Genomic DNA, 72,089 nt, shown 5'->3' on the forward strand with positions numbered 1-72,089 from the left:
TGGGAGAAAACTTGTAAAGATCTGACTGGAACCTTTGAAATAAATGTTTTAAACCAATTCCCTAAAATATTCCTTGACTGGCTGCCACCCTGTACACATTATAAGTAATACTTGTGAGTTCATTCGATTCACAGATTTTGTTTTCATTGTTACCAAAGTCTAATACCTATCTTCATGTCTGTAAGTTATGCCAATTGTAACTGGTATTACTAAACCTTTTCCCATTTTACGAAAATCTTTTGTTTGGGTGTTGTGTTTGTGAAATCCAAGAAATTGCACTTTGACTTGAACTTCACTAAAAGAAAATATTTCTTTATCCACTGAAAATTGTCTTAATCAGGAAGACAGTTGCTGATATAATATTTTACTGCTGACAAATATGACTGGATGGACAGCAAAAGAAATAAACCAAAGAGTAAAAAAGTCTAAAGCACTTTTCCAAACGATATCTCTGACATATCTGAAACTGCAAGTTACCAGTTTTGACTTATGGCAGTCAGGCATAGATTTTCAATTCAAAATTATTGCTCTAAGAGCAATGAAGAGAAGCATGACAGAAATTAACAGAATCTATGGAAAATCAAGCTTGTTGGGGAAGAGACTGGATTAAAGAATTAAATCACATTGCAATGGAAATGAAATGGAGATGGGCAAGAGATGCAACCACACAAATTGATGTTAGGTGCACTAGGCAAGTTCCTTCCTGGATTTAGAGATACAAGAAAATTTCACAGTGTCATCCTAATGAAAAGTGGATAGATGATGTAAGAAATCATGCAGGAACCACAGGGGTGAGTGTAGCCAAATACAGCACTGCATGGAAAAGCATAGAAGTGACCCTTATCCAGCAGTGCAAAATCAAATTTCTGGTGACATTGCAATAAATATTAGTGTCTCATGAAATAGGAATAATAGGAATTAAGTTAAAAATTCAAGTTCTGCATACTGGCCATAGGCTGGTCAATCGGACGAAATCAACCTTCAAGTCATCCTCCACCAACGGCTTCATCAGATGTGATATGGAGAGGCATTTGGTCAGCAAACTCCTCTCCTGATTGTCATAGTCTGGTTTCTTCAGCTTGGAACCATTACAAATTGGTTGAGTAGCTCCTGAGTTGACCTTATGAGGCTGAGTACACCCCGTACCAGTCCTCCCAACAAGGAAAAATTCCCGGCAGTACCAGGAATTGAATCAGAGCCCTATGCATAGCAGTTAGCCATGCTGACCACTCAGCTGAAGAGATGAACCAATAAAAGGGATTACTTTTTTACAAATAATTTTGAGTCATCGCCAAAACAAATTAAAACTCACTCTTATTTTTATCCCAAGTGTAATAAACCCCAGGTTATAAACCATTGCTCTATTATAATGTACATTATAATGTACATGACAAATCTGCAATAAGAAACGAATGTTAACAAGGGCATAAAAGCACACAACACTGCATATTATATGTTCTTTGTAAGTGTATTTCCTTTAGAAAAAAAAATACAAATTTATAAAAGACTTCTGATAACATATCAGTGTTGAAGAACTCTGCTAACAATTCAACATTCTAACAAGGCTGCTACAAACTGATTGCACCTGGCAGAATGTGGAAATGATATGATTCTTTATTTTCTCCTGCTGTAATAGTAGAAGTGAATGATGGAAAAGGAGAGTAAATTATCTGCTGAAATATATAGAAAAGTATTCTTATTCTCTAAAATAAATATTTATATTATTATAAATATTATAGAGGGGCTGGCCAGTACTTACCTCAGCTCAGTACAGCCGATAGAGACACAAAAAACAACCGAAAATTTAAGCTCCTAGCTTTCGGAATAAATGTTCCTTCATCAGGGAGGAGAGAGGGGAAAGAAAGGGAAGAAGGGAAAGTGGATTTAGTTACTCACAACCCAGGTTATGAAGCAACAGGGAAAGGAAAACAGGGAAGGTAGCAAGGATGGAGGCATGGTTGTCAGAGGGAAGCCAAAGATATTCTACTGCAGGTACTGTGCCAGCTTCAAACCAAAGAGGATGCATACAGAAGTAAAGAGGTGTATAGTATAAAGATGTAGGATGGAAAGATGCATGAATGGCTAAAGAGGAAAGGGAAAGAGGAGAAGACTGAAAAGTAAATGGGAGTGAGGTTGTTTAACGTAGGTTTAGTCCAGGGGGATGGCGGGATGAAAGGATGTGCTGGAGTGCAAGTTCCCATCTCCGCAGTTCAGAGGGACTGGTGTTGGGTGGGAGAAGCCAAATGGCACATACAGTGTAGCAGGTTCCTAGGTCCCTAGAATTATGCTGGAGGGCATGCTCCGCTACTGGGTATTGGACATCTCCTAGGCGGACAGTTCGTCTGTGTCCGTTCATGCGCTCAGCCAGTTTAGTTGTTGTCATACCGATGTAAAAGGCTGTGCAGTGCAGGCATGTCAGCTGATAAATGACATGTGTAGTCTCACACGTGGCCCTTCCTTGAATTGTGTATGTTTTCCTAGTAGCGGGGCTGGAGTAGGTGGTTGTGGGGGGATGCATGGGGCAGGTTTTGCAGCGGGGTCGGTTACAGGGGTAGGAACCGCTGGGTAGAGAAGGTAGTCTGGGAATATTGCAGGGTTTAACAAGGATGTTACGGAGGTTAGGGGGACGACGAAAGGCAACTCTGGGTGGTGTGGGGAGAATTTTGTCAAGGGATGATCTCATTTCAGGGGTTGACTTGAGAAAGTCATATCCCTGGCGGAGTAATTTATTGATGTATTCGAGGCCAGGATAATATTGGGTGACAAGGGGGATGCTTCTGTGTGGTCTGAGGGTAGGAATATTGTTGTTGGACGGGGAGGAATGTATTGCTCGGGAGATCTGTTTGTGGACAAGGTCTGCAGGATAGTTGCGGGAGAGGAAAGCACTGGTCAGGTTATTGGTGTAATTGTTGAGGGATTCGTCACTGGAGCAGATACGTTTGCCACGAATACCTAGGCTGTAGGGAAGGGAGCGTTTGATGTGGAATGGATGGCAGCTATCAAAGTGAAGGTACTGTTGTTTGTTGGTGGGTTTGATATGGACAGAGGTGTGGATGTGAGCTTCAACAAGATGAAGGTCAACATCCAGGAAGGTGGCTTTGGTTTTGGAGAAGGACCAGGTGAAATTCAGATTCGAAAAGGAGTTGAGGTTATGGAGAAAATTAAGGAGTGTTTCTTCACCATGAGTCCAGACCACAAAGATGTCATCTATAAACCTATACCAGGCCAGGGGAAGCAGCTGTTGGGTCTTCAGGAAAGCCTCCTCCATGCGGCCCATGAAGAGGTTGGCATAGGATGGAGCCATCCTGGTTCCCATGGCAGTTCCCCTGATTTGTTTGTAGGTCTGGTCTTCAAAAGTGAAGTAATTATGGGTGAGGATGAAGTTGGTAAGTGCGATAAGGAACGAGGTTTTTGGAAGATACCCTGCAATATTCCCAGACTACCTTCTCTACCCAGCGGTTCCTACCCCTGTAACCGACCCCGCTGCAAAACCTGCCCCATGCATCCCCCCACAACCACCTACTCCAGCCCCGCTACTAGGAAAACATACACAATTCAAGGAAGGGCCACGTGTGAGACTACACATGTCATTTATCAGCTGACATGCCTGCACTGCACAGCCTTTTACATCGGTATGACAACAACTAAACTGGCTGAGCGCATGAACGGACACAGACGAACTGTCCGCCTAGGAGATGTCCAATACCCAGTAGCGGAGCATGCCCTCCAGCATAATTCTAGGGACCTAGGAACCTGCTACACTGTATGTGCCATTTGGCTTCTCCCACCCAACACCAGTCCCTCTGAACTGCGGAGATGGGAACTTGCACTCCAGCACATCCTTTCATCCCGCCATCCCCCTGGACTAAACCTACGTTAAACAACCTCACTCCCATTTACTTTTCAGTCTTCTCCTCTTTCCCTTTCCTCTTTAGCCATTCATGCATCTTTCCATCCTACATCTTTATACTATACACCTCTTTACTTCTGTATGCATCCTCTTTGGTTTGAAGCTGGCACAGTACCTGCAGTAGAATATCTTTGGCTTCCCTCTGACAACCATGCCTCCATCCTTGCTACCTTCCCTGTTTTCCTTTCCCTGTTGCTTCATAACCTGGGTTGTGAGTAACTAAATCCACTTTCCCTTCTTCCCTTTCTTTCCCCTCTCTCCTCCCTGATGAAGGAACATTTATTCCGAAAGCTAGGAGCTTAAATTTTCGGTTGTTTTTTGTGTCTCTATCGGCTGTACTGAGCTGAGGTAAGTACTGGCCAGCCCCTCTATCTCTTTGTTAGTAATTGTTTCACATCTTTATATGAGATTTTCCATTAATTAGTTATAAATATTATAAATATTTCTGTAATATCATATACACCATTTACATCACACAAAATCACAAATGGAAATTAATACAGAACTCAATACAATAATAAATGAAAAGCTACAATTATTGATATCATAGGTGCATTATCTCTTATTTACCTGACAGTCAGACTTATACAAAACATGGCATAGAGATTCATGGACTTTTATCAAGATATGTAACAATCAGTTACTAAGCATCTTATTCAACAGATCACTGTACAGTATAACACTGCAGAACTCAAACTGTGTGACGCTCTACACATGCCTGTACACAATTCCAGTTTTTACAAGCTTAGTAGATCTATCGTGTATCAGCAATTACATTTTTACCCAAACAATTGATGTTACATTTCAGCTCTAAGTGGTTTTAACTTCCTCTTCCTGTCTTCAGCACATGTTTTTGTTTCATCCTCTGTGTATCAGGCACCTGAAGAAAGGGGCCTTGGTTACCAAAACTGATCACTGTATAAATCTCTATCTATTACAATCTTCACTTTTGTGACTAAATCATGTCTAAACTAAATGTTCCAGATTTTAATCCTTTGATATGTGGCCCTGTTTAAAAATTCAATATCAACTTCATTTAACAGCAAGCATTTCAGACTTTTTAAACCAAAGATTGTCTTTTTGGAGAATACACCATGAAACATACCACGTGAAGACATGTCAACAATGTATTTTATTCACCGTATTGCTCATAATGAGCTACGGTTGCTTGGTGGATGAAGTACAGCTTAAGCTAGCTTTTCAATCTGATCTCTGTCAAAAACCGTATAGCTCCCTTCCAGCACAACCAAGAAAAAGTTTATAGGTTCATATGCTTCTAATTGTCCTTAGGTGTGCAGTACAGTTTGAGACATTCTCAAGTTTCATCCTTCATACAAATGTTTAATTAGAACACAAGCAAAACAGAAATTTTCACAACTGTGAAAAAAAGACAGAAAGAAGGTAAAATACAGAATATGCAGATTATTGCTAAATAATATCTCAAAAAGACAATTTTCATCTCTGTGAGGGCATCATCTCTTAGAACGTTTGTATCCTTCCTTACATGTAGTGAAATATGAAAACTAGTTCCTCCGTATCTTTGCCTCCCATTTTATCATGTATCTGACAGAATAGTTCACTAATATACAGAATATTTCACTAATATATGAATAAAATGATGGTCATCATGTCGCAAATATTTTTTTTTTCGTGTTCTTTGTACTATTTGAACAGAGAAACACTTCTGTAATGAAAGGCATATTTCATTTTTCTGTTCCTCCCTCTATAAATTTCATTACTGCAGGACTAGGGTGTCAAGATAAAGAATGCTGCAGAAAGACTGACATATCCACAGATTCAAGGTTGTTAATGGATGACATATTTTACTTCTGGTTAAGTGTTTGCTGTGCTCATCATACCTGAAATATTAGATAGGGAGCGTCTGCAGAGTTTGAAATGGAAAAAAGAGAGGCTGTGGGAGATTGAAGTAATGAGACAATCTGCAATGCATCCCTGGGTGGAGCAACTGAAAGAGGACTGCCCACAAAATATGTATCTAGATGATGAACCTGTTTCAAGATTGCAACTGAGATACAGTCCTAACAAAACAAAAATCTCGCATTACGTTTCACCAAAGTGAAAAATTATATGACAACACCTAATAACTGCAAAAAGAAAATTTAATTGAGAAAACAGAACAATTACCCTAAGAAAAAGATATTGTCTGCAGTTTCACAATCATCATTACTCGTGACAAGTGTTTGTCATTTCTTAAGTCACTTTACTTATTTGCTATCAATGCCATACATTTGAATAATAATAATAATAATGATGATGCACTAAAATGCATCTATAAACAATCCAGCTATGTAACTGGAAATTTTATCTCCTTGTGAAGAAGTTAATACAGTCGAAAGCTGAGTAGAAAGACGATCGCTTTTCCCATGTTACTTCACCCTATATTCACAAGAGATCGTATAATATGAAGGATTCAGCAATGTTTCATTTTAAACAGTGCTCCTTTACTTGTGAGTTTTAAGGTTAGAAACATTCTGAAAATTACCTCACAACATATTAATTCAAATCTAGCCACGACTGGACAGGAATCAACAGTGACAGTGAAAACTGGCAATGTGATCCTTCTTTTGGAGGATTCAGAGGAGTTAATGAAACTTGAATCAAGACACCTAAGACAGGTATTTAATATAATTATAAAACAACTTTTGGTCAACCAGCTAAACTGCATTTTATATCTGAAACCCTAACTGTTGCCTTTTGTGTTGTGTGCTGCCTCAATGATGGTGCAATCTTTCATCTTGATACATTTGGTTTTTCAGTCTGTTGTCCCCCCACCACCATCTTAATTTACTCAACTCATCCATCAACTTTTATTCCCAATCCAATCCAATCTTAACTTTCAGTACCTTTTCTTGCAGAAGCTACAAGAAAATAAAAAATATATAGATAAATTGAAGAAACAAAGGAAACAACAACTTGAATATTAGAATAAAGGAAATCTATGAGAAAACAACTTCCAGCGCACATTCAAGAGAATAAAAGGTGAGTATGTCACTAAATATTGATTCATGATTCATTGATTCATGATTAAAGATTGTCATTGCTGAGATTTGTACAAATTCTTCCACTGCAACACAAGCCTGATGTTTTGCTGAATTTCACACAGAATCTATTTCTATTACTTTGTTAGAATTGCTTCTTCATCCAAATCCCATGAGTGGTTCAGCCTCCTAATGCTTTCAGGTGTCAATTTCAAACTTTCTGGGATAAATGCAGAACTTTGTTTCGCAAAAACATATTAGAACCTGTAAAGACAGAGGAAAGGTTAAAAACTGCAAAATGATTTACAAACTGAAACTGTTTCCTCAGTAACGAATACAAAAGTTAAAACAACAATTTAAATAACGATATAATACTCAAATACTTGACATATTATAAATGGCATATTTCTTCAGTACAAAATTCCTAATTTTTTTACCACAAAAACTGTTAGTAGCATTACCTTGCAGTTTAAATCCATATGTGAAGAAGATTTCAAGTTTATATCCATTTGACTTGTTCCTCAGGAGGACGTGGCTGTCCTGTACTGCGAACAGCATCAAGCTCCAAGTATGGAATAATACCAACATAAGGTCTGTGGGCATGGAGTGAGTCTAAACTTGGGTAATACTGTCGATAGCAAAGGTATGATATTGACAGACCCAAGAGAGAGCCACACAACACATCTGTAAAAAATAAAATAAAACATAGTTAACTCCAGATACTTCCTTCTATTGTACCAGTTTAGAAACAGAAACCTACAAATAATCATAACTAGCTGTATTTCACTAAGCACTTGCAGTAAAAGCAAAAATTTTTCTCAAAATTATAAACATATACAGGGTTATTCTAAATGATCACAAAATTTTATATTTATTCAAGTACAAATCCAAAAATGAAGAAGCTTTACACCAATGAAAAGAGGAAGTTTCGAAGTTTTTTTCCCTTAATGTTTGATATCCATTTAATAAATTTGATAATTTGTAATTAATTAGTTCTTGTAATTATTTAATAATTAGAAATGTTATAAATGTTCAATGTGGCCACCACTGGGTGCACAGCAAACATCGACACAGTAACCAAACTCGTCCCGCACATGCGAAAGCGTACATGCTGTTACTGAGTGGACAGCAGCAGTGATCTGTTTCCACATATTGATCAGAGTGATTGGTAGCGGTGAGATGTAAACAACTTCCATCACATAACTCCATAAGAAATAGTCGCAGGGCGTGAGATCAAGGGATCTTGGTGGTCAGAAGTGCACAGCCAGGTCCTCAAGTCCCCTGCAACCAACCCAGCGCTGAGGAAAGGAGTCATTCAAAAGCCTGATGCATCATGGTGCCAATGGGGTGGAGCTACACCTCATTGGAAAATGAAGTCCTGGGAATCTTCCATAACTTGAGGGAACAGCCATTGTTCCAACATGTCCAGGTATGTGATTAGCATTACAGATCTTTCCGCAAAGAAAAATGGTCCATAAACCTTTGTACAGGATATGGCACAGAACACGCTGATCTTCGGTGAGTCTCCTTCGTGTTGCAATGGTGACTGTGGTTGGTTGGTTTGTGGGATTAAAGGGACCAGACTGCTATGGTCAACAGTCCCTATTTCCAAAAACTAAAAACACCCACAGAGAATAAAAATCGAACAACAGAAAAGACGGCAGACGACACAGGACGAGAGACACAGACACAGATCAGACAAAACGAATTAAAATCACACAGTGTGTTGGTGGTTGGCCGACCATAGAGAAAAAAGAAAAAGCCAACAACCACAAAATATATTAAAAACTCAGTATAAAAGCAAAGGCCAGAATCAACACTAAATAAAGATAAATACTTAGAGCAAATGATAAAAGCCCCCTGCCCAAATAAAACGCAAAACTAAACCTGCCATAGCAGAGTCATCAGTTAAAAGGGCAGGGAGCGTATCAGGCAGCACAAACGTCTGCCGGAGCATAGTTAAAAGTGGACAGGACAACAAAATGTGGACCACCGTCAAAGCCGACCCGAATCGACAGAGAGGCGGGTCCTCATGCCGCAGTAAATGGCTGTGTGTCACGCAGGTGTGGCCAATGCGGAGCCGGCAAAGGACTACTGAGTCCCTGCGAGTGGCTCGCAGGGATGACCGCCACACAGTCATCATCTCCTTGACGGCATGGAGTTTGTTAGGGATGGTCAGACCGCGCCATTCAGCGTCCCATAGCGTGAAAACTTTGCAGTCTAAGACCGTTCGCAAATCAGTCTCCAGGAGGCTAATGTCCAGGGTTGGTTCACCGGTGGCCTGTTTGACCAGGCGGTCAACATGTTCATTGCCCGGCATACTGACATGACCAGGGGCCCACACAAAGACCACAGAGCGCCTGCAATGGGCAAGAGTATGCAGGGACTCCTGGATAGCCGTCACCAGTCGAGAGCGAGGGAAACACTGGTCGATAGCTTGTAAACTGCTCTGTGAGTCGCTACAGATAACGAAGGACTCACCTGAGCAGGAGCGGATATACTCTAGGGCACGAAAGATGGTGACCAGCTCAACAATAAAAACGCTGCAGCCAGCCAGCAAGGACTGTTGTTCGTAATGGTTCCCTAGAGTTATAGCATAACCGACCTGACCAGCAACCATCGAACCGTCAGTGTATACAATCCCAGAGCCCTGATGCGTGGCTAGGATGAAATAAAAGTGGCGGTGGAAGGCCTCTGGAGGGACTGAGTACTTCGGTCCCTGTGCCAAGTCGAGCCGAAAGCAAGGGCGAGGAACACACCACGGGGGTGTAAGCAAAGGGGCTCGGAAAGGAGATGAAACAGGGAAAATCCCAAGAACGGAGAGAAGCTCTTTGATGCGGACCGTGATTGTACAACCTGACCGGGGCCGACATTCTGGCAGATGGATGACCGATTGCGGGAACAGAAGACGATAATTTGATGCCTGGGCAAGCTAAAAACATGGGCAGCATACGCGGCCATTAAACAGTGGCGCCGTAACTGCATTGGAGGGACACCTGCCTCCACAAGTAAGCTGTTCACAGGGCTGGTCCGGAAAGCACCAGTGACAAGGCATATCCTGCTGTGAAGGATTGGGTCCAGCACCCGCAACGCCGAAGGGGATGCTGAGCCATAAGCCAGGCTTCCATAATCCAGACGAGACTGGATTAATGCCTGGTAGAACCGTAAGAGGGTAGATCAGTCGGCGCCCCAGCTGGTGTGGCTCAAGCATCACAGAGCATTTAGATACTGCCAACACATCTGCTTAAGCTTCCGAATATGACGCAGCCAAGTCAACCGGGCATCAAAAACCACACCCAAAAATCTATGTGACTCCACACACAGCAAGAAGTTTGCGGCAGCTCTGGGTGAACAGTGCGTCACCGGCAGAAATGCAGAACGCAGGTCTTGGCTGCCGAAAACTGGAAGCCATGCGCTACAGCCCAAGACTGTGCCTTGCAGATAGTGCCCTGCAGCTGACGTTCAGCAGCTGCAATGAAAATAGAGCTATAGTAAAGGCTGGAGTCAGCATACAAGGACGATGAGACAGACGTTCCCACTGCTGCAGCGTGCCCGTTAATTGCTATTAAAAACAGGCAGACACTTAAAACCGATCCCTGTGGCACCCCATTCTCCTGAACTCGGGAGGAACTAAGAGAGGCCGCGACTTGCACACGGAAGGTACGATGCGACAGAAAATTGCGTAAGAAAATCGGCAGCGGACCCCGAAGACCACAATCATAAAGTGTAGAAAGGATGTGGTGGCGCCACGTCGTATCATACGCCTTCCGCATGTCAAAGAAGACAGCGACGAGGTGCTGACGGCGGGCAGACTCCAGGCTCACCAGATTGTCAGCGGCAGAGCGGCCTTTTTTGGAACCCACCCTGAGACGGAGCCGGGAGGCCCTTAGACTCAAGTACCCAACTCAATCGCCGGCTCACCATCCGTTCGAGCAGCTTGCAAAGAACGTTGATGAGGCTAATGAGGCGGTAGCTGCCCACCTCCAAAGGGTTCTTGCCAGGTTTCAAAACGGGGGTGACAATGCTTTCCCACCATTACAACAGAAACACACCCTTGATCCAAATATGGTTGTGAAGGTCGAGGAGGCATCGCTTGCAGTCCACTGAAAGGTGTTTCAGCATCTGACAGTGGATGCGATCTGGCCCAGGAGCGGTATCAGGGCAAGTGGCTAGGGCATTGTGAAATTCCCACTCACTGAATGGTACATTGTAGGTTTCAGGATGGTGGGTGTGAAAAGAAAGGCTCCGACATTCCATCTGCTCTTTAATGGAGCGGAAGGCCAGTGGGTAATTCACAGAAGTGGAACTCAGAGCAAAATGCTCTTCCAAGCAGTTGGCAATGACATTGGAGTCACTACAAACCGCTCCATTCAGTGAGAGCGCAGGGACGCTGACAGGGGTCCGATAGCCATAGAGGCGTTGAATCTTGGCCCATACCTACAATGGAGAGACATGGAGGCCACTGGTGGACACGTACCGCTCCCAGCACTCCTGCATGTGTTGGCGAATGATGCAGCGGGCCCGCGCGGGAAGCCATTTAAAGGCGACGAGGTTTTCTGAGGATGGACGCCGCTTGTGACACTCGAGCGACCGCCGGCGATCTTTAATCACCTCAGCAATCTCAGGCGACCACCAAGGCACAGTCCGCAGCAGAGGACAGTAACGATGCCGGTGGTGACAGAGTGCACCACCACATCAATGGCGTTATTAGAAAGAGGCTCAATAGCGGCAATGGAGGAGAACAAATCCCACTCAGCCTTATTCATAGCCCACCTGCAAGGGCGCCCAGAAGAGTGACACTGTGGCAGTGACAGAAAGATCAGAAAGTGGTCACAACCACACATGTCATCATGCACACTCCATTGGACAGAAGGTAAGAGGCTAGGGCTGCAGTTCGAAAGGTCAATGGCGGAGTATGTGCCATGCGCCACACTGAAATGTGTGAAGGCACCATTGTTTAAAAGGGACAGGTTGAGCAGTGCCAATACATTCTCAATGATGGCATCTCAACCTGTTGCCACTGACCCACCCCACAGACGGTTATGGGTTTTGAAGTCGCCCAGTAACAAGAAAGGTGGCGGTAATTGGGCGATCAGCGCAGCCAGGACGTGCTGTGAGACATCACCATCCGGTGTAAGATACAGACTGCAGACAGTAACAGCCTGTGGCGCCCACACCCAAACAACAACAGCCTCTAAAGGTGTTTGTAGAGGGACAGACTCGCTGTGAAGAGAGTGAAGGACATAGATGCAGACGCCACCAGACATCCTTTCATAAGCTGCCTGGTTCTTATAATAACCCCGATAGCCACAGAGGGCAGGGGTTCGCATCGCTGGAAACCAAGTTTCCTGAAGAGCAATGCAGAAGAAAGGGTGAAGGCTGATAAGTTGTCGGAGCTCAGCTAGATGATGGAAGAAACCTCTGCAGTTCCACTGGAGGATGATATTGTCCATGACTCAGAAAGGCGTGAAGGGACTGGGAAGGTAGATTACGTCACTGGGTCACCTGCTGCCTCCGATTGAGCACCTATGCCAGTGCTATCCATGGTGGCTGAGGGATCGGCATAATCGAGGTCCTCAGCAGACGCCAGAAACTCTACCTCGTCCTCAGACGCAGAGCTGGAAGGTTGCTGTGGGACGGGTGCCACCGCGAGTTCCTTAGGCTTAGAGCTCTTCTTGGATTTCTCACGCTGCTCCTTGGGTTTCACTGGCTGGGAGGGCTTCACCGATTCAGTCTCCGGGACAGAGGAGGATCGTGAAGCCCTACAACCAGCTAATTGTGGGCACTTACGCCACTGTCGGTCGTCAGCCTTCCCACTTGTGGAAACCTGGGAAGGGAGGGACCTAAGGGACCCCTTGTGAGTGTGAGAAGTCGAAGAAGTTGGACACTTCTGCAGCTTAGAAGTGGGGACGGATGTCCCCGATGTGTGGGGGTTGTTGCTCCCGAGGTAGGTGATGCAGGAGCAACAGGGGGGACAATGCCCCCCATGGGCAAGGGGGCATGTGGAGTTGTATGGCTCTGTGATTGGACTGGAATATGCTGAACTGATGGGGCTAACACGGTTGTCGTTGCAGCAGCATAGGAGGAAGTCATTCGTACCGGATGTAGTTGTTCATATTTCCACTTGGCCTCAGTATAGGTCAGTTGGTCCAGGGTCTTATATTCCATGATTTTGCGCTCTTTCTGTAAGATCCTGCAGTCTGGCGAGCAAGGTGAATGGTGCTCTCTGCAGTTGACACAGATGGGAGGCGGGGCACATGGAGTATTGGGATGTGATGGGCGTCCGCAATCTCGACATGTGAGGCTGGAAGTGCAGCGGGAAGACATGTGGCCGAACTTCCAGCACTTAAAGCACCGCATCGGGGGAGGGATATAGGGCTTGACGTCACATCGGTAGACCATCACTTTGAGCTTCTCCGGTGATGTATCACCCTCAAAGGCCAAGATGAAGGCACCGGTTGCTACCTGATTGTCCCTCGGACGCCAATGAATGTGCCGGACAAAATGGACACCTCGATGCTCTAAGTTGGCGCGCAGCTCGTCATCAGACTGAAAAAGTAGGTCCCTATGGAAAATAATACCCTGGGCCATATTTAAACTCTTATGTGGTGTCACAAGTAAGTAACCTGTGTGACTGAACAGAGGATGCCGTTTTTATCAAAACTGACCCAGAGTGCATTTTGGACAAGCCCTCCACCTCCCCAAACTTGTCCTCTAAATGCTCTACAAAGAACTGAGGCTTCATGGATACAAAGGATTCCCCATCAGCTCTGGTACAGATGAGATACCTGGGCCAATACGTCTCACTTTCATTCATTGCCTTTCGTTCCTCCCATGATGTGGCCAGGGAGGGGAACGATTTGGGGTCATAAACATTAGCCCTCAAACGCTTAGAGACTGCTGGTGGCTGGCCACCAGCAATAGAAGATGTGCCACGCTTCATTGCATGTCATCCACCCTGATGCCACCTACTCCGACCAAGGGGCCTCTCCATGGGTGCCACACAGCCACAGCATGGGCCACCTGGCAGGATGGTCATTGCCAGGAGTTCTGATGCCCCAGGGAGATGGGCATATACTCCTTGGCATACATGGGGAGCAAACGGCACAGGCATCAGCAGAGCGATTCCTGTGTTGTCAGGGGGCTACAACCAACAAGGTACATGGCGGCCCCACCACAATGGACTGGCTACCGTGCTGGATATTAGGTGCAATAAAGTCCACGATAGTTGCCTCCGCAAAAAGCAATACGGCACAGTGCATAATGGAAATTGCACCCAGGAATGCATTCTCACCCAAGATATGGAGAATGAGCGGGACGGCAATGCGACGACAGTAAAGCTGGCTAGAGGTCTCAATGCACGATGGACAAAATGCACCATGTAAGGCGCCCTTCCCCAATCGGCTAGCTCTTCGGAAGAATTTTGAGATATGGAGGTCAAACCCGACAGAGGACCATCACATAAGTCCGAAATGTTTGAGACTCCTTTTAGTCGCCTTTTATGACAGGCAGGAATACCACGGGCCTATTCTTACCCGCAATGGTGACTGTGAATTTTTCCAAATCCCAAATGCGAGCATTATGTCTGTTGACTTTTCCACTAAGGTGGAACGTCACTTCATCGATAAAAATTACACACTGTAGAAATGCGCCATACTCCATCTTTACTAGCACATAACCACAAAATGCAATACGCTCCTCTTTGTCAGTGGGGTTGAGAGCCTGCGCAAGTTATAATCGGTAGAGCTTGTACAGCAAATGCCATTCAGAATTTTCCATACAGTTGGCACTGGGGTCTTCCAAGTTCTCGCCTGGCTCTATTGGTAGACATACTGGGACTACGCACAAAACTTCCTTGAATCTGCCCGACATCATCCTCTGGCCCACACGGTCAGCCTGTGCTACTTTCCGTTGCACACAATCCCAGTCTGTTTAAATTGCTTAAACCAACAGCTAATTATTTTGTGAGTTGGTAGTTGAATACCAAAGTTGGTACAAAATGCCTACTGCACTGAAATTTGCAACTCACCTTTCATGAACTCAAGAAGGCAGAAAACCCTGAAGAAGTAAAATTGCTACAAGAAGGAAAGGATCTGAAACGAAAAATCTAAAAAATACAAGACAGAAATGCAAGTTAAAGTCATGTCAAATATAAAAAAACAGGTTAAGCTAACAAATTGTATTGCAACAAGGACAACAGATTTTGCCATTGAAGATAGAAAAGACAAAGAAAAAGTATATAAAGAAAGCAGTGATAATGTAGATAATCTTAGGTATATGGCAGGTGATTAAATATTTAATGATCAAGAATTGCTTCATTTTGCAAGAAATTAACTGTATGCAGGTGATCGTATTTTAGTAACTTTTTTTTTAAATAAACGGAACTAATTGAATAGCATGTGAAAATTTTTCAGCGAAGATGACTGCAGGAATGAGCACAAGATGCAATTTCATGTTTTATCAGATATTCCCATACATTCGTAGCCATTTTACGTCAAGCTTATGATATGAATGAGAAGAACACCCCTCTCCAATTACCAAAAGCAGCACTTTCTTTAGCTGCTACTAGTATATTTAAACATTTGTGTTTTACTGTGGATTTTTGTATTTATAATGCGAAGTAGCATATTAAACCCTTGTTAAAGTAAAAATCAATTGTCTATCATAAATACTTATCCATGTTAATGACAATACAATGACAGAAAAAAAACACAACACCAAGTAATGGTTGTGTGACAAACAAAGTTGGTAGGCATGTTTCTGAAAGATTCTCTCTCTTCAAATGTTATGCCAGTCACGTAAGAGTGGCACTGATAGTGCTACTATGGAAGTAAATCAGATCTGCTTTAAGTAAGTGCTGTAATGGTAGTGAGTATTAGTTACCTTTGAGATTGGAGATGGTGATTTGATGTTAGTCAAGAATGCCTTTAAGGCGACAAAGGCATCATTATCAACAAATGGTTCAAATGGCTCTGAGCACTATGGGACTTAACTTCTGAGGTCATCAGTCCCCTAGAACTTAGAACTACTTAAACCTAACTAAACTAATGACATCACACACATCCATGCCCGAGGCATGATTTGAACCTGCAACCGTAGCAGTCGTGCAGTTCCAGACTGTAGCACCTAGAACAGCTCGGCCACTTCAGGCAGCTTATTATCAACACCTCACCGAGTTCCAATGAGGTCGTGTAAAGACTTGGCAGGAATGTAGCCACTGTACATGATTTCTGGCAGTGGTGATCACAGGAATGTACAGCCACAAGAAGACCGGGCACCAGACAGCCGCATGGCACTACAGAGAGTATTCGGCGTATGGCTCTGACGCATCATACTGCATCTGTGGCAGCAATTTGAGCAGCAGTTGGCACCCTGGTGACACAACAAACTGTTAAGTCTGTTACTTCAACAACAGCTCTGGGCCAGATGCCTTACAGCACACATTCCACTGACCTCAAACCACGGTGATCTGTGAATTCAGTGGCGAAAAGCAAGAACTCATTGGAGAGCACAGTGAAGATCTCCTGTGTTTTCTGATGAAAGCAGGTTTTGAGTTGGTGCCAGTGATGGCCATAGGTTGTCAAGGAGGCGGCCAGTTGAGGGCCTGCAACCAACCTGACACTGTGCAATGCAGGAACATTCTCGTGGTATGCAAACCGACTACAAATTTGTATGTCAACCCGGTGATTTGACCTCTTGTGCTGCCATTCGTGAACAGCATTCCAGAGTGTGTTTTTGCCCACATACAACTGTTGTAACTCAACATGCTCTACAGAGTGTCGACATCTTACCTTGGACTGCTTGACCACCAGATGTCTCCAATCGAGCACGTAGAAGACATCATCAGATGACAACTCCTCCAGCATAATCCACAAATGGCATCAGCTGCCCCTGTATTGACCTACCAAGTGCAACAGGTATGGAACTCCATCCCACAAACTGACATCTGGCACCAATACAGCGCAATGCATGGATGTTAGCATGCTTGCGACAACATTCCGATGGTTATATTGGTTATTAATGTACCAGCATTTCACATTCGCAACCACTTATCTCGTGTTTACATTAACCTGTGATCATGCAATGTTAATCACTCAAATATGTTATCTAGACAAATATATTCCGGAAATTTCATTACTCTATATTAATTATTTTTTGGTATTGTGTTTTTTTCCCTATTCACTGTACATTATGGTAGTTCACTAGAAATAAAACTTTCTGTAATATTTATTTATGTTTGTTCTTGCATTTCGTAAGTGATTCCAAGTACATTATGCATGCTTCAAGATAAAAGATACAAGATGCAGTGACTGAGGATTCAACAGTGTCATGTAAGATTCCTTACTAGTGTGCAGTTAAAAAAATATTCAAAACTATTTAAGAAATAATAATGTTTTATTTACAGTTTTCTAATTATTTTTTGAGTGTATCAAATCAACTGCCTTAACTACAACCATTTACATGTAGACTAATGCAACAAGAATTGAGATTTTGCAGCTTTTTGCCCTCAACAACCAAATAAATCACAGTAGCTGTCCATTTAAAACAAGACAAAGATCCTATGTGTACATTACAAAAGCTGCAAACTGGACATTCTAGAGGACCAACAAATCTTCATAAACAAAATAATGTAAGCACAGCATTTGCTTGATGAAATAAAATACACTGGAGTTCCCAATACTTCCAGCAAACTTCTGTTTCAAGAATCCTACCCACTGCAAGTTCCTATTTCATTATCTTTCATTACTTCGAAAATCAATTCATGTCTCTCTCTCTCTCTCTCTCTCTCTCTCTCTCTCTCTCTCTCTCTCTCTAAACAGGATCATAAAGTGATAGTGGGAGAGGCTCAGAATAGTCTTGGTAGTGATAAGGCATATGATATAGGTGGTGACTTGGGCAGGACCACTAGTCAAACTTGGGCCACTGATGATCAATGTGTACAGCTGTTCCAGCATTACAATCAACCCCATCTTGACAGTATTGTGAGCTGAGTTCATATGGGACCTGATAGGGTGCTGATGACTGTTGACAAGACACACATTTTGGTGATGATAGTCGGGCTATACTGGACACTAGTCTGGGAAGGGGTGGTCAGTGATCCTAATAAGTGACAACACAGCAGGTGGACCTGTCTTGTTCAGGCCAAATTTCAGTGATAATGTGCAGACGAGCTAGACATTTTTAGTACAAAATCAGGTACAACACATCCCTGCTAGAGGACATTAAAAATGGAAGTTTATTCATTAAATGAGAAATGCAGATCAGAAGGTGCTGCAAGCTTATTTTATCAAAATATTACATGAATTAAAGGTAAAATATGTGAATTGCTAATAGATCTTAACTCGTTACTTATTTGTATACCAGAACATCATTTACATGGTGAAGAAATATAAAGCCTTTCTTTGGAGAGGTACATCTTATATGATTTCCATGCTAGCAGTTCACTGTGGAAGGGAGGGATGGCCATTTACCCCGAGTGGAACGTTTTATTCAAAAGAGCTGACATATCAAAACACTGTAAAGAGCAAATATTTGAATAGTATGCAAAAAGAGTTTAACTTTCAAACAAAAAACCCTTTAATTATCAGCCTCAGAGGATCCTCCAGTGCTGACTTCAAGGTTTCCCCTCTCCAAACTTGTCTCTGTAAGTAATTGTAGGAGAAGCTGCCTTAAGTTGCATAGGAAGTTTAATCTATTTTGGCCTAGCTTACGGGGTCACTGCAGGACCCCCTTAGTATCAGTTAATGTTTTGAAATTCGCCACAGACAGTATACCTCCCAACTAGAGTTCAGGGACAGTAGAATGAACACAAACAATATCTTTACAAATTGTTCTCTAGTTGAAGGATACAGTGTGAGGAAAATTAGTAATGGAATGTCAGATCATGATGTGCAGGCAGTAATACTGAAAGGAATGAAGGCAGAATCATATTACAAATAAGTGAATCTCACTTGCAAGAGATCTCACATGCAACATAAACACTTAAAGCCAATCTCGAAGGGGAACTTCGCAAGAGGTATACAACACAGGCAACTTGAATGACAAACATTCTTACTTTCTTTGTTAGCTCTTTGCTATTGAAACCTTGCAGGCAGATATGTAGTAAAGAGCCCCATAATGGAATTTCACAACTGACAACACTACAAAGTAATGCGGAATATCATCAGACAGGTTAAAATAATGCACTCCACCAAAATAATAGAAAGCTCCCAGAACAAAATTAAATATATATTTTTTCAACTGTGGAAAAAGGCATCAGGACAGAAATTGGGTGTTTAACATATTATACCTTTCTTATGCAAGAATGAAACTGTTAGAGATCCAGCTGAGTTGCGCAAAATAATTAATGAGCACTGTGTCAACAGTACATCGGTTAAATCAAAATTTTACTGGTACCGGTAAATACATAGAACTCCTGAAAGCTGGTGTTCTGAGTCAACTACCTCACAAGCAGCTACATGGAACAAGCAAAGATGAGGCTGAATCAATTATTAGATTAGGAGATGGTAAAATTTCAAGTAGTATTATGAAAATCACTGTAACATAACTTAATTCTGTAGTCAGTTACTTACCTGTGCATTGTGTCTTTCAGGTATGGTCAACTTCCTAACAGACTGAAATACTCTTTGGTGAAACCACTTTATAAAAACAGTAAAAAGAGAGAACATAGACAACTACTGGTTAATAGCTTAGTTTCAGGAAAGCAGTATCCACAGAAAATCGAATTTATTATTTTGTGTGTGACACACTGTCAGGGCTAAAATGATAGGTTGAGGCTACTCAGTATTTTTTATTTTAACAAAAGCATTTGACTACACAAATTATGTGTTACTTTTCAAAAGTTGAAACTTTATATGATTAGCAAAAAGAGTTTAACAATGGTTCAACTCATATGTGGAAAGCAAGAAGCAGAACTTTGTCCTTCAGTGAAAAAAAATGGGAAGATGTTTCAATCTGACTGGGGTCATATAAAGTGGGGGGGAATGAGGAATTTGGGGGGAGGGGGAGTGCCATAGGGTTCTAGCCTGGATAGATCACTTTTTTTGGTAGATATCAACAATCTTTCGCTAAACAGGATAGGTGAATCAAAAATTTCTCTCTTTGTGGTCGACAGGTAAAAAACATAGAATGTAATAAAAACGATGTAGCTACTAGGTTGGTCAGTAAAATCAGATCAGAATGTAGCTTTCAGATAACAGAGTAATTCTTAACTACAACAAATGTCATGGATACAGTTTCTATCACAGAACTCTTATAAAAGAGAATTTTTTCCCCCCAAAGGTATTTTAGGGAAACTTTGTCTACTCGCACTGTGGTGGTGGTGGTGGTGGTGGTGGTGGTGGTGGTGGTGGTGGTGGTGGTGGTGAGATAGATGGTCAGAAACTGAAAGATATAGAAAATACAGAAAACAGGAAGGGAGTGAAGAAAGGTAGCCAGTATACACCCTCTGCCTATGCCCATTTATTCTAACTGATAACTTGGCGATAGTCATAACAATGCAAAAGACCAAACAGCCTCCACATTTACCACATACAATGCACTTAGTTACCCACTCTTATTAACTCATACATGATATCTGTCAGTGATCTCTGTCTTGCATATTGCCTATCTCTCACCTTTAAACTCTCAGGTTTTCAAATCTCTTCTGGTGCATTTCCCAGCAACCAGTCTTTCATTCTCATCCTGTCCATAAGTCTCCCCTGACCCACGGTTCTGGAAGACTTTCCCGAACTCTCCCCATTTCCTGAACGTCACCAGTCCTTTCCCTTCACCCCTTCACCTTCTCATTTCAACCCTCCTGCCAAGAGGAGCCATTGGCTCTTAAAGCTTGCAAATTTCAATATCTTTATTTGTGCTTTCTATTGCCACCGTACAGTGTGGATTAGGATCACATGGTCTACAAAATACTGAATTTAATTCACAGCCTTTAAATTTACATGCTCTATTGCAGGCAGTGAAAATTTCACTATTTTTGCTAATGAGCAGCTTTGTATATCATAGTAATTACTTGGCAGAACTACTTAAAGCTTAAACCCCACTGACCATAAAATTAATTAAATCTGAGTACTCCTGAATTAAAAATTGAGACCAAAAAGCATCAATAATGTTAGCAATGGTAACCAAAATCTTTGCGTCTGTGAAAGATTCATCAAAAGTAAAAGAACAGGAACCATAAGTGTAATAAGCAATGAGAAGACATGTGAAACTGAATATCACTGTGCTTGTATACACACCTTGCCAATGATGATGATAATCACATGTCCGGCTCAGGGCTACACAGGTTGCTACTGTAAGAGGTGCAAGAAAGATGCACAGGCGCCAAGATCTTCCTCTTCCAAATGGTGTAAAAACATGAAGCTTCCCAGCCAAGTAGAAAGCAACAAACCCCATACTTGCAAATGAAACTGAAAATATTCAGAAGCAATGGTCTAACTTATGAACTCAAATTCCAAACATTAAAGGGATACTCACATTATCTATTTTGAAACACTGATGTAAACATAGTGACAATTCTATAACAGAACATATTAACCTAAATTAATAAATATGGTTAAAGATTAAAAACAGTCTTGATCACAACTTTTTATTTTTATTGGAGTCCGCCCCAGTAACTGAGTGGTCAGCATGACAGACTGGCAATCCAAAGGGCCCGGGTTCAAATCCCAGCTGGGTCGGAGATTTTCTCTGCTCAGGGACTGGGTGTTGTGCTGTCCTAATCATCACCGTTTCATCCCCATCGACGCTCAAGTCGCCGAAGTGGCGTCAAATCGAAAGACTTGCACCAGGTGAACTGTCTACCCATTTCATTTTTTCATTTTTATTGGAGTGACTGGTTTCGATTCTATTCAAGAACCATCTTCAGGCTCTGAAAAAACATATTACCAGATAGATTTCAGAGTCTGAAGATGGTTCTTAAATAGATTCGGAACTGGTCACTCCAATAAAAATAAAAACTTGTGATCATGACTGTTTTTAATCTTTAAATTTTAATTTAAGGATCGCTGATAATGTTTTCAAAAATTTTATTTTAATACATATGCACTCTGAAAAAAGTTATACCAATAATTTGTACAAGATGTGTGTATATCAACATTCTTCCAAGTTGAAGTTTGACTAGCTGTTTTCTTTGCTTACTACATAACTAACTAATCTTTGGTTTTCATTTAGAGTTCAATTTTTCGGGTGATCAGATCATAGGCCTGTTATCAGAAAGATGGTTATTTGGTTTTGACTGATACATCTCACTTCTTTTCAATTTACTCTGCTTTCTATTCCACACTAATGTCTGTGGAACTCTTTTTCTACTGTCTAGAGGTTGATAATGGCCATTTTAGTTAGAGAATATACTTTCAGGTGTGTGCAGTGAAAGAAATTATTGAAAAATTCCACTTTGACCATTGTACAGGCAGTTCTTTATTTACTCTTTTTTTTCTATCTGCAGAAAATTAGAAGTCTTATAAAAATCTAAACTGATTTTCCTGACACAGAAATTTTCATCTAAAAGCACTGTTGTACTGCAACTTATTTTGTCCTTAAGCAATCTTATCTGCACCAGTAATTCAGTTACAATGTGATTCCATACTACAGCTTCAGCAGTGAAGCAGCAGAAGCCTTGCATTGCGAATGTATAGTATATGATCTCTGAGCTGCAGTTTGCATTAAGTCCTTAATTGCAGTTTGAGATACAAGAACAGAAAATGTGATATCTTTTCTGCACACACTATCTAGTCTCTATACTGTACTTATTCAAAATTCCTTAAGCTTTCATTTAAGGTTCTTTTAAACTCATTTAATCTTTGGTGTCCTTTTTCCTGTTGTTCACACAGTTGTAGTGTTCTTCTCCATTTGTGCTTCAATGACTGTCCCTACCCAGCAAGGGCAGAACAGGAGACGGGGCAGGAGGGGGGGGAGGGGGAGGGGAGGGGGGGCTGGAATTTAGAAAGGCACCTGAATTTCATTTTTGTGGCAGCACAGATTTTTCTGTGGTCACTCTTCATTTGGTTTTACAAAATAAATAAGTCTCAGAGGATACTAGTCCAATGGCAATAACTGTCAATATTGAAATTTTTCAAAGTACAGTAGGACACCTATCACTGATGACAGTTATTACGTCCTATCATTGAATTGAAGCCATCGAGCATATACCATCCCAGAAGCACAGTGTCTGACTTAGACTGAGGTCAGGGAGGTGGTGATTCCGGCTGCAACTGCTGGCAGCTTGCTGCAGTACAGCTGTGTTGATCCTCCTTGGCTGTTGCTGCCATTGGAACTGGTTGCTCTGTGGCCTATGGGCACTTGTGTACAAGTGATCCTGCAGTCATGTTATTAGCACATGCAAGTAGTCCAGCCCATGCAACACTGCCTGCGGCAATTCAATGGTCATGGGTGATGAAACTGGCCCCACCCGTTTCCATGGTGTCCATCAGAATCTAGAGTTTATGCCAGTGGTGCCAGTTTGCTGCAACATCCTGATTGCTGCTTAATTTTCTGTCAGCAGGGCACCCTTGTGTGATGCAGTGCACCACACTGTGTAGAACAGGTCACTCAGAATTAACTTGGTAATAGGATTAGCATGAATGGGAAACAGGATGACTGCTTAAGCAGATTCCAAATCTGTATCAAAATAATCCTCTGGCACCATATCAAGAGTCGCATTCTGACCTGCCAGAAGATGGGAGATAAGATCCGTGTTCATGGTTTGCGTCGTAGAGCAGTACTGAATACCATATGCCTACATTGACAAAAATATTGCTCACCCCTGGAGACACTGTGTTGTTTTTTGTGGACTACCAGCTTCCATATGAAAATGGGGCAGCAGAAGCTTGTGATCAGCCAAGAGCATAACCCATTGGCTGTTGACTAATCACAGAATGTTTTGAGCACAGAAATGATTGCCAGGGCATCTTTCTCTATCTGGGTGTAGATGCATTACGCCATCATTAGAGTTTTGGTTTTGAAGTAAAGACAATAGGGCGTTCCATGCAGTTTATCTTGTGGGATAGAGCTTCTCCAAGCCCATAATCAGAGGTATCTGCGGCCACTATTAACAATTTCCGAAGATCATACACTATCAGATAGACTGGATGGAGGAAAGTCTGCTTGAGGTCTAAGAAGGTTTTTTGACAGATGGGTGATCACTGATGCTTTACGTCTTTTCATATAAGGTGTGCAACGGCTCCTCAATGGCTGCCGTGTGGGGAGTAAATTTCCAATAATAGTTTTATTGCCCAAGAACCGACTAATTGTTTGGCATAAGTGGTGCTCAAACTTCTTGTACGGCCTCTACATGTCGAGGTGTTGAGACTTTTGGGCAAAAAACACACATCTCTCTTCGTTGCATTTCAAGGTTGGCTTTTTCCAAAACATGAAACAGTGACTCCAGATTCTGCAAAAGATCCCTTGAATCCTTTCCCATGGCAATAATATCATCTAAATAACTCACAGGTTCAAGGACATCACTTGTCAGTTGCTCCATAGAGCAATGGAAAATAGTGGATGCACTTGAAATCCCAAATGCCAATTGTTTATACTGAAATAAGCCAAATGGATTACTGATCATTAGACCTCAAATTTTAGGTAAAAGCCTAGTTTGTTCCTCATCAAATAAAGGCAATAAAAGTTGTACATACACGAATTATGCCAATTTATGATCGAAAATGCTAGTTTTATAGCATCTAATGTATCTAATTTCAGGTTAGTACCTAATTGTACCTAAATTTTAAAAAATCCAGTTAAATAAATTTTTTTATGACTAACATTCTCTCATGGTCTTCCCAGCTAAGAATTACGCAAATATTTTATCGAAAATTGTAATTTTATAGTACCTAAAACACTTAATTTCATGTTAGAACCTGACTGTACCTCATTTTTAAAAATCCTAAAAATACCTAATTTCATGTTAGAACCTGACTGTACCTAATTTCTAAAAAATCCAGTCAAATAAAATTTGTGTGACTAAATCTACTCTTCTGGTCTTCCCGGCTACTTAGAAAACAGTAATTGAATGACAACTGCTTGCATACGTGAACGCCAACTAGGAGTCAGACAATGACAGCATACGCCAGGCTGTTCCAGCCCGCCCTGCTCTGCAGAGCGTTGTCGCTCGCTGTGAACCATTAAATGAGGCAGCAGGGCAAGGAGGAAACTTGTGATTCGCCTCTGGCACCTTCCTGCCCTGTCAGATCAGCCTGTTTAAAACACCTGCATTGTCTTCATTCAGTTGGTCAGTGTGCTGCTTGGATGTGGTGAAATATTTCACAGTGACAGTGTATTTGTGGAAAGTCAAGCGTGTCGAAAGTAGCCAGCTCCAAATCATCTCTGATTCATCAGGGTCAATCCAAATGAAGAGGTTCAATAAAAATTAAATTGGTTGCTTGACCATTTTTAAATATTTTAATTTTTTATGTGTGATTACCCTATAATTAAGAAGTTCAAACAGATTTTTTTTTAAATTTTACCTTTCACCTTTACTGAATGGTGGCCATTTTCATTTGTAAGCACGCGACAATCTTTCAGTTTAGAGATATTAGCAAAAATATGAATACCTCTGCACTGGGTTAAGTTACAACATTGCAATTGACATGATTGCTTTTAGAAAAGTGTCCTCTACAACACTGTCTATTACACAAAATACCCTAAATTCAAAAATAACCAGTCAAAATGACCTCCAAAGTTTGGTATCCAAATTTTTAAAAATCAACTTTTTAGGCCCAAAAATAACAAACAAGGAGTGATTTATGAGAGTCTATTTTTTTCCTATAATTAAATATCATACACTGCTAGCCTCATATACAGCAAGAACACTTATATACGTTTCCTTAATTTTATATGAAGGTAGTATCTGTTCCCAAAAGAACAGATACCATTGATGACTGTGCAGCTTCTTTAGAATGAAATGATAATTGAATCAACACCCTAACTGCAAACAGGCATTGTATACATCATTGGGGACATGTTGAAAATGTGGGCCCTGACCGGGACTCGAACCGGGTCTCCTGCTTAAATGGTAGGCGCTCTACCCATCTGAGCCACCGAGGGCACAGGGGATAGTGCACCTGCAGAGACTTATCCCTTGCACGCTCCCCGTGAGACCCACATTCTCAACATGTCCACACCAGATACTACTTCATATACAGTTAAAATATGGCTACCCGGCCACTGACCTTCTGGTGAAAATGCATACAATATGCCCCAGCTCGTACGGGACTTGATAGATTAAGCTGCCATGAGTAATGAGTGTGATGGGCAAACATCTATTAGGCACACTACGAATGCAGTGGTGTGGACATGTTGGGAATGTGGGTCTCACGGGGAGATTGCAAGGGATGAGTCCCTGCAGATGCACTATCCTCTGTGCCCTTTGTGGCTCAGATGGATAGAGCGCCTGCCATGTAAGCAGGAGATCCCGGGTTCGAGTCCCGATCGGGGAACGCATTTTCACCATGTCCCCAACGATGTATATCAATGCCTGTTTGCAGCTAGGGTGTCAATTTAATTATCATTTTGTTCCTTAATTTTTTATGAATTTTTGAAACTTGAAAATTTTCATTTTTTAAAAAGTTTGGGGTTAGTTATATCAGGTGGGACTCAATATAAAAATACGATTTTTGAACAATTTTTACACCTATATAGTAGCAATGTACTGTAAAGATTTCAACATTGATATCTGACTGTGAACAAAGATATTAATTTTTGAAAACAAGGAGATAATTCACATTACTCTACAACTGATCTTATGGCTGTTGCCTATTCATGTGTGATAGTGGCAGGATATAATCAATTATTATTGAAGTAAGGTACTGAATAATATACAAAAAGTGGAAACATCACTGAAATAACATTTATATTATTCTGACATACTTAAAATAAATATTTTCAATTAACATCCTTCAAGATGCCACTGTTCCTAAAGCTGGTGATGAATGTTAAGAACACTTATTTGTTCAGACAGCTTCTGTGCTATAAGACCTCCCAGTTGCTGTGGTAAGTTCAAGCACTGAAAGTCTCCTTAAAACATTTTCCATTGGTGTCCAAACTTTATCACTATTAGATTTCTTGAATGATGTTCTTGGGCCAGCAGGGTGGTAAAAATGCACAAAAACATCATTGTTTTCTAAACTTATTCTTTCAACCTCTGCAAGCCACCACTGTCCATCATACACACATGCCACTATGTCATTCAATATTAAAGATAGAGATGTAATTTTACTGACACAATGGTCCTCAAATTTCGGTTTCCGATGTTACATAGCACTGAACTATGTTTTCTGCAGTGCCAAGGAATTTGAGGAAATGCCCTGTTCCTTCTATTGCTATACAGTTTTCAAATCTGGTTTGAAGTGTTGTTTTCATATGCAGAACCACTTCTTCTTTCTTGATCAGAAAATAGGTAATGCCTTTAATATTATCCTTGCAAAAGACATACATGTCCTGTACTGTGAGAATTTGGTCTGTGGTTAGTCTTTGTACGCTGGCTTTACTTACTTCACGTTTTGTTGTACCTCCTGCCCCATCAAATGCATTTTTACCATGACAAGATGCAAAAAAGTGCCATTCAGCCTCCAACCCAAAGTCTACTTTGTGGTTGCACAGATTTGAAAAATTATTTTTGTAGTTATACTGACTACCACTTCCATCTGGAAAGTATATCAGGTTCTCAACATTGGGAAAATTTTTGTTTATGTGACTTATTACATACTTTTGAAACAATGACATGAATATAATAGAGGGAAACATTCCACATGGGAAAAAATATATATATAAAAAGCAAAGATGCTGTGACTTACCACATGAGAAGCACTGGTAGATAGACACAATAAAAAACACACAAACACACACACAAATTTCTAGCTTTCACAACCCAAGGTTGCTTCATCAGGAAAGAGGGAAGGAGAGGGAAAAACTAAAGGACGTGGGTTTTAAGGGAGAGGGTAAGGAGTCATTCCAATCCCGGGAGTGGAAAGAGTTACCTTAGGGGGGGGGGGGGGGGGGGGGGAGGACAGGTGAATATATATAGGAATCTAATTTGATAACAGATCAGCATGTTTTGGTCAGCCACTGTGTTGATATAAAATCCAGCCTGTTTTCTGAAGCCAGTACAGAACCTGAGATATGGCAAACCACCAGCCATGTCCATATTGTGTGCAGGCAGAATTGTAGGAGGCAGTATTTTCCAACAGCAATATCAAATTATCTTTTGCTATGACCATTTTTAATCATTTTCATTTTCCTGATTTCATGCTTCTGCCACTTCAAATCTGTCTGTGACATGTTTTATAGAGTGGAAAAGAAAATACCATCATTATTGATCCTCTGAGAGTTTCTTCTTTATGATTCAATAATATCTTTTAGTTTTGGTTCCCAAGAAACATGTAGCAAAACAAGTGCTTTATTTGACACTATTTCTCCAGTGGCCTGAGCTTTTTCTATTTCTTGTTTTGTTTTGTCCTCTTACCTTTCAATTCTTGAAGAACATTTTTTTCTTCTCCTCTTCATTTACCATTTGTTTTCCAGGCAGTTCCATTTGCTGTATCAAACAGTGTTTCCACCATCCTGTTTCAATAATACACCACTGTGGTATCCAGGCATATAGGAAGGTGATTGCAGACAGTATTCCTTTGGGGTTTGGACAATAGTGACTCAAGTAACTAAATGTGTGATAAAAAATAAAATACTATACCATTACCCTATAAATTATCAATTTTGTTATAAAGTATGATAACATTACACTGTATGTAACAAAGTTGTGAAAACTATCATAAAAACTTATCCATATGGGAGCCACAAAAATGAGAAGTTTCCTATTATTTGGTTTCTATACAGTTAAGCTGCAGAACTTTTACAAATAAGAAAAGAAGAAATAAGACTAGGATTACTTAAAGTCCAGCTGACAGTGAGGTCAATAGAGAGCTGAACACAAAGAAGGATTGGACAAGGAAATTGGATGTGTCCTTGTCAAAGACACCATCATAGAATTTGCCTTAACTGATTTAGTGAAACCACAGAAAACCTAAACCTAGACACCAAGACATATATCAAACCCTACTCCTCCCAAATGTGCCTTAATGATTATAGAACTTTGCACATTTATTCAGAATTATGGAAGAATGATGATTCCATATATTGTTTCAAATTTGTCACCTGAGGGAATGTAACATTAGAATACAATGTTACACAGACATGAAAATTACATGCAAATTTCAATCTAACTGCAGTACCACAATGAACTCATTTTTGTCTCCCCTTAGGTATGTCATCCTAAATCTCTTGTGCAGCTAAGATAAGCAAACAATTTATCCCTTGTTACGATCCTAAAACAGATAAGTCACATGCCATGCATGCAAGAGGTGTGAGCATTTAAGGCCATGTCTTAGCTAAGACTAATCCATAAGCTTCGAGTAAAGAAAATGTATGCAAGAGAATTTGCAGATGCTGGTAATGGTCAAGATTTGTGCTGAATAACAAGTTTTATTACTGTTCTCTGCATGTTCAGGAACACATCTTATCTACAACACATGGAGACTAGCAAGACAAGCAATGAAACATCACAAGCCATCACTGCTTACAATGACTGTGAAAAACATATGCTTCAGAAGAGCTGACATTTACAAGATCTTGACTAATTACAATTTAGAGTGGTAGCACACAGTAAAAATGGGAAAAACCATTTAAAATGTATGTATGGTTATGTGGCTATGATGTGCAGACTGATTCACAGCATTATATGTTGTGATTTTAAGCTGTTTACTTAAGAGTCCACAATGTATAATAAAGCCAGTCAAGAATATCGATTTATGTGAAGAAAACTGTTCTGGAATTAATGCAGTCTTTCATTGGAAATTAAGTATATTCTGGGTAACAATAATTAAATATAAATACTGCAAATGAGTCGGGTGTAGGCTAATAATCAAGACAATTAACAAAGATGCTCACAATGGAAACTGTAGTTAAGTAACTATTGAAGACTAATAGCAAAATTTTAGAGCCCACAGTGACTTTCCAAATCAAATTAATGTATGTGTACTTCAGGGTTTATTGAAGTAAAAGTTTCATTCTAATTCTGGGATCTTCACAAGCAATGATTACTTACAAGATGAATGCCCACTAGGAAAACTTTTACGTCCCTCCCAGACTACACTCTCATCTCCTGTGCACTCTAGATCAGGGTTAACTTCTCCATCTGGAAAGCAGCGCCAGAAAAAGTCAGGTCGCGGTCGTCCTAAAATATACAAATTGGTGTAGGATTTTTACCAAATCATTTTATTTTAGTGGTACAATAAGGTAAAAAAAACAGGTTGAGTGAAAAAACTGTTCTAATTAAAATCTATTGTGAAATTACTTACCAACAATCAATTTAATCATGTTAGTGAGTGCACCATTTAGGGAAAGCCCTAAAGTCAAACTCAGAACTGCCTGACAAACATCAATTTTGTCCCTCTGGAGTAGGAACATGGCAAATATGACAGCTGCTGGTGTAATGAAAACCAGGGGCTGTAAGAAGATTGATTCTTGAGCACCACATTACAGAAGAGATGAGCTGATTTAAAGCGCATACAGACAACAGTGCTTACCCATAACATAACAACAGGAACATAGCTCTCACTTCTGGGATTTTTATACAACCATAATTCATCAGGGTGTATTTTCCTTGAAAAGGGTTTTGCACCTTCCAGTTCACTGTAAGCAGAGGAAAATAATTTCTTCCTTTCTCTCTTTGTACAATACTACACACACACACACACACACACACACACACACACACACACACACACACACACACACACACACAAAAAAATCACTGCAGTTCATCCACATCCTTATATAATACCCTCACAAACATGTCAAAAATAAAATATACTAATGTGAGCAGTACTTATTAATGACAAAGAGATTCTAGAAGACATACTCCACAATTACTCACCTTTACAAGAACTGTTCATATATAAGGTATTTCAAGAGAGGTGTGGTATGAGGGTAATTCAATAAATAATACCTCAGTTTCCAGAATGAGATTTTCACTCTGCAGCGGAGTGTGCGCTGACATGAAACTTCCTGGCAGATTAAAACTGCGTGCCCGACCGAGACTCGAACTCAGGACCTTTGCCTTTCGCGGGCAAGTGCTCTACCATCTGAGCTACCGAAGCACGACTCACGCCCGGTACTCACAGCTTTACTTCTGCCAGTATCCATCTCCTACCTTCCAAACTTTACAGAAGCTCTCCTGCGAAACTTGCAGAACTAGCACTCCTGAAAGAAAGGATATTGTGGAGACATGGCTTAGCCACAGCCTGGGGGATGTTTCCAGAATGAGATTTTCACTCTGCAGCGGAGTGTGCGCTGACATGAAACTTCCTGGCAGATTAAAACTGTGTGCCCGACCGAGACTCGAACTCAGGACCTTTGCCTTTCGCGGGCAAGTGCTCTACCATCTGTAACACATACTAAAATTGTTTGTGTGCTTGTAATAAGACTAAATTATACTAACTGAAGAATAGGTTCTATGTTATCTGCAATTTTTCCAATGCCACATGTAGAAGAAATGTGTCACACAGAACTGTATCAGTGTCAACGATTGTTGTAAATACAAATAAACTTCATTAAATTCAGGAATCTGTAGTTGGAAAACCATCTAAGGCATTCTTCACAAGCGGCAGTCACGTTTCCATTACAAAATATCAAGCTGATGTGAGCAGCAAATTATACACTTGTGCTTAAATGTTGTTTATACTTACAAGGCGTAATCAAAAAGCAATGGGAATTTTTCAATTTAGCAAGCTTTATATATCCAATTTCAATCTTTTTTTTATTTAGGAATATTTAATTTATTGTTAACACTCAAAAAGGTTGTATGTGTTTTTAAGTGCTCTGTGACTTTTTACTTTAGAAAATGGTAGATCAAAGAATTTGCATTAACTTTTGCTTGAAAAATGGAATAAAGTGCAGCATCGCATTCAAAATGTTGACCGTGGCATCTGGCAAATCTACCGTGAGTGAGATAAGAGTTTACAAATAGTATAAACGTTTCAAAGAGTTCAAGAAGATATTGAAGATGACAACTGCACTAGTCACCCTGGAACATCAATTACTGATGACAATGTGGAACAATTAAAGAAATTGTTCTGGAAATCGCCAAATGACCATCAGAGAGGTTGCTGATGATGTCAGCATACCCTTTGGCTCATGCCAAGCGTTTTTTTCTGGGGGGGGGGGGGGGCATGAAATGTTTAGCAGCAAACTTTTTTCCAAAACTGTTGAATTTTGACCAAAAATGACATTGCGTAGACATCATTCAGGAATAGGAATTGCCAAATGAAGACAACAACAATCTAGAACTTCTAAAGAAGGTTATAACAGGTGATGAAGCATCAGTGTTTGAATATGATGTTGAAACAAAGGCCCAATCATCCAAATGAAAACTGCCTCAAGAGACAAGACCAGAAAGATTCGACAAATTCCACCACATATGAAGGTTCTCCTCACTCATTCCTTTGATTACACTGGGATAGTGCATCATGAGTTCCTGCCTTATAGTTGTGCTGTCAGTATGGAATATTACCTGGAAAGTAATAGCCATTTGCACGAAGCAGAGTACCAGAACTGTGGCAAAACCACTTGTGGAAATTGCATCATGATAATGCCCCCACTCACACCTCAATGCTCATTCACTATTTTTTTTGATAAAAAACGAAACCTTTATGTAGCCTAAGCCACCATATTCATCGGACATGGCCCCTCGTGACTTCTTTCTATTCCCATGAGACGGTGTTGCTTTGCCACCATTGATAAGATAAAAACAGACCCAATGATAGTGCTGAACACCATAATGAAAAGTAAGTACCAGAAGCTCTTCAAAGACTGGAAAACGTGGAGGCACAAATGTATTATATCTGAAGGAGATTACTTTGAAGTGGCAAATGTGATGATGATGAATAAATTGAGATTCTTTCAGAGAAACAAAAAGTTTCATTAATTTTTGACCACACCTCACGTATTAAAAAAAAGAAAGACAATAAGCTTTATACAACACCCTCAGTTAGTTCGGACAAAACAGTTGAAAAGAGTTAGTCATCTGTCTTACAACTGTGCATAGTGTTCAGAACCGTATACATTAAATTTCTATCCACTCAAAACTTATCACTTGAAATATTCACCATTACTTTCATCTACAAACATACTTCGCAAGTCACCGAATACTATGGTGCATAATGGATGGTATCTTGTACCAACCACTACACATTATATCCTTTCCTGTTCCATTGCTTCCATATGAGCCATAATTTCTCTTACCTTTGTGGTCCTTAAGCGAAATGTACACTGGCGGTAATAGAATCATTCCGCAGTCAGCTTCAACAGGCAGTTCTCTAAATTTTTCAACACTGTCCCTCAAAAGGAGCATCACCTTCCCTTCAGGTATTCCCATTTTGAGTTTCCAAACCATCTCCGTCAAAATTGCATGTTGAATGAACCTATCATTTACAGATCTAGCAGTCCACCTCTGAACTGCTTGAATGCCTTCCTTTAATCAGACTTGGTGCAGATCCCAAACCCTCTAGCAGTTCTAGATTGCACTAGTGATCTAAGTGCAGAAGAAGAAATTTTGCCTAAGTTATCTTCTATCCTTACAGTCACTCAACGACGACACCTTCCTGTAAAGCACAGCACCATCAGCAAATGGATGCAGATTGCTGCTCATCTTGCCAGCAAGACCATTTATGGATACAGAGAATAATAATAGTCATATCATACTTCCCTGGGACACTCCCGACAATATCCTTGTCTCTGACAAACACTCCCCATCATGAACAATGAACTGGGTTCTATTACTTAAGAAGTCTTTGAGCCAATCACATATAAGGGAACCTACTCCAGCCTACAGTGTGGCACTGTATGAAACGCTTCCCAAAAAACTATGCATAGGAGTCTGCTTGTTGCTCTTTGTTCATGACTCGCAGGATATCATGTAAGAAAAGGGCATGCTGAAATTTGCACAAGCAGTGCTTTCTAAATCTGTGCTGTTTTGTGGACAAAAGCTTTTCCATCACAAGGAAATTTATTACATTCGAACTGAGAATATGTTGAAGAATCCTGCAGTAGACAAATGTTAAGGGTACAGGTCTGTGATTTTGTGAATCTGTTCTTTTACCCTTCTTATATACCAAGATTCACCTGCATTTTTCCCAGTCACCTCATAATTTGCACTGGGCAATAGATTTGAAATAAATGCAAGCTAAGAAGGAGCCAATGCAGTAGAGTAATCTTTGTAGAACTAAACTGGGATTCCATTCAGACCTGGTGACTTATTAGTTTTCAACTCGCAGTTGCTTCTCTGCACCAAAAACATATATTCCTAAGTCCTCCAAATAGGATTCTGTGTGATGGTCAAATGATGGTATGTTTGTATGATCATGCTGTGTGAATGATTTCCTGAATGCAAAAATTAAGACTTCAGCTTTCCTTTTGCCATCTTCTACTACCGTACCAGACCGGTAAATGAGCGACTTATTGCTTCCTCAGCACTGTCCAAATTTTGTCTTTAAACCATGGAGGGCCTTTTCCTTCTTTAATCCACTTACTTGACACATACTTCTTCACACCGCAATTTACTACCCATTCAAATTTTGCCATTCATTCCTCTACGTCCTTCATACTGGAACTAAATTATGTCCACATGGATTGTTAACAACTGCTTATTTGTTCTTTCTAGCAAAAATGGTCTCTTAGCCTTCTTGAGTGATTTAATAACTTTAGTAAGCAGTGTCAGTATGATGACATCAGGATAACTAATCCCTATCTCTGTATTGACACCACTGATGCGTTCAGGCCTGTTTGTAGCTACATACCTCCATTGCATGTGGGTTCTCTAACAATCTGTTCAAGACAGTTTTCTGAAAATACGTTTAAAAGTATTTCGCGAAACTGCCTGTCCATACATACCACCTGCAATGAATCCATAGATATCTTAGTCTATACTCAGTAAGTTAAATTCATCTCCAACTAATACTGCGTGATTCGAGTATTTTCACACTACTGAGAGTAGACTTTCTTTGAATGACACTATTACAGTGGAATCGGGTGGTCGGTAAAAAGTCCAACAATTAACTAAATTTCACCCAGATCTTTTTATATATGACTGTATAACTTCACAGTCACACTCAAATTCGACCCCAATAGAGAATACTTTTGTCGACTGGAATGAACGCTCCTCCTCCTACAGCCTCAATCCATCTTTCTAATATATGTTCCATGACTCGCTAAATATTTCAGAGCATTCTCCTTTGAGTTTCAGCCTGCTAGTAGTCCCAAGAGTAATATGTGTGAGACAATTTTCGTAGAGGGCAGTAAAGTTGGGAACTTTGTTAGGACTATTTCAACAATTTACTAATACAATTTTGACAGCTATCCGCATTACGACTGGCGAGTGTTCATCAGAGTACCTCCAACTACAAAAACAAAAACCACAGTTCACTCTACAAGCACTCTGCTACCCGAGTAACTCCTTCTTTTGAGTAGTACACCACAGACCTACCTATTCAAGACAAGTCCTACAATTCTCCATGCCATAACACTGGTGCAGAGGTCTGAATCCAAGACTGACAAAGAGTCGATGAAGACTTTGGTTGACACCCTCCTCTGAGCTCTAAACCAAAGAACCTCGGTAAACTCTGGCAAAAATGCTGCAAATTGTGAGCCCTTGTTGCAACCTGCCACTTCTGCCAGATATTTTTATGAACTGGGGGTGGCCTCAGAACACCAGCAACAGCCATCATTGGTGCCGGCTTAAGTAAAAACTTGCAGAGGACTGCAACCTGCATAGTCAATAGCTGCAAGTAAGGTCTCCTCCACATCTTAGATCAGGGCCCCTGGCAGACATACCAAGTCCACACTGGCTTTCTTTCCGGCCCTCAAACCCCTCTCCCTACATGATTGCTCAAACCCTGCTGAAGCAGTGGCCACCTGTCCACTCACAGGCAAATGGGCCAACTCGAGCTTTACCACCCACCATTCACCATACACTGAGGGTGAATCAACAGAGTCAGGTACAATAGGAGGAGCCTCGGCAGCAGCGCTCATGATCAAAATAAGCAACACCTGCAGTGTTCCGTGGGACATGCCAGATTCCCACCACCACTACACCTCAAGGCAGCAGCCTAACAATGACTGACTGTAGCCAAAAGAGTGTTTATTTGTTCACAAATTGCAACCAGCTCCTCCTGTGGCTGTACACAGCATTTACATGTCCTACCCATCCTAGAATGACAACCACAGAAGCACAGAGAGAAATCTAAATATGCTACTTGCTACCTTCCTCACGTGTCACCAATGGAGGCTGACTTCCACTGAGCTGTGTATAGCTACAGACTGTACGAATCTCTACTTTACAGTTACAAAAATGTAAGATTACACCCCCTTAACTAGAAAAACATGCACAGAATTTAAGAATTAAACTACAAAGAAAACACAGAAAAAAATAAGTATGTAACTTGCTGTTCTTCTGGTGCACAACAGGCGGGAGCTGGAGCCCGATGTCACCCTGTATAATAACTATATGCCTATGTGCTCACTGACTAAAGATAAACTTGCACAAAAAGATTATTTTTCCCTAAATGTTACATTTTTGAACATTCTGAGCTCTCATGAATACTGTGCCTACAATGGAAACACCAATGTTCAGTGTTAAATCTTTCTGGTATGTTTAAACACTGCTCAAAATAGTAATTAATGGTAATTTAAGACTAAGAGATACAAAAATATACATTTCACAGTTTTCTACTCTTAACGAATCACATATTTTGGCACTTGTAATATTAAATTAAGATTATTGCCTCATGTTCTTTAGGCATTTGTGTTGCATAGGAATTGGTCTAGTCTCTCTGTTACTGGAATGAAACACAACTAACACCACACTATTAGCTCAGGGCAAAAAAACAACAACATAATCCATAACTATTAAAATGAATAGTATGAAAGTGTCGTTACAGAACACTGCTTGTTCTGCAATGGCAATAATCTTATATTTACACACAAATGACAACAATTTCAATAAACACATGCATGAAATTAAGATTGCAAGGACAGTAGCACTACCAGGGAATTGAGTTATTCACAACTGGTACCACTGTTATGTATGGTAGCACGAACTGAGATTAATGAGGGGTAATAGTCATTTGTAGCATCCTGACTCTCGTTGTGACTGTTAAAGATGAGCGCTCTCATTCGGTACCCCCACCATGCGTGAAATGCACACTGTGATACACCACCTGAGTACCAAGGGTATGAATACTGCTGTGATTCACTGCAAAATTGTGTCAGTGTATCCCAAGGAGGTTATCTCATTGCAACATATGACAAAATGGGTACAGAATTTCATTTTTGGAAGAAAACATAAATTCATGATGAAGAGAGAAGTGGATGCCCATCTGTGATGACTGGAACTGGTACAAAAACCTCACTAGCATATTCGTTCTCATTGCTGTGTGACCACTGCTGACCAGGACAAACGGTCCCGAAGTTTCCCAAACCGTTCTTCACGAAATCATGAGCAATCAACTAGGATATCTCTAGTTATGTGTGCAATGGGTTCCATAGATGTGCACAAGACTTTCTTGATCTTTTTGCAAGTGATGAAGAGACTTTTCTTGGCCCCAAATTGACAGGGAATGAAACGTGAGTTTACCACCATCCAAGACAGATACTAAATGAACACCAGCTGTAGCAGCACTTGTTTCTGTATCTATTATTTCCACAGATGAATAAATTGAAAGAATGTATGATGAGATAAAATAAATCATTGAGATAGTTAAGGAAGGCAAAAATTTAACTAAGATATACATGTGGCTAGGGCCTTCCGTTGGATAGGCCGTCCATCTTGTGTAAGTCTTTTTAGTTGATGGGTCATTCCATGCCAAGGGGACCAGGGGTTCCCACTCCACCATCTGCAAATCTAATGAAATTTGACGTGAAGGTTCTACATGGCCTTTGACAGTTATATACCAAATTTCAGTCCAGTATCTTCAGTGGTCGAATGTTTAGGGGCTTTTAAAGAGAGGCTACTCCTCTACACATCACGTATGAAGGTGCAAATACGCGAAGTTGCTAGGAATTTTTACAAGCTCCAGCAAACACTTCATCATTTGCTTTAACAGGGTGTATTCGTGCACAAGGAAAAAAAATCCCGAATTTCCTGGTTAAAAATACACTTTCTCCCGGATGAAAATACACTTTTTCCGTGTTAAGTGACAGTACACTCTTCCTCGGCACTGTAAAAGTCATCAATTCTTTGAATGTTTTTGGTTTTATATACCAACATAGAATTTCCCGCCACTTTAGAAAACTAAACTCAGAGGGGGAAAGCACGTTTTGAAAGACCTTTGATATGCACCAACATGTACGCTGCATATTTCCGTAATACGAAGGTATAAATTTGAATTCCACCATACACCGCATGTCACTTTCCGAAGCATTGAAATCGATGTTGTGATGCGCTTTTGTAAGCCAGTCATAAGCTCATGTCACATGATCTCGCCAGATGATGACAGGATAGGACATGTGGTGTAGTCAGCCAATAGCAAGATCACTCTCAAGCAGCGCGAACACACAAAGAAGAAAAGTTACCGACAAAAATAATTTCACTGTTCTGCAAGGCGATTAATGCTTGACTGTCAAGAAGGTGGAGATAAAATCTAAAACTAATAGCATATTTTAGCCTTCCGTAAACATGCGAACGTATTTTAATTCATTTGATAACTCCCGGCCGCAAAAGTTCGTTTGTTATCATTTAACGTGAGAACAATAAACAAAAAGGAAACAACAAAACGACTGACTTAAAACACAGTTCACGTGGATATGATCCATCTTCCCACCACAACTCAGACTGCTCTGGGCATCAGCACCAGATTTACTAAATTTCCGAACCGGTGCAATATTAAGTAGTGGCACCCAGCCATATTTCCGCAACCAGAAGTCAAAGAAGGTACTGCTCATATGAGACTCAACTGCGCCTGCGCTAGAGCCCGGCCACAATTGCTCAAACAAATCTAATTTAAACAGTTGTGACATGTCACGATCATCGGAAGCAATTTGTTGTTGTGAAGCATTGCATAGTCTTCCTAAAGCCTTTCACACACTTTGCTGTTGGTGGATTCTTGATGAGCACTGTGTTTTGTTGTTGTATATGGCACATTTACTTTGCAACTTAAGTTTTTTTCCTCTTCTTCTTCTTTTTGTTGTTGCAGTATTATTCTGCAGTAGCAGCATTGGTTCTTACCAGTCAAAATCAGAAAAAATTAACTGAAAGCTAAAACAATGAAATATTCCTGGAATTCTAAACAATTCCCGGGTTTTTCCTGGTTTTCTGCCGGATGAAAAAATTCCCGGGTTTTTCCCGGATTTCCCGGGTCGTATACACCCTGTTCAATATCCATAGATGTCTTTTTATCCTGAATCACACCACAGCAAAAATTTGGGAATTTGCCATGCCTAAATATTGTTAAAAGTCTCTCAAGGGTCTGAAAAATTCATTGCACTATTCTGAGGGCCAAGATTTGACTGGCCACTGCGACTTTTCATATGAACCAATCACACCAATACTTCAGAGGGTTATTCCTACCGAAGATGTATATACATGGATCAAATTTAATTGCCATTGGATGCCTGGATGAAAAGATATGCATCTGCAAAGTTTACCAACATTTTCTACATTCTTGGCCAATTTTTTTTCTCCCCCCCCCCCCCTTGATGCAGCTCGAAAGACCATGCTTTAAGCTTTCAAAGCTATATTGTTTAATTTCTGAATCTTGCACTTCGATGAGTAAGAAGATGTTTCAAAAGTTATTATTTTAGTACTTCGAGAAGACTGAAAAGTGAAATATTTTGCTCATTAAGTCCACAACTAACTTTTATTTGAGTATATAAATCAGTTTCAAACATTAATTTAATATGTCATATAAACAAGTACAATACACAACACGGCATATTTGCCAAACAATAATATTAAACAGTTTTACAATTTTTTCAAGGAAAGATCGTGGATGATTCCTTATGTTTATGTTGAAGGAGCTTCTAGTTATGAAAATATGTTGCTTAGGAATCCAGCAAGTGTCTTTAGCAGTTGCCATGGAAGGAATAATCAGAACCATTTGGATGCATAAAGCTGATGAGGACAAGGTTATTCAAATGAAACTTTACACATTTCCAATGCACCAAAAATTGTCATACACACATACATGCAACACATTGTACTGGTTGTAAAACTTGCAATCAACATTGCTGGAATTTCTTCATCTGCTTTGAAGGCATTAACTGTGAATGTTGCATCATCATTGGAAAATCTGCTTACTCTGAGCTAATTACAATTAATTGGCTTAAATTGATGATTTCGTCTTGTTTTTAGAAATTGTATGTTCCCTGGCAAACCTCATTTCTTGATTGGGCTAACTTTTTTTTCAATTTCTTCTTTTGGTACAGAAAAAAATTGTGTGTGGAATACTACCACACCGAATTTGAACAAATCATATGGAGCCAATATTTGGTTATACAAGGGCCTATGCAGACTAGCACAGGCTGCTAGTCTCTTCGATGCTCCCCAATGCCATCACAGGATGATTTACCATGGCTTGTTCCCAAAAATTCGATTCAGCAGTGATGCCAAATCCTTTTTGTGCAAACATAAATTGATGAAATTTTTGGAAATAATTATACTGAGCAGCTGAACCACCACAAGTAATAAATGTTCTTAATGTTTTCAATATTTGTCTTTAAATATGCTATTTACTTCATTTAAAAGGCATGGACTGCAATGGTATCATGATGCAGACAGTTGCTAATCATATAAATACTAATACTCTGACCACCTTTGCCACCAAAATAGACAACACATGGATTTAATGTGGCCTGACTATTCTTCCATTCAAATCTTTGCACATCTTTAACAACAAAAGAATAATTCATGGCAAAATCTGTCAATATAATTAATTCATTTTCTGCAAGAGTTCCTTTTAGTTGCTTAAAGTATAAACTTTGGTTTTTTGACAAAAGTGATGGCTTTGTGAAGTGGTAATTTTCAAAACCTGTACCTCCGCGAAATCATGTGACATGTCTCAAACGTGTCTGTGTCAATATGGATCCATTGCTTGTATTCCATTGTTTCTTCAGGATCACATTCTTTATAAGTGTCTTCAAGAAAATCCTCACAACATTGCACCATACAATCTTCCGATTCTACACTGCAGACAATTTTTTTCATCAAACCCTTGTAGACATCTTAGATGGAGGCTGCTTTGACTTTTTGATGAATTGCACATACATATACAGAATGTGGTCCAGAAGCACCAACTACAGTATATCATTTTGGCCTGAGATAACAATTTTTTTTTTTTTTTTTTAATTTCATTATTGCTTACAACAAGCAATGAACTTTTTTCCCCCCAGGTTACAGAGGAGCAGGCGTTTCTGTCTGTGAATCTTTCTCCTATTTATTCTTACTGCAACACAATCCTTTTTGCTTGACATAAATGAGAAAATTCATCATCTTAAAAAAAAAAACTAATGAAATTAGTTTTCCTTCATCACTGACCTTTTTCCCTTTTCAGTTTGCAGGTGTCACCACAATCTTCCATCTTTCATTTCCTTGACTACTTCACCACTTTAGCCGTTTTCACAATAGTCCAGCTATTGTGGCCATGGTCAAAATTTGAACTTTATTGCAATTGCTTGAAGCTTGAAGCCTGAAGTCCATATCTCTACATTTTAATGCACATCCATTAATTTGTATTTGAACAGTACCTACTCAACTCATACCAGCAGCTGTGGCAATTACCTAAGTAATCCTGCCTTAGGCTTTCAGAACTTTGCACTTCATGTATCCCATTGAATCACTTTTGCTGATCCGTTGATGCTTTAATGGTGACTCTCCAAATGATGATAACGAAGCATTAGCAGTAGAGCAAGCATCAACAACATCCATGTCTTCAGTGGAGGGTGATTCTGTCTGGGCCACTTCAGGTCTACATTTGGTACAAATTTTCTGACCAGGTTTAAAACTTTCATTAGTTAGTACTTCAACCTATCAGACATTACAATGATTACTGGTATTAAAGCCTTCTTGGTTACATGTTTTTCTTTACCAAATGGGCTGCAGCAAGTTTTCTGGATGAATTGAAATTTTGTCATCAACATGGCATTATGGTATGGACAAATTTGAGTATCTTCAGTAAAATCAAGCCCAAACCTATGACGTAGAAGCTCCTTGCCCACTGGTGACATTTCCTTAGCTGATTGTAGTTGACTTTTGCCATAATAGAAGGGTGATGACTTATGACAATCAGCTCCATCTGATCTGCCGAAGTAGAAGGGTGTAAAGATCTCATGGTTTATTTTACACAATAGTTTATTAACCTATAACAACCAATTTTGAAAGCTCGTTAATATCCTGGTTTGAAGCATTGTGTAAGATGCTGTTACACATGGTGATGCATATGAATCATGTACTTAAAATTTCACAGTTTCTATAATTTATTCAGATAAAAGATTCAGTCTTGATTGTACATAAAATACACAAATTAGGCTACCAAAACACATTGTTTTAGTGCTTATCATCAGCTACAGCAATGATTATTGATAATTCAAACACTTGCTAGTCGACACTAAGATTTTACAATGTTAACACCAAAGATAACACCACACAGAAGACCAACACTGAGAAAATTGCCAATAATGGAAGCAACAACTGAAAGCGGCGATTCAGCAATGCAAAGCTGTGATGACAGAGCATTAAAAAACTACTGCTGCTTTATAATGCTGATAGAAACTGAGTGATAACGCATATATGCAACACCACGAATTGTAGAATTGAAACGTTCTAAAGCAACATAGCATTCCATTATGATCTTCTACATCTGTACTCTGCAAACATCTTGAGGTGCATTGCAGAGGGTATGTCCCATTGTACCAGTTATTAGGGTTTCTTCCTGTTCCATTCACGCATGGAGTTGGGGAGATTGATTGTCTGAATGTCTCTGCATGTGTGGTAATTATTCTAATCTTTTCCTCAGACTCCCTACGTGAGCAATATGTAGGAGGTTGTAGTATATTCCTACAGTAATCATTTAAAGCTGGTTCTTGAAACTGTATTAACGGGCTTTCTCAGGATAGTCTACATTATGTCTCTCATCAAGCGTCATCCAGTTCAGTTCCTTCACGATCTCTGTTGACACTCTTCGATGGATTAAACAAACTTGTGACCATTTGTGCTGCCCTTCTATATATACAATTGATATCCTCTGTCAGTCCTATTTAGTATGGGTCCCACACACATGAGGAATTTTCTAGAAATGCTCGCAAGCATTAATTGTAAGCAATCTCCTTTGCAGACTGATTGCACTTTCCCAGTATTCTACCCATAAACCAAAGGCTACCACCTGCTTTACCCACAACTGAATCTATGTGATCACTCCATTTCACATCTCTACAAAGTGTTACACCCAGGTATTTGTATGAGTTGGTCGATTTCAACAGTAACTCACTGATATTATAGTCATATGATACTCCATTTTTTTTGTCTCTGAAGTGTAAAATTTTACATTTCTGAACATTTAGAGCAAGTTACCAATCTCTGCGCCATATTGAAATCTTATCAAGATCTGACTGAATATTTATGCATCTCTTTCAGATAGTACTTCATTATAGATAACTGCATCATCTGCAAAAGGCCTGATTTTACTATTAATATTGTCTGCAAGGTATTAATACACAATATGAACAGCAAGGGTCCCAACACACTTCCCTGGGCCACACCCAAAGTTACACAATATGAACAGCAAGGGTCCCAACATACTTCCCTGGGACACACCCAAAGTTACACAATATGAACAGCGAGGGTCCCAACACACTTCCCTGGGCCACACCCAAAGTTGCTTCTCTAACTGACAATGGCTCTCTGTCCAAAATACCATGCTGTGTCCTTCCAACCAAAAAGTCATGAATCCAGTCACAAATTTCACTTGATACCCTATATGACTGTACTTTTGACAATAAGCGTATGTGTGGTACTGGATCAAATGCTTTTCAGAAATAAAGAAATACTACATCTACATGGTTTTTATAATCTTACGAGCATTTTATGAGGTTACATTATATTTATATTCTATACTGTGAAATAATGTAATAACACTTCTTATTAGCAGAGTCACATTCCCTAAACTACAGGCTAATCTTACACTACTAAAAGACACTACATTTACACATATTCTGATTTACAAATTCAAATTGTATTTAAGTTTTTGTACTTATCGATAATCCATTTTCCCTACTTTTGATAGGTATTCTTACTCATCAAAATGCGAGATTCAGAAATTAAACAATATTGCTTTGAAAGCTTAAAGCATGTTCTTTCCAGCTGCGACAAGGGAAAAAGATTAAACAGGAAACAGCTGATATATTGCCCGCCAAAAATACCCTAAAATTTGCTCGTAGAAAATTTTGGCCAGCTTTGCAGATGCATATGTTTTCATCTAGTCATCCAATGTTAATTAAATTTAATCCATATGTAGACATCATAGGTAGTAATAGACCTCTGAAGTTTTGGTCTGCTTGGTTCATATGAGAAGTAGCAGTGGTTGGTCGAATCTTGGTTCTCGGAATAACGCGATGAATTTTTTAGCCAATTTAGAAGCTTGTATGTACACTTAGGTGTGCCTAAGTCCCTAATTTTTGCCATAGTGTCATTCAGCATAAAAAGTTGTCTATGAATATTAAAGCAAATAACCAAATGTTTGCTAGAACTTATAAAAGGCCTAGCAAACTTGGCACATTTGCACCGTCATGGGTGGTGTGAAGGTGAGTTGCCGCTCTTTAAAGGCCCCTAAAAATTCAATCACTGAAGATACTGGAATGAAATTTGGTATATAAACATCAAAGACAATACAGAACCTTCACACCAAATCTCATTAGATTTGGAGATGGTCACTTTTTAATATTGGTCCCTTTGACATGAAAAGACCCCGATGCCACTCTGGCATCTGGTGTGTCAAAATTATGATGAGGGACTGGAATTTAATAGCAGAAAAAAGAAGAGCTGGAAAAATAGTATGAGAAAGTGGACTGGGGGGTAAGGAATGAAAGTTAATTGTTGCAAATGCTTGTTTTAAGGTTGTACACATGGAAGAGACCTGGAAGCACCACAATGATTCATATAGATTACACAATCATAAGGCAAAGATTTCAAAATCGGGTTTTAGACCACAAAAGATTTCCAGGGGCAAATGTGGAGTCTGCCCTTAATCTATTGGTTATGAACTGCAGATTAAAACTGAAGAGCATGTAGAAAAGTAAAATAAAGATAGAGGATGGTACTTGGATAAACTGAACAAACCAAAAGCTATTGAGAGTTTGGAACAGAGCATTAGTAAATGATTGTCAGTTACAGGAGAAAGAAATAAAACAGACAACAAATTGGCAACTCTGTGGGTGAAACAGCGTAACAGCAGAGGATCAAATAGGAAAAAAAGACAAGGGCCAGCAGAAATCCTTGGATAACACACAAGATATCAAATTTAGCTCATGAAAGAATAACACAAAAATGCAGCACATGAAGCAAGTGAAGAGGAACACAGGCATCTAAAAGGTAAAAAGTAATGCAAAATGGCATTGCCGTGCCACTTTGCCAGAGCATGCTGCTAGAGGAGGCAAAACAAAATGATGGAACAAACAAAGTGGAGATAGATCAGATGCTACTTTTGGTGCATGGATACACAGTGAGGAGATCCTCAAGAATCTGCAATATGTCATAAAACAAGGATGCATAACACATATTTACAAAAACAATAGAGATGCTAGTGTCCCTTTCACATACTCCAAACGAAATTATCTTCATGGATGTGGAGTAAGTAAAAAAATCTTGAACGTAATTTCAGTTAAGAAGTAATAATAAAGATGTCTCATGACATGTCATAAACTGAGGTAGGCCTACCTATGATAATTCTTAGATTATTGCAGTCCCACAATATCGAAGAGAAAATCAGTTTGGAACACTTATTTACATAATCATATTGCAAAAACAATGTGTGTTGGTCAGATTATACGTACCATTCACGTTATTTGATATTATTAATCTATATTCTTAGGTAAGGACAACATGTTCTTTAATGTTGTTACCAAAAACCTTAAAAAGTTGTTGACTGATATACTTCAAATGTTTACATATTAATATAACAAACATTTGAATGGACATAGTCTACAGCACAGAAGATGGATGTGTGGAATGTAACTATGTCTGTGTGTGAGAAACATCATGCAATAGAGTTTCTAACTGCAAAAAACGTGCCTCCAACTGAAATCCATAGAAGAATGTAAGCTGTGTATGGTGATGAAGACTGTATCGACATCATTAACATGTGACATTGGATTGTTTGTGCTCATGATGAAGTAAATTGTGGAGGTATCCTCAAGGACTGTGGATGACTGTATACAGCAACCAATCAGACTCAATGGACTCAGGTAGATGAACCATTTTGCAGAACCTCCTGCTACACCACAAAATTCTAATTTACTTAAAAGGATATTTTGATTGACACAGTTAAATTCTTTTGACAGATAATTTACTTTGGATGCTGTACCAGTGTGCTACGGTACCGTGGGAATTTTAATTTATACTAGAATTGCAAATATGAACCAGGAGAATAAACACATTTTTATAAGGTAACTTTATCACTACCCCTTACAAAAACATGCTTAGGTATGGGAAAAATAGATGCTGCCTATGGGAAAATTAAAGAGACCTTTGGAGGAATAAAATGCAACTGTACGAGTATTAACAGATGGCTAGTCACTGCAAAACAAAGACTCAAAGAATGAAAGTTGGAATGAATATAAATATGGGCTTTGCAAAGGACACAACTTAACTCCAAACAAGGTCCTTGGAGTACATGGCATTACCTCAAAATTATCGAAATCATTGGGAGAACAAAAGCACAAGCAAAGCTCCACCTTTTGGCCCAGATGGGCTAATTGCGACCGCAATGTCATCTTCTTCCAATGGTGTCACTTGGATGTAGTATGCAGGGGCATGGGATCAATGCACCACTCTTATGGATACTGTCAAGTTTCTTCACTTTGGCGCCACTGCTTCTCAATCAAGTAGCTTCTCAACGGGCATCACATGGCCGAGTGCACCACGCTCCAGTCCTCCCACCAACATAAAAATCCCTGGCAGTAATGGGAACTGAACATTGGTCTTACGCATAGCTGTCAGACATGCTACGGAAGCGGACGTCAGGAGGACATACCAGTACAAAATTTATTCAATTTTGATGCAAGATGTATGAGATATAAACAAGACAGTCACACTTCAGGGAGTATTTAATAATTCCATCTCGAAAGAAAGCAAGTACTGGCAACTGTGAATATTACCAAACCATATGTTTAATACATTATGGTTACAAAATATTGGAAAACATTATCTACACAAAAAGGAAACAGTGGTAGAAGCCAATCTCAGGGACAAAAAGTTTGGTTTCTGGAGAATATGTGATGCAATGCTATGGCTTCTTAGAAGGCTGACTGAAGAAAGGTAAAGCTAGGTTTATGGCATCCACAGATTTAGAGAAAGTTTTTGACAACACTGAATGGAATACACTCTCTGAAATCCTGATTGATACTGGCAATACAATATAGGGATCAAAAGGTTATTTACAACTTGTACAAAAACCACACTGTAGTTACAAGCATGTAAGAACAATAACATGGGGGGGGGGGGGGTGGTAGGGAATGGAGCAAGACAGGGTTGTAATCTACAAACTTTGCAACCTTTCAATGACACTAATTCTGTCACAGATGGTAAAGAACTTTAAAGAGGAGTAGAACAGTATGGGTAGTTTGTTTAAAAGAGATAAAACAAGGATAATGAAATGTAATCAAATTAAATCAGTTAACATTGTGTTAATTAGATAAGGAAATGATACACTGAAAATAGTGATGAATTTTGCTTTGTACAGCAAAATAACTGATGATGGCTGAAGTCGGAAGAATATGAATTGCAGATTGGCAAAAGGAAGAAAACTATTTCTGAAAATGAAAAAATACTTCAACTCACTTCTTGGAAACACATCATCTATTGCCAGCTCTCTCATTGTGTACACACACCAAGGTGACAAAATTCATGAAATAGCAATACGCATTTATATCAATGGTGATAGCATCACATGCACAATGTATAAAAAGGCAGTGCATTAACCCGATATCCACAGTATCAACTGTCTGCGCCAAGATTTCTGGCATCTTCTCTCACCATATACAACACAGTGCCCGATGGCTTTCACTTAACAAATGAGAGCAGACAAGTTTGTGTAGAGTTGTCAGTGTTTACAGCGACACTGTATGAAGTAAATGCAGAAACCAACATGGGTTATGATAAACATATTCGTTAGGGCAGTGTAGTGTAATTTGGCATTATTGGAAAGCTGATCTGGTCAGATAGGTCTTGATTTCTGCTGGCAAGAGCTGATGGTATGATTTGAATGAGACTCTGAGCCGCGGGGTCCGAGGCATCGTGTCACGGTTCGCACAGCTCCTCCATCGGAGGGTCAAGTCCTCCCTCGGGCATCGGTGTACATGTGTTGTCCTTAGCGTAAGTTAGTTTATGTAAGATATAGTGCGTAAGCTTAGGGACCCATGACCTCAGCAGTTTGGTCCCATAAGACCTGAGCACTAATTTTCAAATTTGTGACACAGCCTCCAGAAACCATGGACCCAAATGTTTCACAAGGTACTTTGCAAGTCAGTGGTAGCTCCATAATGGCGTGGGCTGTGTTTACATGGAATGTTCTGGCTGTGTTTACATGGAATGTTCTGGATCCTGTGCTTCAACTGACCCGATCATTAACTGGAAATCGTTGTTTGGCTACTCGAAGACCATCAGCAGCTATTAATGGACTTCACATTCCCAAAACAATGATTCATTTTTTTTATGACAATGTGTCATGTCACCGGGCCACAATTAGGTTGCTCAAGTGTCATGCTAACATATTTCTTTTAACTCCGATAAATACATTGTGTATGTAGTTCTTACATATTACTACATGAACCAGTATAACGACATGTTGAAATTCTATACCAAACATTTCAATGTTAACAACCTTCTACCAGGGGTAAAATCCTCGCTACTTTCGACTACAGCTTTCATCAACATTGTCCTTTTGTGTTAAAAGGAAAGTTTATCTCGGTTTTCGCATGAGAACAAGGAACATTTGTTAGTCACACTCACATAAATATCAGTGCCAACACGACTCTTACGATAACTTCCACAAACAAGTTGCTTGAGTTTTCCCGTGAGTCGGCCATCTTTTAACTATCTATTTAACATATCTGCTTATGAGTATTTTCAGTGCTGTATTCTTCATACGACAGCCAGCGTAACAGTCACATCACGCGTACATTTAAAACACTGTCACAACAACGTCAGAGATAATATGAACACCAATAGGTGAAAATAACAAAAACATAGCGTTGAGGATGTAAACATGTTTGTTACGTTGGAGTGCTTTATTGTGCTGCCCTCGTAAAACATATTTGCAAATGAGTTTCTCGTTAACGTCTCTATCCGCACTGGTAGCCGTGCATCCACGTCGTCTGCAACGCAATCTCTATGTATATGGAGAAATAGTGGTCCTATCACGCTTCTATGAGGCCCTCCTGGGGCTACCCTATTCTCTCATAAATAGTCACTTTCGAGGATACCATACTGGGTTCTATATCTTAACAAGTCTTCGAGCCACTCACATATCTGTGAACCTATTCCTTATACGCGTACCTTTTTTAACAGCCTGCAAAGGGTCACCGTGTCAGCCGCTTTCCGGAAATCTAGAGATTTGAAATCTGCTTGTTACTCTTCATCCGTAGTTTTCAGCATATCACGAGAGAAAAGGACAAGCTAAATTTCACACCAGCGATGCTTTCTAAAATCATGCTGATTCGCAGACATAAGCTTCTCGATCTCAAGAAAATTTATTGTATTCGAACAGAGAATATGTACAAGGATGCTGCAAATCGACTTTAGGGATATTAGTATGTAATTCTGGATGCTTGACTGATCTGACCTTGTAACATTAACCAAAACGGCCTTGCTGTGCTGGTACTGCGAGCGGATGAAAGCAAGGGGAAACTACAGCCATAATTTTTCCCGAGGGCATGCAGCTTTACTGTATGGTAAAATGATGATGGCGTCATCTTGGGCAATATATTCCGGAGGTAACATAGTCCCCCATTCGGATCTTTGGGTGAGGACTACTCAACAGGACGTCGTTATCAGAAGAAAGAAAACTGGCGTTGTACGTATGCGAGCGTGGAATGTTAGATCCCTTAATCGGGCAGGTAGGTTAGAAAATTTAAAAAGGGGAATGGATAGGTTAAAGCTAGATATAGTGGGAATTAGCGAAGTTGGTTGGAGCCCACCCCTAACACAGTAGTACAAGTTTATATGCCAACTACCTCTGCAGATGACGAAGAAATTGAAGAAATGTATGATGAGATAAAAGAAATTATTCACATAGTGAAGGAAGACGAAAATTTAATAGTCATGGGTGACTGGAATTCGATAGTAGGAGAAGGAAGAGAAGGAAACGTAGTAGGTGAATATGGATTGGGGGGAAGAAATAAAAGAGGAAGCTGCCTGGTAGAATTTTGCACAGAACATAACTTAATCATAGCTAACACTTGGTTCAACAGTCATGAAAGAAGGTTGTATACATGGAAGAAGCCTGGAGATACTGACAGGTTTCAGATAGATTATATAATGGTAAGACAGAGATTTAGGAACCTGATTTTAAATTGTAAGACATTTCCAGACGCAGATGTGGACTCTAACCACAACCTATTGGTTATGAGCTGTAGATTAAAACTGAAGAAACTGCAAAAAGGTGGGAATTTAAGGAGATGGGACCTGGATAAGCTGACTAAACCAGAGGTTGTACAGAGTTTCAGGGAGAGCATAAGGGAACAATTGACAAGGATGGGCGGAAGAAATACAGTAGAAGAAGAATGGGTAGCTTTGAGGGATGAAATAGTGAAGGCAGCAGAGGATCAAGTAGGTAAAAAGACGAGGGCTAGCAGAAATCCTTGGGTGACAGAAGAAATATTGAATTTAATTGATGAATGAAGAAAATATAAAAATGCAGTAAATGAAGCAGACAAAAAGGAATACAAACGTCTCAAAAATTAGATCGACAGGAAGTGCAAAATGGCTAAGCAGGCTTGGCTAGAGGATAAATGTAAGGATATAGAAGCTTATCTCACTAGGGGTAAGATAGATACAGCCTACAGGAAAATTAAAGAGACCTTTGGAGAAAAGATTACCACTTACATGAATATCAAGAGCTCAGATGGAAACCCAGTTCTAAGCACAGAAGGGAAAGCAGAAAGATGGAAGGAGTATATAGAGTGTCTATACAAGAGCGATGTACGTCAGGGCAATATTATGGAAATTGAAGACGATGTAGATGAAGATGAAATGGGAGATACGATACTGTGTGAAGAGTTTGGCAGAGCACTGAAAGACTTAAGTCAAAACATGTCCCAGGAGTAGACAAGATTCCATTAGAACTGCTGACATCCTTGGGAGAGCCAGTCCTGACAAAACTCTACCATGTATGAGACAGGCGAAATACTCTCAGACTTCAAGAAGAATATAATAATACCAATCCCAAAGAAAGCAGGTGTTGACAGATGTGAAAATTATCGTACTATCAGTTTAATAAGTCACGGCTGCAAAATACTAACGCGAATTCTTTAGAGACGAATGGAAAAACTGGGAAAGATCAGTCTGGATTCTGTAGAAATACTGGAACCCGTAAGGCAATACTAACCCTACGACTTATCTTAGAAGCTAGATTAAGAAAATGCAAACCTACATTCCTAGCATTTGTAGACTTAGAGAAAGCTTTTGACAATGTTGACTGGAACACTCTCAAATTCTGTAGGTGGCAGGGGTAAAATACAGGGAGCGAAAGGCTATTTACAATGTGTACAGAAACCAGATGGGAGTTATAAGAGTTGAGGGCCACAAAAGGGAAGCAGTGGTTGGGAAGGGAGTGAGATGGGGCTGTAGCCTCTCCCCGATATTATTCAATCTGTATATTGAGCAAGCAGTGAAGAAAACAAAAGAAAAATTCGAAGTAGGTATTAAAATCCATGGAGAAGAAAGATAAACTTTGAGGTTCACCGATGACATTGTAATTCTGTTAGAGACAGCAAAGGACTTGGAAGAGCAGTTGAACAGACTAGAAAGGAGGATATAAGATGAACATCAACAAAAGCAAAAAGTGTATAATGGAATGCAGTCGAATTAAATCTTGTGATGCTCAGGGAATTACTTTAGGAAATGAGATGCATAAAGTAGTAAATGAGTTTTGCTATTTGCGGAGCAAAATAACTGATGATGGTCGATGTAGACTGGCAATGGGAAGGAAAACGTTTCTGAAGAAGAGAAATTTGTTAACATCGAGTATAGATTTAAGTGTGAGGAAGTCGTTTCTGAAAGTATTTGTATGGAGTGTAGCCATGTATGGAACTGAAACATGGACGGTAAATAGTTTGGACAAGAAGAGAATAGAAGCTTTCGAAATGTGGTGCTACAGAAGAATGGTGAAGATTAGATGGGTAGATCACATAACTAATGAGGAGGTATTGAATAGAATTGGGGAGAAGAGGAGTTTGTGGCATAACTTGACTAGAAGAAGGGCTCGGTTGGTAGGACATGTTCTGAGGCATCAAGGGATCACCAATTTAGTACTGGAGGGCAGTGTGGAGGGTAAAAATCGTAGCGGTAGACCTAGAGATGAATACACTAAGCAGATTCAGAGGGATGTAGGCTGCAGTATGTTCTGGGAGATGAAGCAGCTGGCACAGGATAGAGTAGCATGGAGAGCTGCATCAAACCAGTCTCAGGACTGAAGACCACCACAACAACAACAACAACAATTTTGTGGGTCCATTCTTTTGCTCTTCTTATGCACAGGAGTAATCTGCAATCTTTTCCAGTCGCTTGGGACTTTTCTCTGGGCTAGAGATTCACAATAAATGCAAGGTAAGCAAAGGGACCAATGCCGTAGAATACTCTTTGAAAAACCGATTGGGATTTCATTCGGACCCAATGACTTATTTGTTTTCAATTCCTTCAGTTATTACCATGTCGTCCACATGGAAGTCTTTTTGATGTTCCAACGACGGTATGTTTGTACGATTCTCCTGTGTGAAAGATTTCTTCAACGTGAAATTTAAAACTCTGGCTTTCGTTTTGCTATCTTCAGCTGCCACACCAGCCACAGCAGTTTCATGATAGATGTTACCACAGACTGACATATTTCCCACAAAGTTGCTGGTATTGTTAGCGATAATATTGCACATATCTGCTGTCAAACATGGTGAGCTGTGGTCAATACTATGTTTCGACTTCTCTCTAAACCTTGCTGTACAAGAAGCTACGGAAGAGAAATCCGAGCCTCATGAGATTAGCTGAGCAGTCTAAGGCGCTGCAGTCATGGACTGTGCAGCTGGTCCCGGCGGAGGTTCGAGTCCTCCCTCAGGCTTGGGTGTGTGTGTTTATCCTTAAGATAATTTAGGTTGAGTAGTGTGTAAGCTTAGGGACTGATGACTGTGGCAGTTAAGTCCCATAAGTTTTCAATGCATATATGAACATTTTTGAGCAAAAGTTGAAAATATTCTCACATTTTTAAATCATATAACACAAGAACAAAACAACTGATTGCCTCACAACAGAAAATGAATTTAACTGTCCTCAAGCACAAACTGGATGTCCAGATTCCCTGAAATTTTATTTAGGACATGAAGCACGAATAGTGAGATAAAGGATGCGATTACTGCTATGTTAGCACTTCTGCACTTCGACTAAGCTGTAAGAGAAGGGGAACTGGGAGATAATAGAGGGAGTTTTGCTCTTACTTAGACCACTCTTTGAAATTACAATAGAAATAAGTGCTGAAAAAATATGACTTTGTCAGAAGTTAGTGTGTTTTTGTAACTTACTTAACAATAAAAAAGTCACAGTGCAATCAGTGTTGAAGAAAGGCAATGAAGACCGTTTTCAAGATGTAAAGAATAACATTCCATATGCTGGGTGTACCACTCTGAACCCTGATACAGAGGATTTAGAAACAGCTTCTGAAACTGCAATACAACACTTCAGAAATAAAACCAGCTAAATGGAATTGCTTCAGAGGGAGAATCAATAAATTTCAGTGATTGATCCTTTTCTTAGCGACTCATATGCGCCTAGTATAGTAACAGTAGTAATGAAAATAAAAGTGATTCTATATGGGACTAGGAAGGTCAAGAAATTAAAAAAAATTACTAGACCAGATACGGCTAGTATTCGCGAACTGAATAAATACCTCGATGAAGAGTATTTAGATCGCAAAAAGACCCACTTAAATGGTGGCATGAGAGTTGTCATTTATGTCCTTATGTTTATATATATGTGTTAAAGAGGTTTTGCATAGCAGTGACATCAGTACCGTGGAAGAGAGGTTTTTTTTGTAACAGGACAAATTCTTAATGAATGAAGAACACTGTTATCTACAAATAAAGTTTCCAAATTAATATTTTTACATGATAATATGTAAATTCTTGTGATATTCAACTTGATGCTTAGAAGACTAATTAATATTGAAAGAATGATAGTTTAAAGTACAAAAAATATGCTTTACAATACGATCTCACTCAGGGTTCATGACTATTTTTTCTGAGTATAATTGTTAAGTAACAAATTCACAAGTGTTTCTTTTGTTAATAACATAGGCGTTATTGGTTGTGACATATGGTATGTAGCGTGTACCTAATAGCAGAAGTATTTTTTATTGATTATATCTAACATTTTATAAAAATTAAAAAGATGGTTATTTATAAAAGGTATTTTATACATCAAAATAAACACATTTTGCATATTTTGTAATAAATATTTCCTCAGTGAACTAACAAATAAATGAATAAATAATTAAACACATCCATCTAAAAATTATAATACTATGAGTACACTGTATGTAAAGCAGTTGAATGCCCCATTTTATCTATTTGTATAAATAACTGTTTTTTTCCCTTCTATTGTCTAATCACCCAAAATGTGGATAATAACACAGTCATTGACAATATTGATCAGTATAAAAAAACAACCATAACAAGTAAAAGAATATGAGCAGTAGCAGTGGCAAAGTAAACTAACGATCTGTCTTTCTGGAATTCGAGATGGAATGAACTAAAAGAAGGACCTAGTTTGTGACAGAGCTGTGAACTGAACTGAGCACTCCCAGTCATGAACTATTGTGCACAAGACTGCAAACTAAGGACACAGATGAAAATATATAAAGCCTCCTACCCTCTTACACTAAGATACAAGATAACTAAACTCCTGAACAAGATACTTAAATAGATACATTTTTAGTAATAACTCTTTGGCCTGTAAAAGTAGGTTTAAGGTTCTGATCAAGGAAATTAAGTAGAAAATAGTTATTCACTCTTCCCACTTCGTTTAATTTGATATTAAAAATTTTCCATCAACGCTCCCATTAAAAAAAACGACTGGACTAACAAAAAACATTTCCTTAAATACATTCAAATTTTCAAATACGAACCAATACGATTCATGGAACTATTGTAGATGATATTTCACTTTCAACTACTAGTTTTATATACAACTTAATAGTTAGCCATAGGTTCTAGTATAGGCACTATAGTTGCTATTTTTATAATGACTTGGAGGATGATCTTATGACCACAAAATGAGAAAAATTGTCTGTTGTAAATGGCGTGTAGGCAAAACGCGTTTACTTATTGTTGGTACTAAAGAAGAAATAGAGACACAGAGTTTAACGACTGCCAATGGAAAATTGAGTAGACTGTTGAGCATGAAACTGATGGCAGGTTAGAATTTCTCGATTTTAACATTAAAAAGCTATGTAGTAAGTATGCATTTAGGGCTTATAGGAAGCTGTCAGGAACTTAAGCTGTAATTTCTAATGAATTGTATCATCCAAGGGCTTATAAAAAGGCTGTTTTTCAGAATTTGTTCACAGCAGGGAACGTCTCGCGCCAGTAAAACGCCTAACTGCACTGACGTTTCAGAGTGGAAATTGACATCATTTGCAAACTAATGATGTGCTTATCAAGGAATCTTGAAAGATCTTTGCATGAATAAATGAAGAAACTTAATATGTAATTAAAAAACGAGTCATATAAACTTTGTGACTTCTGAGACCAAGCACTGTATAAATTATAGATTATATGTGGGAAGTAGCCCCACATGTGTGATATGGCAGCTGTTAAACAAAAGAATTAGTTATTCAAAATGCCTACATCTATGAATACGCTAATCCTGGAAGAGTGGCATGTCTGTAGATTATATTTATTATATTTTCATGCTAGTGATTGGCTGATTATTTTGCTACAGCAGACAGCATTTTCGTCTTCGAGTGCCATTTCTTTTATAAATGTGTTTTTGGCTTCTGATTTATCCCTGAGTGAGATCTATCTTCGGATTTAACGTCTGGTTTCTTCTTTCTTGTATTTAACTCTTGTCACAACGCTAATGACATACCTGCACATACAATCTCACTTGACACTATGTTGAAAGCTGTGCAGATATGTAGTATTTGTGATGTCCTGTGTGAACAATAGCTCACAGTGTCACTATAGAAAGCGACAAGCTGAGGCGACACATTAGTTCTGTGTGTGAACTTGGCTTAAAATCGGCCTAACCAGCATAATGACATCACAAGCTACGACAGTGGCAGCTTGACAAGTCCAACCCTTAGGGGTCGAGTACGTTCCACATTACTTTCTGAAGGAACTGACGTAATCATGATGTAGTGGCGCTGTGGGAAGACCAGAAACGAGGGTATCGATTTGTCGAACGCTATAGTGCTGAGTTGATGTCTATGGATTGAGTGACAGGAGAATCTCACTTGCTGTGAGAACTTTATGGGTATATGTTTGTGGTTGCTCAATGTGCGAAAGAACATGATTGATATTGCGCATCATCTCACAGCATTTTAAGCAGCTCTCAGGTTCCTACCTAACCACACACTCGAAAATCATTACATATTCGGACATAAACAGCGAAATATTTGTTTCATCTTTCGTTCCCTACTCAGACAGAAATGTTAAATAATATCGATGTGCAGAACACACTTGTATTGCATTCATAACAAAGTCCGAGAATGTGTTAACAGCGCTAATAGAAAAATATATTAGAATGTTGCTGTATGCAAACCTACAATCTGTAACTCAGGAAACCATGACATTATCCATTATGCTACAGCTTTATTACTATTATTATTATTATTACATGAATTTATTGAGAAACTATTATTATTATTAAATAATTTTATTGAACAACAGGTATCACAAAGCTTTTACTCTGACTTTAATACAACATTTAAATAAGTTGTATAAATAGTAAGAACTTTTCTCTTTTCGATTTAGTCTTAATAATATCTTGTTCTTCATATTTCAGGTGTTGTTTCAGGTCATGCATAGACTCTCCTTCCTTGTTGAAGATGTAGTTTATAAAACAATACATGAATGGCATGCATGTTCTTGTCTTGGATGTGGGAGTTGCCTTGACATCCATATAAATAATTTCCTTGGTGTTCAGTTTTGTTAACAGATGTTGGTGACAAACTTATTGCTGATTTAAATTTTATGTATTTCCATAGTCCTGCAGTTCTGGAGCAACCTACTATTGATGTATGGCCATGTCGCCTGTTCCACAATAGAGTCAGTGCAGGATGCACTGGCCGATGCTCAGTGACCAGTTTTTGTCCAAAGCACTGTGCAAGTTCATTCGTTTGTTCAGAAGGGATACCGAAATTGTCTGCCACCTTTCGGCTGGTCGGCGATGACGTAATCGAGGCGCACGCCCTGCAGTCTTTCTCAAACCATTTTGCACGAACTATTCGTAAAAAATTTCATTTTTGCTTTTCTTTTAGCCTTATATGTCAGGTTCATTACGATGTACCCATTATTGCGTTAATGATCATAATCCTTGTGAGATTTACATGGAATAAGACACCGCATGAAATTCGAAAATATTTGCAATAAAAAGTAGGGATAGGTATGATTTTGCGTTTGGAGCATATTACATAATAATTTGCTGTGTAAAAAATTTAGCTATCATATTGTATTTTTCTTTAGACGTAGTTGGAGGTCTCTATCTGACGTAGCACACGCATTTACGATCGCGAAGTGCAATAAAGCCAGAGTGAAATATCCATCACATTTCTCATATTTCTTAAACGGTTTAAGATATCGAAGTGAGATTTTGGCAAATGACAGCATGCAAAGAGGAGAATATTTTGCTATATACTTATTACGCAAAACTTCATTATCTATCATGTTATTCCAGAAAGTACAGACTTTTTGATGAAACAATTAATTTTTAAGGGCCACCAATAGCTACTGAAATGAGAAATGCTACAGGTTTTGGAGCAGTATAAGACAGGCATTACACGTTTGTATTATACTGAGCATTTGCTTTTTCATAAGATACTGACCTTACTTTTCCTCAGTACCTTGTGTAATAAACCTAACAAATCACTGTTTAAGAATTCTCTCACAACGACGCCTGCACAACATGTTAGTTAGGTGAGACTGTGTAAATACCACTGTGTTTTGGTGAAAGAAGCAAATTTTAACATGGCAATAAGAGAAATGTGTAGGGACATTTCTCTGAATAATGATTAACAAGCCAGGCGAAAATAAATAACTGAATTTTCGGCGCTATTCTTTTTGGATACTAATCAAAGAGGAGGTAACAGATCTTTCTCAATGGTCACCATGCAAGTGCGGGTGTGTAGGGGCCCACCTATTATTTACAAAAAATGTGAGTGTAGGCTCCAGTTTAGAATAGCATTTCCCCTACAGCGCCTGCCTGCAGCCTCCACTATTACTGCTCTCACAACATGTGACCTGCAGTCTGCGCATCTACCATACACAGTATTTTGCACAGACTCTACTGGTAGCATGGATGATTAGTTAGTTTTACGCTGTGGCGTCAAGCAACTGTTGGGATCAAATCATTTATAAACATGGGAGCTGCAGAATGTAACCTTGAACTTAAGGATCTGTATGCAAAGTTTGACCAGGTCGTCTTCCAGATTAAGTATTTGTGTTTCATCTAGTTTGCTGGGGATCATGGAGCTTTTTCCTAATGGTTTCGATTATTATCTTACATTTGGAGTCTTCTGTAAAACATATGTTGGAGTTTGCACTGAAACATGTCTATTGGGATTTTGTTATTTTTATTTCTCGAATTTGTATATTCTTTGGGTGTCTCAAACGCTAAGTGACAATTTTGAACTGCTTATTATTCATGTGTAGTCTTTGGCCAGAGTAGCTGTGTCACTGTAAAATGTGTTTCTTTTGCCATCGCCGCTTGGCAGTGAGGAGCATGATAGTTCTGTCATGAGGATAGTAGTGAGACAGTTGCCGAGCAGAGGACTCGTGGCAACGTAGAAGTAAAGTTAAGTGCATCTGAGTTTAAGTAAAATGATTTTTGGTTGAACATTGTGAAACAGAGGGGAAGGATTTGGTAAGTTATTTAGAATGAAAAGAGTATGGAGAGGTTTATTGGAAGTAGTTAGAATTCATTTTTGAATGAGACATGCACATCAGGGAACTTTAGATTTTTCATTAATGATTGAGTAATTTTCATTATAAAGTACTTTTTGTGTTCATTAACGATTTGTCTAACTTTTGTGAGAGTAAGAGTTTGGTATCAGAGTTGTCCTTTTTCAATGTCAATGAGTGTTGTAACATGAATTTCATACAATTAATAATATATCAGGTAGTTCCAAAACAGTTTGTTAAAGGACTATTTCACCTAAGAACATTGTCCACGTCCTCAATCCAAGTTTAGGTTCACCCAGTGATGTGTATGAAATAGTTTATTTGTTGTATGGACCATTGCACTAAGCTCGCAGCAACAGTGGTTAGAAATTTTCAGCTGGTTCACAGAGAGCAGCAAGTACTGTATTTCCATGCAATAATATTACAAGGTAAGATATTTTCATTTCAGGATCAGTTTGCTACAAAGATTGTCAACACACAGGGACCATTATATGAACAGCATTATTAGGCAGATCATTAACTCACAGGAACCACTTCGTTTGATTGAAGAGATCAATAGTAAAGTTCAAGATTTAATCTGCTTGTACATTTTTTTAGAAAGATTATAAAACAGATCCAAATTCATGTTGTATTCTCACAGGCAGATATATTTGGTTTCTCTCGCAGTTGTAAATGCAGTCACTAAAAGCTAAACAACAGCAGAGTTGCAACCAACCAAAAACAGCACGAGTTCAGAGAAACAAATGAAAAGAATTATTAAAGGAATCTTTCAGCATGGCGTAAAGTATGTTTGCAGGCATCCTTCTGTTATCTCTACTTTCTGGCTTGATACATCGCCCAGCCTTTAGTACGTCCAACCAACTTGGTAGTAATTTGAGGGTGTGTATGAAATTTTTCACAATAAGGGCTGAACATTTGGCTCACAGTCTGTTACAAGCAGTATGCCTTTATTAAATGGTATCATCATTTGACCCCTGCCTACCTGAAACAACATACTTTTCCAAATAAACCAGCCTATGTACTTTTTGATTTGTATGATACATTTCCTATTGATGGCTATGATTTGTGTGCCATACCATATTTTGCATAGGGTCAGTATATTTACACATTCAATCCTCTGAATGATATTTACTTTCCATGTATTATTCCCTATCAGGGCACCTCTTACTTTTTTCTGTCACTCTTTTGGAACTGGCGTCCCTTTACCTTTTTCTTTGGTTTCAGTCCTAGCACTTCCATTTCAAAACATTCAGTGAAAGGGTGTGATATGGGATGAGCACTTCATTTATCTATGGTGGGTGTGTTTTATCGTTGCTTATAATTGCCCCTGCAGCTTCTTTACAGTCATCCATTATCACATATACTTTTGCAGCTCTGTAATTATAGTGGTAACATCATCAGGCGTTTATAGTGAATTGTTGTGCACCAGCATGTAAACCTTGTATTGAAGACCTGACTGTATGGATTAATGACTCTGAAGAGATGACTAACCGTATCATTGACAAGGAACAACTCTGTCGGACAGAACATAGTTTTGGAATGCTTCTGTGAACTATTATTTGACTTACATCTTGGAAAACTTTTGATATTGGTCTGTTAGCAGAAAATACATGCTTGATTCTGGAAATCTGAAATGCTCTAGCACACTCCTAATGTATTAATGGCGAATTTTATGGAAGGCTTTCTCTAAATCGATTTTCAGCAGGCCTAGTTTTCGTTCCCGACATTTCCATGAGTAGAATGTCGTACCTCATAGGGTGCAGATTCTATGTACAAGGTATAATATTTTTGTTAGGTACACTACAAGTCTTTTCCGCTACGAGGATGTCTGGAATGGTTTGCTTTAATCTTTATTTTAGGCCACAAGAGATTATTTTCGAGTTTGTGCACGAGAAAGTTATCGGCCTGAAATCCTTTGTTCTTTATGGAATAGGTTTCTTGGGAACGAGTACGATATTTCTGGATTTTTCTGATGTATAGTTGTTGGCCCTGCTGTTTCCCTGTTGCTACTTCCATGAATTCCTTCTTAATTGATCAGAATGATCGGTCTTCTCCTGTGCTCCTCCATTTTGGAAAATTTTTGACAGCATCTTCAATTTCTTCCTTCCTGAAATATATTGGTTCTGAAAACATAGTGATACCTTCATTTGTTAGATGTGACGTATAATTTTGAAGTAGCTCTGTTGTTTTCGGAATATCAGATAGCAATTGTCTATACAGACTTTGGAAATGCTCTTTGATCCCTTTCAGACTAATATTTTCGTTCGCATATTTGTGTTGGCCCTTTTCTTGTTCACCTGTGAGGTGATAAATGCTCCACTTTTTACCTGGTATATGCCTATAATCCTTGCAGGAGTAATTTTTCCTTCTGAATAGCTTTTCTCAGTTTTAAAATTTTCTTTTTGAATTTTTTAAAATAACGTGCTTGGTCTTCCCCATTCTATGTTCTTGCTTGCAGTTCACGAATGATACGATAGTCATACTCGATATTATTTCTCCTGGTTTCATAAATCCTGTAGGTGAAATTTGTAAATAATTTTCGAAAACTGGGTTTTATAAGGTTCCCTCATCATACGGGACTTCATCGCTGAAAAACTTTCCCCTTGCAGCTCTGCCATTCGACCTGGATGGACCATAGAGATTTAAAAATCTTACCCCCTTCAGACAGCCTATGACAATGTGTCTTTCTGGTTCTTTTTCTATCTCCTGCAATTCCAGTGAATTTCTGGTTAAAGTACAGCATCCCCTTTCACCACTGCATACATTGTTATATACATTTTATGTCTGAAACAAATCAACCTATTTGCACACAACTTCTTGCAAGAAGGCGATATCACTACCATTCGTTCTAAGATATTTACCCAGATGTTCATTTCCTTTTTCTTTTATAATCCAAAAAATATTTGACGTTACAGACATGAGCACTTTTCTATGTATTTTCCATGCAGCTGAGTTTTCCAACTTCTTGCTCGGTTCCGAATTCAGTTTGTTCACTTTCGATGTCACTCTTTCCTATATCTTTGTGTTTTCTCCTATTGCTTCGCCATTTTATGACGTTCCTTGGTTAAGTTTTTTTGGCCTTCATTTTTGATGATTTTGCAGCACTTTGGTGTTCTAGTGACTTCTGACTGCTGGTAATTTTCTCCGTGTGCCTCTCTAGCAGTGCGCTCAGCTGGTTCATCAGTGACAATGAGAGTGTTTTTCAAAGCATGTTTCACTTGCTTCTTGTTTTCCTTTACAACTGATGAAGTCTACCGTTGTTGCTCTGTAGGCTGTCGTGTTCCTTCATCTATCAATTATTGTTTACTTTCTTGTGGCGTTATACCCAGGTGGTCTGCTACATCTGGTGTATGTGACTGAAATTCTATAGCTTTAACTTGTTTTCCTACTTCCATCAAGTTCGGTCAGTAAATTAATTACTTTATTAGACTTTTGCTTTCTTGGTGTCTGTGGTGGTTTCCCACCATCTTCTTCTTCTAAGTTAAAACCTCCCTTTTCCAGTGATAGCTTTTTGTTCTTGTGAGGTTCTTTTAAAGTGAGATGATTCTCCATTCTCGTTTCTGGAACACCACCATTTCGATAAATTCCCGCCTTTTGCTGTTTCTTTGATTGGTAGTTACAGGATGGAATTGAGTACCCTTTCTGCTTACCTGTCCGTTCATTCAGAGATGCGTTTCTTGTTTCTTTAATCAAATGGGGGTAGTCCTCAAATGACATCAGTTGTTGTTCTGTACATTCCATTGGGGATGGCTTCACTACTAACCTGTATATTGACAGGTGTCATATCTTGTATTTGTTGTCTAGTACACTGTTGTAGATTATACCTCAAAACAAACACCCATCGCTGCAAATTTTCGCGAAGGTGCGCTGTCTCGTTACACAAGTATTCTGCACTAAGTAGGTAACATATGCCTTACTTCCACATACAGCTATGTTGGAGGGGATGTCAAGTTTTATGAACATCTGCACTGACCATATGCTGTTATAACACTGAATCTTGTACCTACTGGACTACCTTTCAAATTCTATGTTTTAAACCAGTCATATTTTGAAAGGAACTGTACTAAATCATTATTTACTAATTATGGGGGAAGATTAAAGTTCTAACAGTTTTCAGTTCACAGGTGTTATTACAAATGTCAACCAAGCTAACAGAATCATCACGATGGCGAAATGCGAACTTTTCCTGATTTTTCATTAAAATCTTGTCCAGAAAAACAACATTATACGATTTAACAAACACACAATACTTTTCTCTATCAGTCTGGATGAATTTAGCTTTATCTCCTGAAATACCGAGGTTATCATATAACCCAACGTGGATTTCCATGCAGTATGTTAAACTTGACGAATATTCTTGTCAAACGAGAACCAAAATCTACGTTTCCTAAGAGATTCAGAGCTCATGGTGAATGTTTGGCAAGCAGAAAACTCACTTCTTCGACAACACCAAGGAAGCTTTGTTACTAAGATTCAATACTTACAAGCCAGGAAAATTCGCAACAGATCCACTAAGAAAGATGGATGACAGGTCCACAGAGTCGCACTGTAAAGCTCCTGGCGGGAGCAGGCCGGTCGTCACTCGCAGCGCAAACGGCCGCTCAGCACGGTTGCTGCAACAACACGGAAATTGTCTTTAGCTGCTTTGCCGAGACGTGTTTCAAGTCAGACAACACAGTTTAGAGCCGAGCTGTTAATAATTAATCAATCTTTCTCAATATTTTCGAGAGCGATTGGAAAACAATGTTATTGTCGTCGTTCTCTAGAGGTTCTATCTATTATCTTAGTCATAAAACTTTCTTCTCATGTTTTAGCTATCATTCTATCTATTGAAACCTTATGTCATTGTATCTTTATTAACTGAAATTTAATGAAAAGGATGACGTGTTTGTGATACATTTTCAAAGCGCCATTGATTTCAAACTGCCTTCTGCGTCACACACAATGCAAAGAAAATGAATAATCGAAAAGCATACTGCTCACAAGTGGTCATTCACATGAGCTTTAGTCTATTCGACCCTATTAGAGGCAGCCATGCCTGACCCATTTGGAACGACTCTGCCGTTCTCCAACCAATGACATAAGTCCAGTAGGTCATAGTCTAGAAAATCGCATAATCTTCAAAGGGTCTAGTTCCAGCTTTGCTCTTGGCTCACATCCAGAATGGTCTGATATGTTCTGGGGATAACGCTGGAATCTGCGAGAGTCAGTAAAACTCTATATGTAAAGCTCGTCTATTCAGCTTTCCTTCCAATCTCTAAACTGAACCAAGAGGTAGCCCAGAGCCCAGACAATAGACATAGTTCATTCACCTGTGTACCACAATCTGCAGTTGGTTACATTCTTTTCCTTCAGTGTCTGCCTGAACAACTTCTTGAATATGGTATGTTGAATGGGGCCTACATGCATAGATGCAGAGTGCACTGTATGGTGCTTCCCATACCTTGTTGTAATTTTCGTAAAGGATCCCCAGTTTCCCCATATATCCGAAGTCCCAGTAATTGACAGATTTCTGTTATTGTGCATTTGTTTCCCTATGATACAGGAAGTATGTGTCTCGGTTTTAACTGCATCTGAAGACAGTGCCTCAGGCTAGCGGGTCTAATACACTCTATTGTCCCTGGTTCTTGCCTTTATCCCTCGTCCTTGCCTCCCATGTACAGGGACATTAGACCTACCACTGAGACGCCACCCATAGTCAGATGGAGTAGTGAAAGAGCCTATATTTCCTGCATAAATGATGATATTCGTAGGAAAGATAGGACCTGAGGTAACTTTTATATCTCTGGCACATGACTCTTGGTAGTCAGCAATCTGAGTGGTTTCCAGCTGCTTACAAAGAGCAAACGACATCCTATGCACGTGATGACTGGGTGTTGTGTGATGTCCTTAGGTTATTCAGGTTTAAGTAGTTCTAAGTTCTAGGGGACTGATGACCATAGATGTTAAGTCCCATAGTGGTCAGAGCCATTTGAACATCCTATGCAAGTGAACAGCATTTACGGTAGGTAATATAGAATTGTACCCTTTGCTGTCATTGATATATGTCACAATCTTTTGTACGCAGCTGTTGCCTACCTAGTAAGAAATTCAAATGTTGGCGCTTTTTCATAAATCAATTCATTTAAAAAAACTTATGGCCTGGAAGGACAAAGATACTACCATATGTATTTCTGGCAATGGCGCTTCTTCAGTACAGGAAGCTATTGTATATCAAGCAAGACCAATTTGAGGCCCAATCAAAGTTATGTTTAATTGTCCATTGCCTATGGTACATTCGCTATTATGGCGAAAGTTTTTTGTATATATTTAAAACTATGTTGTTGCAACCAAAAAAGTAGCAAACTGTCATTTTGACCCCTGTGTGTCTTCATAATTTCTTAAAGCTAAGGTAGATAGCAATATACCCGATATGGAAGCTTCTGTTCTTATTATTTACAGATAGATGAGATGTACCCAAGAATAGAGTGACAAGATGAAGCAGCACCCATTTGAACTGCATCCCGTATGTCCATAATAACAGTATGGGTACACATAAAAACAAGCAGGAAAGAGACAAGAGGTAGGAGCTCATATTAACATAACACTCACAAATGAAGCAACATAACTTAATGATCCATATGAAGTATGTGAAATTTTGAATTGTACTACATAAATGGTGAGGTTGGTTGATAACCGAAACATCAAAATAGTAAATAACGTAAAAAGCTCCAAAAATGTAACAGACTGTATATTCATATCACCTACAGATGAATCAGAAGTCATAAATATAATTATATCCTTAAAGAGCAAAAATTCTGAGGGACTGAATGGCATATCTCCTAAAACAATTAAGTATGCTTTTAAATATCGAATAAAGTCTCTCGGATTTCCTATAACTCAAATACTGAAGGAAGGAATATTACCAAACTGCCTACAGAAAAGAAAAGTAACTCCTGTATATAAAGGAGGTGACAAAGTGTGCCCATTTAACTGCAGACCTTTTACTATCATATCTGTAGTGTGAAAAATTGTAGAAATAGTCATACAGGATAGGAAAGTGAATTTTGTAGGGAAACATAACACAATAAAAAGAACACCATACAGTTTCAGAAAAGATCTATTCAAAAAGACAGCAGTTGCAGACTTCACAGTATATGGAAAATTATGAACAAGTTTTTAGGCTATGCCTCATACTATCAAATGGTTTTAATTGTATAACCCACAGTCTTCTGTTTAAAAAATTAAAACAGTGTGGCATTGAAGGCATAACGAATTATATTACTAAGAAATTTATCGAAAATATGCAACAGTGTGTAGAAATAAAATATAAAAAGGGCAACATTGGAAAATGTCCACTCAGGAATCAAAGAGGTAAAACATGATTAATGACAAGGTTCAGTATTGGGACCATTACTGTTTCTCTACACGTAAATCCCATGCCAGAATCGGCAAACCATACAGTGATCATGTACACTGATGACACATCTTTAGTAGTCACCAGTGAATCTGCAAAGGACCTTGAAATGAGCAAATTTTTAGAGATGCATAGGGCATACAAATATTTTGGGAGCTGCAACCTCTTATAAATGGAAGTAAAACTGTTTTCATCAGAATATGGACAAATAAAACAGCCAGAGCAAATGATCTTGTTCTCAGGCTTCTGGACTTAAGTATTTCAGAAGTCCATTGTGACAAGTTTCTAGGATTGGTGGTGCATATGGTATATAGGTAAAATGTGCTCCAAAATTAGCACAAATATATTTCTCATGAGAAAAATGTCACAAACTGTTGATCATCTATGGTGTAGTTTAGCCACACATACATTATTACATACCTGTGTGTGGAGCAGTGTAGCTAATATAAATATATGTTGAGTACTGGAACTGAAAAAGCAGGTCCTCAGGTGCATTGGGAACCTATCAGCAAGGTAGTCCTGCAGAACTAAATTCAGAGAATTAAAAAGACTGACAGTATCTGCATTGTACAATTACAAAACAATTACAAACTTAAAAATAAAGTCTACTGTTTGAACAAATATAAGTAGCAAACCAGCAACACTTACAATTTCTAAATACGTACTGGAATTATATCTACATCCTAATCTCCTTTTCCCTCCCTCTATCCACCTCCTCCTCCTCCTCTCTTTCGCCATCTCCCCATCCTACCCCTCTCTTTGTCCATCTCCTCCTTCCCCCTCTCTCCGTGCATTTCCTCCCCACCCCTGCTCTGTCCATTTCGTCCCCACCCCTGCTCTGTCCAGCTACTCTTTCTGTCTCTAACCTTGACCCTTGTTTATTGTTACTTCCAATGAAACCTTTATTGGGTAATTTAGTACCTTGAAATAAATTCGTTAATTAGTTGGGGTCATTAATATAAGAGGCAAATGAGAGACCTCTCCACTTGCTGGATCAGTGAGATTAGCAGCTTCAGTGACAATATTTGTCATAATTATAATCTCTGAATTAAAGGACTGCAAAGTTTCACATGGGTGAGTTTCCCCTAATAGTATCCTAATCATAAGTCAATAAGCCATAGATTCAGTATTGCTCTTTCCTCTTAAAACTGACTGCAATGAAGAAAACAGAACAGCACACTGTTGTGTATTCAGTTTTTGTTTACAATTATACATTAGGAGAAAGAATATATGTGGTAGACTCAATTTGCCTAACGGTTTAAATGCCCTGATATCTAAGTTTAAACTGAGAAAGAAAAGAGAATTGTGCATTTTCCTAGCACTGCATTTTCTTTCTTACAGTTGATTTTAAGAGAAAATCTGTACATCGTTGTTTAAAAATATATATACACTTTGTCTGTCTGAATGTTGGTGGAGTATTGCGTAACAATTTGAAGTAAAATGGTGAAGAAATTTATGAGATTTTTGTTAACAACATTTCCCTTTTATATATAAAATATGAACTTGTAAATTACATATACTGTATATAAAAATATACAGCCAACCTTCTGTCTCAGTGGGTATAAGAGTACTGTTCAAAAATTTTAATTAAATTCTTCAGAGTTTTTCTGACAAGGTTTCCCCTTTTATATTACAAATATATTTATTTATAATATACAGGGCGATTATAATTAAATTTAAAATTTCAAATCGCTGTATTAATAACACCAATGGCCAGAATGACGCCAAACTGCAACGGGATATTATCGGAGAAGGGGGAAAACGTATGGCAGAAGAAAAATAAATAGTTACAAAATGTAGAGGTAGATCGCTCTGCAAGCATCATAATTTAATAGTGGTCGACTACAAATGACAAATGAATCATATAACAATGCCTAAGGTGTACGTTTGACATTAAACAAACGGTGCTACTACTCAGTGTGCATGGGTGTACAGGTGTGATACTGTTACTTATGCAGGCCCATCCACTGTGTAAGGTCATATCACATCGGATGGGTAACATCGGTTTTTAACTGTCCTGAGGCCAAAAACCGCATAAAAACCACAGATCAAAATCAAATCGGATTATTAATTTCCGTGTGACTGGCTTAAACATGTTCAATATGGTGTCCACCGTTTTCTGCAGCAAGTCGAAGTCGAGAAGCAGCATGTTCCACAACTGATCGAAGTGTTTCTGGGGTCACATTCAGAATGCGTTGTGCAGCTAAGTTTGCAATCAGAACACTGTACACAGCATCATTCAGATAGCCACACAGCCAGAAGTCACACAGATTAAGACCAGGTGATCAGATTGGCCAGGCCATAGCGAAATGGTGGCTGATAATTCTAGCATTTCCTAAATGGAGCTTCAGCAGTTTCTTCACTGGATTTGCAAAGAGCGGAGGTGTGCAAACTTGTATAAAAATGGTTCCATCCACAGATCCACGCTGTTCGAGGTCTGGAATGACGTGGTTGCGCAAAAGACACTCATAGCGCTTACCAATTATAGTACAGGTAACAGGACCAGAAGCAACTGTCTCTTCAAACAAATATGATAAATGATGCCATAACCCCGCACCACGCAGTGACCTTTTCAGGAAGAAGTGGTATGGGTTGATATTCGACAATTCTGTGTTTCGACATATCCTGTCAGATAGAAGTGGGCTTCGTCTGTCCACAAAATCTTCCACCGCCAATCAATGTCCACTTCCATGTGTGCAAGAAATTTTAGAGCAAACGTCTCTCTTGCTGACAGGTCAACAGGAAGCAACTCGTGCACCTGGTGAATTTTGAATGGATAGCAAAGAAGGATGTTTCATAGGATTTTACGCACTGGGCTCGTGGGCATGTCCAATGTTCAGGTAATTCTCCATGCACTACACATTTTCACACCACCATGCGTTCCTCCTGCATTGACGTGGCCACTGCTTCCACTGATGTTGAATCAGTTCGTTTCCTCCCTCTACCAGGTTGCACACCAAAAGAACCCGTCTTTTCGGATGTCCGAATCATTTTCTCCAGGCCCATGGCAGGCACCAGACCAAAGCGTTTTCTCCTATCCTTCAGTGTTCGGAACTTCTGCACAGCGACGTGTGCACAGTCATCATTCTTGTGATAGAGCAGAGCGCGATTCTGCATTGAGACAGTCGTGGCGAACGTCTCAGACGCGAAAGGAGAAAAAGCCATGTATCTGACTGTTTATACTAACTTCAATGCGTCGTGCACATGACAGGTGTTTTCATTTACGTATTCTGACACATACAGCGACATCTATAGATCAATTTTCACGAATTTTTTATGATATTCGTTTCCCCCATTTTCTGATAATATTCAGTTGCAATTTGATGTCATTCCGACCAGTGCTGTTATTTATAAAGCGTTTTGAAAGTTTAACTTTATTTATGACCTCCCTGTACATTTAAAAAAATTATAGCCTGTGTCTATCACAGAGTTTATTATAATATTGTGTAAAAATAGGAAATAAATTGGCCAAGAACTTTTCTAGATGTTTACTAATAACGTTCCCTGTACATGTGATACAAACATATTTGTGTACAATATTTATTTAAAAAATATGTAGCCTATGTCCACCCAAATATTTATTCGAGCACCATGCGCAAATTTGAGGTAAATCGGTGAAGAACTCTTTGATAATTTTGCAAACAATGTCTCCATTTATGTGCTATATACACGTTTATGTACCATATGTATTAAAGAAATATGTAGCCTATTTTCATCTGAACATATGTTAGAGTAAGAGTATCATATATACATTTGAATCAAATCGGTCATGAGATTTTCAAGATTTTTGCTAATCTACATTTCCTCTTTATACATATATACATATAACTTTTCTGGATTAGCGCGATTTGAACTAAGCAACCTTTGCTTAGTGAGAACAAACTAAGTCTGAAGATTTCACAGAACAAAATTCTTTATTTTGGTAACAGAGTCTGCTGAACAGGTAGATAAGCAGTTACTGTCTAAGTAGGTTACGAATCCGAATGCTTAACTCACAAGTGTAACGTTCTCAACGTGAAAATAACTCAAGAAGAAGTAAAACAGGTAAACAGTAGTTAACACTGTCCCCATGACAGGGTGGAGAAAAAATCAAAACATGGAACAAACAAACTCATATAAAAATTCACAAGTCAAAGAATAAACACTACCAAAGAATATAAAATATATTATGAAACACAACACCCTTGGTGGTTGGTGTAGACACTGTTTGACAACTGAGACTCTTTTTTTAATACAGACCACACACACACACACACACACACAATATTGCACCGCTGAACCCAATAACATAGCTGGTTGGCGCGAACTTCATAGGAGACGCTCCATCAGCCCCTACAGTAGAAGCAGTGCATTGTCACGGAACCGTGCAGGGAAGTGTACATGACGGCCGGAACGAGTCATGCACTCTTGTCGGTCGATGTTGGCAAGTCATTGCTCTTGCGGTAGGGACTGTACCCTGGTACTGAAGGCTGCTGTAGTTTCAATGCTGTGGGCAGCGGCTCTTTTTCGAACACATATGAAGGTTTGGCGTGGTCAATGGCAACATGAGTCAGATTGTTGTTTACCACACTGTCTAAGGTCTGCGTGCTTTCTCATAGGAGAATGTACGGGCCAGTGTACAGTGGTTACACCAGTGGCTTAACACTGTCCATTCGAAGCATTACGTGCATTTCTGAATTTCTGGGTGCGTAAGTGTTTGGTGTATCATGTGTGGAGACTGTGGGGGTTTGTAGGCATGTGACGTGGTCTCTAATTTCTTGAAGAAATTCCGACTGATTTTGGGTTGATAACTGTAGTGAGCTAGCATCAGTAAATTCCCCAGGAAGACGCAGTGGTTCACCATGTACTAATGCTGCAGCCGAGGAGTCCATATCTTGCTTATATGTCGTTCTTAGGTCCAGGAGAACGATCGAAAGGACGGAAGTCAAGGATGTACCATGGCACATAAGTGTTGACCATGCCATTACTAGTGGGGTGGTAGCTAGTAGTTCTATGATGTACATACCCGCATAATCTAGCCAGCTGGGCGAACAGTTCCAATTCGAACTGCCTGCCTCGAGCAGTAGTTATATGGAGTGGGCAGCTAAACCCAGCTAGCCAAGTTGATGTGAAAGCAGAGTCTTGGGTTTCTGTGGTGATGTCCTCAGTCATTGCTTCCAGC

The 72,089-nt window shown here is 39.4% G+C and overlaps 1 protein-coding gene across 1 annotated transcript; it reads right to left on the minus strand.

The window, feature by feature from the left end:
• Positions 1 to 4,334: 4,334 nt before the first annotated feature.
• Positions 4,335 to 49,368, minus strand: LOC126268302 (phospholipid phosphatase 5). Its single transcript, XM_049973899.1, has 7 exons — positions 49,163 to 49,368; positions 30,480 to 30,585; positions 30,252 to 30,399; positions 29,999 to 30,127; positions 21,144 to 21,314; positions 7,371 to 7,593; positions 4,335 to 7,173 (listed from the first exon to the last, which is right to left on the minus strand). Exons 1-6 carry the CDS (start codon positions 49,237 to 49,239, stop codon positions 7,409 to 7,411), a joined length of 816 nt encoding a protein of 271 aa, XP_049829856.1. The 5' UTR covers positions 49,240 to 49,368; the 3' UTR covers positions 4,335 to 7,173; positions 7,371 to 7,408.
• Between the last annotated feature and the right edge of the window lie 22,721 nt (positions 49,369 to 72,089).

Source organism: Schistocerca gregaria, chromosome 1 (assembly GCF_023897955.1).
Source record: "Schistocerca gregaria isolate iqSchGreg1 chromosome 1, iqSchGreg1.2, whole genome shotgun sequence".
Lineage (NCBI taxonomy): Eukaryota > Metazoa > Arthropoda > Insecta > Orthoptera > Acrididae > Schistocerca > Schistocerca gregaria.

Bases quoted from the DNA above. Each gene is read 5' to 3' on its own strand.
- LOC126268302 (XM_049973899.1), bottom strand. From the start codon at position 49,239: ATGGCCGACTCACGGGAAAACTCAAGCAACTTGTTTGTGGAAGTTATC. The intron at 30,586-49,162 runs GTGAGTGTGACT...CTCTGCTTACAG, and splicing joins GTGTTGGCACTGATATTTAT to TGAACTGGAAGGTGCAAAAC. The intron at 30,400-30,479 runs GTAAGCACTGTT...ATCTTCTTACAG, and splicing joins TTCCTGTTGTTATGTTATGG to CCCCTGGTTTTCATTACACC.